Genomic DNA, 55,683 nt, shown 5'->3' with positions numbered 1-55,683 from the left:
AGGATCTTCTAAGTACTATTCACAGCTTGCATAGAAGAAGTATTTAGACTTGGATTGAGAGCAGTTAGGAATAAGTGTTAGTCGGCGATTCGCTGATGCCATACCACTACTGAGTTACTCAGGGAGGAATACCACATTGTAAATTGTTTCCTGGATAAGAAAAGCAGTATAATAGTCCTATAAAATTTATATATGGAAGAATAAGGTAATATTTAACAGGGCAGGCAAACAATAGCCGCTTAAAAATATTTATGTACCGAAGTAGTGGAACTGGTAGACAAAAATGTCAAGCTGTGACAATTGGAGACGGCAGATCCTAAAATGAAATGGAAGAAAATCTAGGAGAATAAGCCTGGGATGAAGTGAATTTCAAGATTACTCTCGTATCATGACTAGCTACTTAACAGTGTCACTTGAGATGAAATTATGTAACATGTGCATTGTGCTACTTTTAAAATATGAAATGGAAACGAGGAAGCTAATGGAAATCGTTTTATTTAAATTAAGGACAAGACAAACGTCGTAGCTGACAGAAATGGTCTATGTAATGTGAGAACAACACAAACAGTCATGGACAGAAAAGTGATATGTGTAATGTTACGAGATATAAAGCGTGCAGAATGGATCATAGTGTTGCCTCGAGGTAATCACATTCTAGTGAAAATCAAGAAATGGACTGGGGAGGGAAATCAGAGCGGAGAGAGGACATCCGATGGTCTCTAAATGTAAAAAGCTGGATTCCATTAGACGGAAATGTTAGATCTTTAGGTGGGAGGACGAGGATATGAAGTTTACAGACGTTAGGTGGGTGCAGATAGCACAGTAGCGGCTAATTGGTGAAATATGAGGAGGTGTACTCTGAGAGGCGATGGTGACGTGTGAGCAAGTGAGCAAGGAAGTTTCTTCGTTTCTGTGCAGAAGACTTCAGATTCCTAAAAATAATTTATAGACAGCCTAGTCTAGGAGAATAATCCCGTTAATCCCGCTAATCTTCCTTGAAATTAGTTTCAAAATACGATGTAGAGCAAGAAAACCGATTATTGTAATGGCTTAAAATGAAGCTCGACGAAATTTAGAGTCAAGAGCAGTGTAAGAGATACGAATCTAAATACCATTAGCGCGGGCACGGGATTGGCGAGGAAGAAAAATGAAACGCTCATGAAAATAATCGGATTGCACTGAACCCTGCGATCGTAAAATGATTTTGTAAAATCACACTTCAGTCGCGGCTATACCTGATGGCATGTTGTTGCTACGCCCGAGCCAATATGCCTCCTACCACCATCATCAATTATTTTACGAGGCATGCGTGGATTTGAAATCATATATTAGAAGAAAGCCATACGGAGCTGCATAGTTCGGCAAAAAGATTGCTAGCGTATTTTTTCTGCGAATGAGTCGCAATGATAAGTGCTTGTTATAAGGCACCTTGAGTGCTATGGTGAATGAAAACACTCCTCTTAATGTCCATCACCATCTACGAAAAGAACTTCCGAAAATAATCAGCGCAAAAACTATGCAATATTGAATTTTTTCACTTGTGTGACTGAAAGTTGACGTGAAACAATAGCTCGATAGTTTGGAAGTTTAAGATGGTTGAAACAAAAGGGTAGGATGCGGTGAGGTTGATCAAATCTTACAGCGTATTATAAGCTATGCGCCCCAAGTAACAAAAGCTGCTGGTGTGCTGCCAGTACATGATTTCGTGTATTTGTCTTCTTAGGAAGCGGCATCGGAACGTCCTTTCACGGCCGTAGTACCATCGGAAGAAGAGCTATCAGTTGATAACAATTAAGTGCACCTATACGCGGACTTAGATACGTGTTCAGGCACACTCAAATAGAATGAAACAGAAAAAACATTGTCGATGGTTTCTTTTTTGTTTTATAGTAGAGTGTAAGCGAATCGTTAATTACAAATAACAAGACGTCTTAAACCCCTTCATTTACAGAAAAACAAGTCGGAAAAATACATCAAGGAGTTTCGAAAAAGCCAAAAGAAAAATAGGGAACAAAAGAAAAAGGAGACCGGAAGCAAGAATGGATGGAAACACTATTTTCGTCAGAGAGCATGTGTGGACGATTCCGTGTTAGATGGCCATCAGCCCATGGCTGACAGCGACCTGGGTGGCCCATTCCCCGGCCCTGGTCTGGACGACCGTGTCTGAGCTGGCCAACACAGCCACCCACTGCTCGAGGGAAGGATCACGCATAATATCCGCCGGTGGCGGTGCTATGCTGCAGCTCCATAATATGTGGTCATAGGTTGCCAATTCCTGACACCATTTTCACTCCGGCTGAGTGTCCGGGTAGATTTTGCTCAACACGTATCGGTTGAAGAAACATCTAGTCTGCAATCGTCGCCAGACGCATTCTTGCGCCTTCGCCAATTGCTCGTCCGGGGGTGGGTAAATCCACCGGTCAAGTTTGAAATGATTAGTAATGTCATGAAAGGATACCAACCCATCTCTCGTGGACCTTCCCGGAACGTCCGGCACACCTACTCGGCTGACGAAACCTCGAGCATTCATGTGAGCCGTCTCGTTCCCAGGGTTCCCACAGAGTGCAGGTACCCAGACAATTTCCGCCTCCGTAGTCCCTCGCCGCGTGGCCCGATTCAGCAATCGCGCCACTGTGATAGGTATTCTGCCCCTCGCCAAATTTCGGATGGCTGTTTTTATATCGCTGAAGATCAGGTCAGCATTACTACTAGTAATAGCTAGTGCTATCACCGCTTCCTCTGCAGTTTCTGGGGAGCGGGTTTTGACTGATCCGGAGGCGATCAAGCGTCCCCGCCCGTCCACCACCGCAATTGCAAATGCGTTCTTGTCCTTATACTCGGCGACATCTACATAGCGTGCCCCGTTGTACTTCCCGTACTTAGCATGTAAAGCTCTGACTCTTGCCTTCCTGCGGTCCTCGTGTTGTATTGGATGCATGTTCTTGGGCAAAAGTTTTATGTGCAAGCCCTTGTGCATTTCCCGCCTAATCTGAATTTTCGTGTCTCCAGTTGGAACGTCAACTTCAATGCCGATCCTTTCCAATATGTCCCTTCCTGCTTTTGGTTTTGAAAGCCTACCGAGCTGCATCACCACGTGCGCCTCCCGTAGTTCTTCTAGGGTGTTGTGCACCCCTAATCTCAGCAGCCTTTCGGTAGACGCATTGTGAGGCAACCCAAGAACCGCTTTATACGCCTGCCTAATCATAGCCTCCACCTTGCCCTTTTTCGTCGCGTCCAACTTCAAATAAGGAGTCGCATACACTAATCTACTGAGCACAAACGCCTGCACCAGCTTACACAAGTCTTTTTTCTTAACACCTCTCTTACGATTGGTCATTCTCTTGATTAGCCTCATGGTAGCATTGACTGTATTTTTAAGCCTTTCCAAGGACTCGCTATTCTTCCTGTTAGTCTGCAGATACGTACCCAAGATCCTGATCGTTCGGACCTCAGCGACCGGTACTCCCCCCACTCTGGCATCTAAAGGCGGTGGCGGCACATAGTGCCTCGCATGTATCCCTCTTGGTTTGTCCCTCAGCATAAAAAGCTCGAACTTGGGCTGAGAGCGCGAGAGTCCTGCTTCCCTTGCTTGCTCCTCCACAATATCCACCGCGTGCTGTAGAATTTCTTCCAAATGTGCGTCACTGCCTCTTGTTACCCAAAGAGTAATGTCATCCGCATGAAATGTATGTTTAAGTCCCGATATCTCTTGCAGCCTGGGTGGTATCTTGATCAAGGCGAGATTAAATAGGAACGGCGATAATACCGACCCTTGCGGTGTCCCCCTGCCCCTCAATGGGAAGGGATCCGATTTCATTTCTCTGACTAGAATCTCCGCAGTCCTACTCTCCAGAAACGATCTGATGTACCGGAAGGTTCTACCCCGCGGACTTATGTGCGATAGGTTCCTCAATATTGCCTCGTGGGTAACATTGTCAAAGGCCTTAGTTAGGTCGAGCCCCAAGATAGCCTTGGTGCCCGTGCCGTACCCAGGATTAACCACGTCTTTTTTGAGCTGTATCATGACATCCTGCGTTGATAAATTAGCCCTGAAGCCAATCATTGTTTCAGGTATCAACTCCTTGTCCTCTACATAACCCTGAAGCCTGTTCAGGACCACATACTCCATCAATTTGGCTAAACATGACGTTAGCGAGATGGGACGCAGATTTTCAATGCAGAGCTTCTTCCCGGCTTTAGGAATAAATGTAATCCAGCATGCTTCCACTCTGGCGGAATCTCCCCGGCCACCCAATATTTATTCATCAAATTCGTGAGGGCCCCCACTGACTTCAAATCCAGGTTCCTCAGCATTTTATTAGTAACCCCGTCCGGCCCCGGTGCTGACGTGGTACGAAGCTGACCCATTGCAAACTCCACCTCCACCACCGTAAAGTCTGCATCTAATTCAAGGTTTTCCTCTCGCGAGTAATCCTGCAAGCAACCGCCCGCCTCTGCGCTTATGTAACGACTTCGGAGTTCATGTATAAACTCCCCAGTCGTGTCTTGATACCGATGCACTAACCTAGCCATTTGCCCCTCTACGCAAATTTTGTTGCCGCCGGGTCTAAGAGGTGCCTCAACAACTGCCATATTTTTTGCATCCGAATTGCCCATTCATCTGGACACAAATCTGCCTCCACTGTTTGCACTGTTTGCACTCCAACACCAATGTGTACGTTTCAATTTCTCGTTCTAACTTGGCCATATTTCTACGGAGGACACCACTATGCCTTTGTTTTCTCCACCTCCAAAGTAGACTCGCATGTGCTTGCCACATGTGTAACAATCTAGAGTCAGCCGTAGTGCCCTCCTCCTCCGTTGGAACCTCTTCTGTGGTACTCTTCACGGCCTGCTTGAGTGCCTCAACCCAGGCTCCTAAGTCCTCGATTTCCCTGTTCACTGTGTCATTCCTGACTTTCCGAAATCGGTCCCAGTCCGTCACTCGAGTTCCTTTCACCTTGTCTTTGTGCTTAGCAGCACTAAATATCGTGGAAAGGATATAGCGATCACCTCCCAGTGGCTATCCCGCGTTTACCCACTTTGAATTTCGATTCCATTCACAAATGTGACGTCTGGAGAGGTGTCTATGCTCACGCTGTTGCCTATCTTCGTATGATCGAGCGGGTTGTTCAAGATCGTCCATCGCAGGTCCTGGGCAACCTGCCAAAGTTTATTTCCCTTCGGGCTGGCTCGGATGTAGCCCCACTCCGGATGAGGCGCTTTGAAATCCCCCACCGCGATGAGTTGAGACCTAGCCGCTATCCGTTGCGTCTTTATCAGGAGGTTGGTTGGTTGGTTGGTTGGTGGGGTTTAACGTCCCAAAGCAACTCAGGCTATGAGCGACGCCGTAGTGGAGGACTCCGGAAATTTCGACCACCTGGGGTTCTTTAACGTGCACTGACATCGCACAGCACACGGGCGCCTTGCTTTTCGCCTCCATCGAAAAGTTGCCGCCGAGGCCGGGATTCGATCTCGCGTCCTTGGGAACAGTAGTCGAGCGCCGTAACCACTGCGCCACCCCGGCGGGGTTTTATCAGGAGTTCTGGTAAGCCCACCCCCTTATCTTTTGGAGAAGAGTATACATTATGAGCAAAGAAACTCTTATCGCCTTTTCTTTTGGGCAAAATCTCCAGCAGGACATAGTCCTCCCTGCTGCTATCTATGTTATGCTGAATCACTGTAGTGTTGCGATGGACTAGCATGGCCGTGAAGACGCTCGATACGCCCCCTCGATCAATCTCTGGTGGTGTGAATGTCTTAAATCCCGGTAATTTAACCGAGCCGCTAGCCTCCTGCAAAGCTATAATTTTTGGCTTACTATCTAGATTTTCTATGTGCAACTGCAGGTTCCCCCGCTTGCGACGAAAGCCCCTGCAGTTCCACTGCCAAACCTCAATTTGCTGGCGAGGGGCCATGGTGAGGCACTAGATTCACTAAAATCGGCTATTGGCGGACTACGGGAGGCAATCTAGCCTCTAGCATAGCATTTAGGTGTTTAAACATACCCATTACTTGGGTCTGGAAACCCCGCAAGATTCGGAGGACAAGACGAAGAAAACGAGGAACAAGAACATTCGGAAGACGACCAGATGAAGGTGGGAAGCAACAAGATTAGGAACACGCCTTTAAGGCAGAAGATGGGGCGCATGCGCAGTTTTGGCCGGGGTAAATCACGGTGACCTTGGCATTACATGGCTTAATGAAGCTTCCCCTTCAAAAATCAGCAAGGACAACAATGAACCAAACGAAATACTTCAGCAAGAGGCAGCGGATTCCCAACAGTGCCATGTCGCTACGTTGAAACTTGTGGAGCTTGCCGGAAGTAAATGTATTTTATGGCCAGCCGCTACATTAAGTCGCAAAGAGACAGACCTAGGAGGAGCATTTCAGTTTCAGGCAATAGCGACTGTCGCAGGCATGTGTTGCTTTTCCGATAGAAGCCGGAAAAGATATTGCTTCAGAGCATCTATATGATGTCTCTGGTTGATCAGGAACTAATCCCGCCAATGTACTGGTTGACAGTGCATCAACATGTGAGCTGACCACATAATCTTTGCACCTAAGTTGTTTCGAGAAAGAGCACAAAATTGCTGATGCTGTAGTGAAGGAAATTCGTGAAGCACGTTAAAAGTAGCATCAATGTTCTGCCCGGACAAAGAACTACAAGCACATCTGAAGAAACTGCCTGGAAAGTATGTTACAAATTTGATGTCCTGCAAGCGCAGTGTGAAATCCAAGACATCTTCCGCAAGAGAGAGAGCAAGAATGCCTCACCGTAAAACAGAGAAATAGAGAAAATAATAATGATAAGGATATCATCATATTGAATCACCATAAATTGCTACATTACTTTCAACACGCATATATGACATCGGTCCACAGAAGCAGATGACACTGGCGCAGAGTCAGCGCCTGTGTCATCGTCAGCGAAACATCGCTGCACGTCTCTGTGACATAGTAGCTGCTAGAAGATGTGATGGGACGCTGACTGGCTAGCGAGTTGCGTGAAACCAAGGACCAGCGTGATGTTAGCCTGTTATGAGAAGGTGTCAGCTTGAGCAACTATTTCATGAAGGCAGTAGGCGTCGCCGGGACATTTAAATCCAAAATAATGCGCGGTACTTCTAGATCCATAGTTACGTAAGGATGGCTATATTAATTACCGATTCTGCCTCAGTCTACTGGACTCTAACACTGAGCGGTAGCCTGCGACTGCAAGCATATTAAAAATGCAGGTTGTTTTAGCAGAACATGAAATCATGGACACTTATATGCTCATTTAACTCATTATTATTTGAAGAAGCCGTTTTCATTTTTTCGTGTGAATATTGTTCCCATCCTTATAGACAGAATTTGTTACACATTGTGGCGCAAAAAAGATGCCTTGGATTCAGAACTATTAGGGCCTGTAAGATAATACACTTTTATCGAAGTCACAAAGAGCAAAAGACAGTAGCGTCGACTAAGGCCCATGTGTATATGACTTTATACTTACACACAAAAGATGACAGCAATTACCAGTTGAATCCAGTTTAGCAACATAAATTTCATTGCTTTATCTGACGTAGAGCAATTCTAACAAAAACGATAATTCTCCAGCCTTATATGGTGCTGAAAATCTTGTTACCGGGTGAGATTCGCCTACATGAAAATAGCAAAACCACTGCCAGCTCTGCAAATAATATGCCACATCAAGAAAAACATTTATTCGTCTTCCAAGGGCGAACGGTCTCTCGTTAATCGAATATGAAGTATAGGCCTGACATTAAAATTTATTGCCCACTTCATTATTTTTCATGTATCAACATGCATAATATGGTAATATCTTAGAACTGCTTTTCAACAGCGATGTTAGCCCGGATCTTGGTACCGGGCTGTGCGATATAAGAATATTTCAAACGACTGTTGTAGACTCGTAGTAATATCTTGAATGTGTTGCGAGAATTCCAAACAAATAGCGCGCATTTTAGCTCATAAATATGCACAAATTGTTGGAATTTTTCAATATAATATTCTAAAATTTCAAAGAAAAAGAGGGTACAATATGCCGCCCAGGGCCAGACAAATTTACCACGATGGCATAGTGTATCCTGAATGGTGAAATTTTTTTCATATTTTGCAAGAACCCTGCGGCCTCTTTGCATCACCGTAATCATTACCGCTGTCAAAGACGCAAGTTCAGGTGGGCTTACGTAAAAATTCTCTTCGCATCTCGAGAGGCACTTTACGCTTCACAGTGATAGACAGGAAAGCGGAGTGCACTCGTATTAACATTCGCAGATACAAAACTGGAAACTGCATAATACTGTTAAAGATGTGTGCACACAGTATAAAACTCTAAAACTGGCACTGCCCAAGAATAATTGGAACCTCCAAGAGTAAAATTCCGAATTCTGCTCTTTATTATAGGAAAAAAACAAACTTGTCTAAACTTCATACCGCGCCATGACTCTGAGATAGCGCATGACGAACACGCACAAGTGCCACCTAACTGAAAATGGCGTCGCCGCAGTTGCGAACTGCGCTGAGTTTTAAAGTTGCGCACGCGGTTATATCGTGGTTTTGTTATAGAATATTTTGAGTTTCGCTATTGTAAAACAAATACTGAGATAAAAATATATGCAAAAGACGTAAACTAAACTTGCATGCATATCTCATTACAGAATTAATTTTTTTGCTAAGACATTGCTGCTGGCGATGTTACACACTCAGCCCTCAACTTGTTTTGCGAACGTACTTTTTTGCGATGTTTATTGCTTCAGGGCATAAAACTGCTATGAAGGATGAAGGGTGCGGCCAAATAAATGAATAATGTTGGCTGATACTATGAAGTCGAGGAGCGAACGATGATGTGGTCCCTGCGTCCTAGCCGCATATGACGGCGGATTATGGGAGGAGAAGCCAGCTGCCACCAGATGCCGGATTCGCGTTGGCTTCAGTGCTGGATATTTAAACAGCAAGGGATGAATGCCAGCTTCTGTGTTTTTCGACAGGGCACCCAGGGTGTGGATATGAATGTCTAAACTGAGCCCACTTTCTGATAACTTTCGGTGTTAGGGCTACCCCAACTTTAAGCCCCTAGGGTGTGGATATCAATGTCAAAATTCAGGCCACTTTCTGGCCACTGCCGGTGTTATGTCGAAATTGAGGCCACTTTCTAATCACTGCCGGTGTTAGGGCTATCCAACTTTAATCCTCCGAGGCGCCACCTCCTCTGCACGGGGTAGACCGCGAAGGAGGCTTACCGTACACGGAGGTATCAGAGCACGTGTACGGCGTCGGAGGTGTTCCTCCTTTATCAAAACTAGGGTAGCATTGTAGCATGAATTTTTAGCCTTTCAAGAACACGACACTTCAATACTCAAATATATCTCAGAATGCGTTTAGTAAAAGTGGCGTGAAGTCAATATGCAGCGAACTGTGGTTCAGAATTAAAACCAGAAATAAACAAAATGCAATTTTACGCGATGTTTTCTACATTGGTCGCATGAGTATGTTTGCAGCTTGTATGGAGCCTACAGATCTCGCTCCAAAACGAAATTAGAATGATTTTTCTGAGCGGCAAGAACTGAGATAGGATTACGTACTTATGTTTTGAGAATCCTGTAGTCAATGTAGCAACGCGGGACCATAAACTAGTGTGCTAGAGTAAGCAGGCTGGAGGACTGCCGTATTTGGTTTCGCATATCTCATGATTTCACCTCAACCAGCACAGTATTCCTCGTCACACTCGCAGTTTGCATACAGCGCATTGGTATAGAGTGACAGTGTTTAATCATTTCTGGCTGCACAGAAAAGTCAACCTTTGCTTCACATCAGAAGGATTGGACATTCCCTGCATCGTTCTTTTAAACTTGCCTGCATAGTTACATGACTTATGCTGCCTAATCCCAATATACGTCAATTTTACACCATTAAATCCCTGACCATGTGGATTTAGGCGTGAGTGCAGAGCGTCAATAAATGAGCAATGCAGCTATATGCGTTTAGGAAGGCAATAAAGATGGCAAAGTAAAGGTCAGCATCACAGAGAGAAAACCAAGCGTATCGCCTGTGTTTTAGGGTAGGGGTTTTACTGATAATAAGTCGTTTGCTGCTCTACATCTGCATGTGCTGAACTGCATTGAAACCTAGAAACGTTATTTTTACTTATTACAATGCTGCATAGATGACAAAGAAAAAGCAGAAGGCGATATTCTATATACCTATCTGCTTCTTGCACTGTAAAATGAAATAAAGCCAGCTGGTCCAGTACACCTTTGCACTGAACAAAGAATTTTTCTGAACAAAACACACTGTGGCTTTTGAAAACTGTGTAACAAGCTTAAAACAATTCAACGAAAATCGGTTCTCAGTTATTCAGATCAAAATCCTAGTACAAGAACAGCCATTCTGCTTCACTATAATCATAACACAGACACAAGAGACAGTAAGGTCCTTCTACTTCGCTAAAAATGGGAACTGGTAAAACAATCCTTCTCTAAGCTGTAATGATATGCATCACATCATAGCTTTTACTATTTCAAAGAAACAAAGTAGCCCATAAAAATATAACTCTTTCAATATTTTTAGCTGAGTCACCGTCACACAAGACTACTCAAACCTTGTAAAGGTATGGTACTTCATTGATGAAATGCAATGTTTTAAAGAATAGTAAGTCACAAAACGTCTTCAACTTGCCCACTGTAATGAGCTAAGTAGGTAAGCATATGCGGCTAACTTCTCCATGCTGTACTTTTAAGCAAGAGAAAAGAAGGTACCCATCTGGTCAGAACGAAACTTTGCAATAGCAACTTCCGGCGCAACTTTTCTCCACAGAATGAAAGCTGTCGGCCTCTACGTGAACACAAAGGCATCAGTAGTAAATATCCATTTATTCTAATCGTCCCTACTGATGAAATTACAAAAAAAAAACAAGAAATGCGGTCCAACAGTTATGTTGCACTGTGACTACAACAATAAAGAAACCTAGAAGGTTTAAACCTCATCAGCTCCCTTAGCTCATCTGCAAGGGCCTCAATAGAAGTCTTTCTGAAAATAAAATAGGTCGCTAAATGATTCTTCGAAAGCAATTGTAAACACCATAACAAAACAGCACAAACAAAATGACACTTTGCATTCCATGCAACCGCAAAATATGATTCCCTTAATATGAAAAATGCTCCCGTCGTGAATAAAAAATTAGCTATGGTTTAGCTTGTGGTTAAACTTGCTGTTAAGCGAGACATTTGCATGATTGCGTTTAGGTTCGGCTTGAAAGTAGTCATGGCTTTTGCACAAAGTAGTTTATAGTTTAAGCTTTATTTATGCCATACAGGCACTTTTGACCCCTAAAGTCTGATACGGCGGAAGCCTCTATCCGGCAGTGGTCCGAAGCCTCCACTATGGCACCTCTTTCTCACTGTTTTCACTTCCACCTTCATGATGACGCGTTAGCCTAAGCTATTAGCCAACATATAAATCCCCGCTTTAGCCGAGTGGTATAACGTGCCTGCGTAAGCTAGGAGTAACGTGAATGCAAGGGTTCTGGCAGGCTGATTCTTATATTACCCTAACATATTACCCTAACAGCCTCGGGAAGGAACAGGAGTTTACATTAGGTAGCGAAATACTGGAAGTAGTAGGCGAATATATCTACTTAGGACAGGTAGTAACCGCATATCCGGACCATGAAAAGGAAATAACAAGAAGAATAAGATTGGGATGGAGCGCATTTGGCAAGCACTCGCAGATTATGACTAGCAGCTTACCGGTATCGCTCAAGAGGAAAGTATACAACAGTTGCATCTTGCCTGTACTCACCTATGGGGCTGAAACGTGGAGGCTAACCAAGAGAGTTCTACTTAAGTTGAGGACAACCCAGAGGGCTATGGAACGAAAAATGGTAGGGGTAACATTAAGAGATAGAAAGCGTGCAGAGTGGGTCAGAGAAATAACTCAAGTTAACGACATCCTAGTGGAAATTAAGAAGAAGAAATGGACATGGGCAGGACATGTAGTGCGAAGAGAGGATAACCGATGGTCGCTGAGGGTAACAAACTGGATTCCAAGGGAAGGAAAGCGTAGCAGGGGGCGGCAGAAAGTTAGGTGGGCGGATGAGATTAAGAAGTTCGCAGGGGTCAAGTGGATGCAGCTAGCACAGAACCGGGTTAAGTGGAGAGATATGGGAGAGGCCTTCGCCCTGCAGTGGGTATAATCAGGCTGATGATGATGATGATGATGATGATGATGATGATGAAAGGAGAGGCCCGAGTTGGCAGCTCGTGACCAACGTAAAACCAGGAAGCCCTATGTGCAGTTCGCGGTCGGCCAGGTCAGCTGCCAGCTACCACCTGCCACGACTTCTTCTTTCTTCGCTCTTCGGACAGGCACGGATAGGTACGGCGAAATGGCGAGATTGTGGCCAGTATAGCTCTCGCTAGAAAACGGAAATCCTGAAGCCGGGAAAGTAACTTAGGGCTGTGATAGCGGCAAATAGTTATGCAACGCCAACCAGGCCGGCCGACCACCGGCCTTCGAATCCAACAGTGCGAGCGCAGAGGCATGCTGCGCTGATAAGTCACCGAAAAGAACAAAAAGTGCAAAAACGTGGGTGGCGAGGGGACGCCCCCGAGTAAAAAGGGCAGCTGGACGGCATCGTGGGAGGGGCGAACGCTTTTGCCGCGGCACTCGCCTACGCTCCAAGTACGAAAGAATGAGAGTGGACGTCCGCTGTGCACCGCGAGTGAAATGAGGAGAGAAGGTGAGGGAGAGAAAAGTGAAAAGAAGGAGGAGGTTTTAGGAGAGTCAGGGCATAGTGAAAGAGAAAAGGTTGGAGCAGGAGTCGAGGGTGCGAGGAGAATTGTGGAACGCAAAAAAGGACCTTTCCACCCCGTTTCACCTTAACCTAACCTGTCACCATGCTATCACCAGCCGAGCAGAAAGGCTAAGGGGAGGGATGGTTAAGTGGTTTGTGTTCCTACGTCCCTAAAGTGCTAATCTTACCTCGAAAGTCCATCGTATATTATGTATAAACAATCGTGCGTATCCTTTACGCTGCCCGATGACGTAAACTAGCATGAACAGAAAAGCGTAGAACAAAGCCGAGACAAGCGAACTACCAAAGCGAAGTACCAAATACCCAAGAAACTAAATTTGTTTCGTGAACCTCCTTGCGTGTACTAAGTGCAAGAGAAACGTAGCACACACAGTATTTATTTTATTAAAATTTGAGACCGATGTTCGTGCTCAAAATCTGAGTAACTTGCCCTTATATGCAGGCACATATACGATGGCAATGTGGCAGCCAGCTGAAAACAAGCGCACACGTTTTTCATTCCAGACCGTTTCGCAGCGCTCCAGCACAAAAAGATACATTATGCAGCAATGCGGTAGGACAATTTTGCCTCAATGCACGATATGCATTAGAATAGGGTTATCTTTAAAGGCGATTGCGTACGCCGAGCATTACGCTGTCCGCCTACCTATCCTAAGTACCGAACCAACAAGTGCGAGTTCAGCGCTAGGGCAACGTAGTCGGTGGATATACTTCCTAGACATGCAGAAAAAAAAATTGTTCATGCTGTCTCGCTTCGAGCCTACGAAATATGATACGCTGCAGCAGTACTTGCTCCTGAGCAAAGCACGAAAAACCTCGGGGGACTTGCCGACACGATAAATGCCCCTTTGCGTTAAACGCCTCTTGTAAACGGCACTTCAAAAGCGTACACAACTCTTTAACAGATATGCACGCGAAACGCAATACCGTTCACGACGGTAAATAACCAAAAAGGCACATTAGCAATCGTAGAAACGTGGAAGAAACGCACCTCATCGTGCAAACGGCTATATTGCGACAATTTCAAATGTAGCCTGGACCGCTACCAGCGGTTTCCTGGAGGTGAAACTTGGTTCCAATTTCATTTTTAGAAAACACTTATGCCTATTATTAATTTTATCAAAATTTCGATGCTTTATTTCGGTAATTGATTATATCTGCAAACTGCCACTCATGAATAAAAGGGTACGAAATTATACAGCATTACACCCAGCATCCTATGTGATATTGCAACCCCTAAGACCATAAGGCATATTCTGCAACCGTAGCCCACTTATGGTAAGCATGAAGCGCTTTGCAATGAAACGAACACCCAAGACTCAGGGTGTAAGAATGTTTTGAGTAAAAACGATTTCAAAAAGTGTTTTTGCTCTTACATAGTAAGACACCAGTATAACGGCGGCCTTACAAATAGGAGCGAAATATCCCAATGGTCCACGCTAGAGCTAAGCACTTATCGTAAGTGATCGAGTAATCCTACTCCGATATAGAGGGGAGATAGATAGCGTAGATAATGAAGTGGCCGCAGCTCAGATTGGCACTGAACTAATACAGCGGTGATTCCATGCTTGTGTCAGTACGAAATTCAGTAAGGCTGAGATCATCGAAATGCCATGGTTCACTGAGTAGTCAACAAAAACCCGTACTACTTTATTTGTGCAAGAAGTTCAAATACAAAAACGCACGTTGTATATACAAAATATATAGTAGCTTTCCTGCCCAGCTGAAGAAAAATAGTGACTTTATTGCAAGCAGTACGTTTGACAGCGCGAGTAATTAACACAAAGACTTGCGAGATGATCAGGTTGCACTTGTCAACTGGTCAGAAAACACTGCGGTAAAGAAACACTGTGAATCGGATACCACACTCGAGCTCATTTTTCTGCGGGCTAATATATTCCCTACATGAGGCGACCATTTCTAAATCCAGTTCCAATTGAAAGTTGCGAGAATACTTCAATATAAGACAGTATGATCATGTTGCTAATAATCTTTATTTAAAAAAGTCGGTCTGCTGTCTTAATGCCAATATTAGTCATCATCACCACCATTATCATCAGCCGGACTATAACCACTACAGGGCGAAGGCCTCTCCTATATTCCTTCAATAACCCAGTCCTATGAGAGCTGCATCCACTTGACCCCTGCGAACTTCATCACCTTGTCCGCCCACTTAAAATTTCTGTCGCTTCCTGAAACGGTTTACTTACCTTGAAATGTAATTTGACTCCTACATTACTTCATTCCTCTAAGGCATCGTTCAGATTCATCGTAAGAAAACGGGACAGATATTGCGCCTTTCCCTTCCTGAGAACCAATTATTATTAATAATTACCTTAAGCGACCATCAATTGTCCCCTGGTACGCTTTCCTTCCCTTGAAATCTAATTTGTTACCCTAAGCGACGATCGGTGGTCCTCTCTTCGGTGGTCCTCTCTGCACGGACCACATTCCCTGCACAACCTCTAGAGTATCCTTAAATCGAGTTATTTCTCTGACCCACTTTGTGCGATTTCTATCGCTTAACGTTACACCAACTAATTTTCATTCCATAGCCACCTGCATTGTCCTCATCTTAGGTAGAACCGTTTTGGATATCCTACACATTTCAGCACCGTTGTAAGTACAGGTAAAATTCGACTGTTGTATACTTTCCTCTCGCTGCTAGCTGTAATCTGCAAGTACTTACCAAATGCGCTCCATTCCAGTCTTATTCTCCTAGTTATTTCCCTTTCATTGTGAGCAGCTAGGGTTAAGGGTTGATGGAGAATACTTCAGTAATCTGCGATTTGCTGAAAACATTGCTCTGCTAGGTAACTCAGGCGATGAACTGCAAAAAATTGTTCACCACGAAGACAGGAATAGTAGAAAGGTAGTTTTGAAAGTCAATATGCAGAAGGCTAATGTAATGTTCAACAGCTTCGATTAGAAACAGCAGTTCTAGGTAGCAAAGCACTGGACATGGTATGCGAATATGTCCACTTAATACAGGTAGTGACTGTAGACCCGGAACATGGAAGTGCGAAAAAAAAAAGAGCACGGACCGATCTCGCATTCTTGTTTAAGCTGGGTATCGCGAAACGTGTCTTTATCACTGTCAGTAGAGCGAGATTCACCGAAATTAGTCCGAAAAGATTACAGTCAAGCAGAGCTGTTTCCGTATTATTGCGGACTCTTCCCGCATGAGTTGATTGTTTTGCTCGCACACTTTAAAGAGAGCGCTGCTTAATGCAGCAGGCATTTCTCTGCACGATGCCCTGTGAGCATGTTCGCTGCTATCGCTACCGTCAAGTTGCTGAGTTCTTTTCCGGGCGCAAGTCAGACCAACGAAGAGTTCAGTTCAGTGCTAAACACATCTGTTTGTTTGTGGCCTACGGTAACGTTTCCACTACGTTAAAATACAAATACATTTTCTATATACTGTCTATATACCTATATACATTTTCTATATACCCTGAGGAAAGCGACTGTCAACAAGTCGCTTTCCTCAGGGCTGTTCGTATTGTTAAGGAAAACGTCGGTAAACGCTGTGTACGTCTCTCTTTGACGAATTAGTACGCTAGTACGTCAAAGCTGTCAATTTATGTATGCTACAAAAATCACTTATGCAGGCAAACCGCATGTAGATTTTCCACAACAGCTCCTGCATGGATTATTCACGGATAATAATCATGGAATTCATTATAACGCTTGAGTTGTGAAAAGCCGCGTTTCTCTGAAGGTCACCACCGCACCTCATTTGGTCCAGAATAAATGTGCGCATGAGAAGCTTGTAATTAGAATTGCTTGACGTAATTTTGCATTTAGAAACCATGTTATGACGACTTCGATAGGCTCAGGGCCGTGCCGGGTGTGAGGCCATTTGTCAATACATATTAAAAGCAGGGACTGTATAGAATAATTAGAAATGCCCTCTCCTCCTTCATGCCGAAAATGTCGTTGCCGTGGTAGTAAACATGGAGGCGCGTGGCAATGCACTGTGGAAAGGATTTAACCAGCAGCGGCAGCGTGTATGGGCCGGCGGTATGCAGGAGACAAGTAGGAAGAAAGTCTCCCGACTGGAGAGGGTTCGGCACCCTCACTGGAGAAAGAGTTTCACCGCGCTCTTTATTTGTTGTAAACTGTATTTCTAGTGGGGCCCTGGGTTAGAGGCTAAGGCCAACCCATGGGGCTGGGCCCATCTAGCATAGTTTCTTATTGGACAGTTGATGTGTGAGGCTGGCCTCTGAAAATGACCGCCCCTGTTTCTTTGTTTTGTCAATGTGTAAAATGAGACGTGATCCAAGAGAGTTCAGTCCAGTCTGAGCTGGGGCTCCATGCGTAGGCATGTAACGAGGCTGTTCTATTTAAGCTCTAGCCATTTAGGTCGAAGAGTATAGTAGCGCAAAGTGTCCTTTTGGAAATTCATTTCTACAAGTGTTTACTGTCTGTATATATGTCCCGCTGTAAATATATGCTCGACCATCATCAACTTCTAGTACGCATCCTGGTCTTCTTCACATCTAACTGCATGACAGGAAGAATTTAAAGAACCTTCCGAAAAGGAACGAACAACATAAATTCTACTGCAAGTTCTGCAATACGTATAAAATTATATTTCCCCATCTTCCACCCCGTCTATAACAACGGACGATAAAGAGCAGCAAAAGCCGTTCAGTTGAAAGCGGAATAACTCAGTAATAACTGTAATCATTATCCGAAATTGTAATGCTGGCCAGGCATAGGTCCCCACATGCAAATATAATGATGTAAATGGACCACTACATATTCTTTGATTTTGTTATTTAGTAATGAATGTCCTCTTTCTTAAGATTGCACACGTATTTATATCCTTTTCTGTATTTAAGCTGTGAAGCAAACTGGCAGAAGACATTTTTTTAAGAAAACTTCCCAGGATGTTTTGAAAAACGAACTTAATTGTAGCAAACTTTGTGTTTAAAGCGGCCACAACATTGCGGTGCCTACTGGCATCCTGACTTACAATCTACATAGCGTTAGCTTTACTTTGTTCTTTTATTGTATAACTATATTAGTATTTGTTATCTTTAGGCTGCCTCATCATAATATATGTATTGTAGAACTAGAACGAGCTAGCTAACGAAGAAGAAAATGAATGTACAAAATATCGAAGGACGGGCAATCAAATATTTTTATGGATTTTTTGTTTTATTATATGCAAAGTGTACAAAGTTTGATTAGGAAGACTTTAACACGGTGCAGAATAACATATCGCTGGAGCAAAAGTTCGAAAACACGCTACTCGTCTCGCCCGTTTAACGCAATTCTCTCACCGTTCAAAGATTCTGTTCTACTTTGTGTCAAACTTGACACTCTCATGCTTGAAAGAAGCAAATACATACACCCAGAAAACAAACAGAGGGAAAGAAAGGACGGACACATTGAAGCTTTTCCCTTCAAAGAAACGTCGGGTGGGAGCCGTCCCGCGTTCGAGCCAAGGTCGCTCCCTCCGAATCGGGAGCAGTGCTTCGGGGCCCCTTGCCCACATGGACTCTCGCACAAAGAAGAGGCCTACCACCTTATTAGTATAAGAAGATAAATGCTCGTTTAGAAAATAAATAACAAAATAAAACTGACGCCCGACTCGGGCACCCTGATATGTGTGAAGTCGGCTTCAATCTGAAGAAAAAGAATGAAAAACCAACAAGTTTGGTTTGTGGGGTTTAACGTCCCAAAGCAACTCAGGCTATGAGAGACGCCGTAGTGGAGGACTCCAGAAATTTCGACCACCTGGGGTTCTTTAACGTGCACTGACATCACACAGCACACGGGCGCCTTGCTTTTCGCCTCCATCGAAAAGCTGCCGCCGAGCACGACCGGTAGAGTTTTTATGTAATGCAACCTTCTGATACGAACCGATATTTCAAACCGAAACGATAACCGGACTTTGTAATAAACAAATTCAGACCACTCCCTTTTTTCAAGTATAGAAAATGAAGAGACTACGTTAAGCTACTAACACTTTTGCTGTCAACGTGTCACAAAAAAGGACAACATTATTGGAAAACACGAAAACTTACGTGTGACACAACCAAATGATGACATATTTTTTAAACGAAACATAAAATTTCAATCAGAGGATTGAAAATGTCAAAACTGAATTTTTTACCAAACGAAGTCTATCCCAGATCTTAAACATTCAGTTAGAAGCGAGGGTTTTAAGATTATTTTTTTAGGGAGCGCAGTAGATGATATGGTTTATGTGGAGTAAAGGACAAGAAAGTGGCGATGGTATTTCAGGCGACTACCCAGTATTCCTTGAGACCCCGGCGATGGTGATCCAAAGAAGACGGGACTTAGTCAACGACGTAGTTGATTGAGGTCATGCATTCAAGGACGCGGTAAAGACCTATAGTCCTTGGCAGAAAATTAGCGTTTGGTAGCGACCAGTAGCCAAACCCAGCTGTTAGCTAGGAACACAGGAACAAGTTTCTCGCTGTCGTGCTGGTCTTCGCAATAGTTGTGTATGTTGGAAACAATGCTGTCGGCTAGCTGAGGCGTTATTCGGCTTGCTGAAGACTGAAAACTGATGTGTATATTTGGCACCTTGATAGGGAGACAGGAACCAAGTGCTGTTTCCAATCACACTGTTTTATCTGTCAAAAAGGCATCAAGATGGCCTTTCAGGCAATCATGACCGACTTTACTTAATGTCGCCGTGCACGAATACCGGCGTGGGCAGCTTCCCTTGCTGAAGTAGCCTCCTGGGTTAGCGGACAGGTGCCGAGGACGGCTGCTTTCGGATACACTGTTTCTAATGCTTGCGGAGCTGGTCTGCATGCAATAGAAGTTAGTTGTGGCCTAACATTGTCAGCTGTTGTAAGTACTTGCCAATGTAAAAGTATCCATCCCGTCTCACTTGCAAGGGACCCCAGTAGAGACACGATCAAGTCCAGAATTAATCACGGGAACTACTCTGCCCGCAAGAGTAGCAGATACCATGTCCTGTAGTGAGAAAATGAGCCGTGACCGAACATCTGCAAAATTGATTGCGTGCCGTTCACGCCCGGGCGTTGTCGTCTGCTGAAGCACAGCAATGTGCGAAGGTTCAAGATAACAGCGATCCCGACAATGTGAAAACTTGGAACTGGCTTCAGGAAGAGGCAAAACGAAGAGATGTACGCGTGCTGTTTGATGTCAGCGCACGATAATGATCCCCACCTGGTCGAAATTACTCCGTAGACCTCCAATACGGCTCCCTTTTCTATCTTTCCACTTTCACTCCCGCCCTCTTCCCTTCTTTACCGTGCGTGTCAGGTGTCCAGCTACAAGTGTGACAGATACTGCGCTTTCCCTTCCTGTGAACCAATTAATATAATTACTATTCAGGAAGAAGTGAAAAGAACCTGAAAGCCCTCCTTACCTACCATAACAAATACGAACGAAGTATGTGGAAAATCGAAAGCGGAAAGTAATTGGCCTTAATTTCCTGGTGCAGCCTCCACTTATCCTGTCGGCTTCCTGGACCAACAATATGCTCCCTTGACAGCATTTTGATACCAAATCAAACACAAAAACAGGGTTTACAACTGAGCTGACGGTATCAACCTAAAGCTACACTGGCACAAGGCATTGGAGGAAAAGCTCTCAAAAGCCTTAGACGAGCTGATTGATGAAGCGTCTGTGCTATGTCTGCTGCGGCGAACAATTGGCACAAGACTCCATCTAACACTATTTCGTCTTCGCCTTAAAAGCTCCATTCAGAAGACAGTCCGGTTTATTCCTTTGCACCTTGTTCATGGAAGGGCGCCCGCTACAGCTCCTGCTCATCTGCAATGCTACTGAACGTGAGGGACAAAAAAACCATCGTTAGCTGCATACATTCAGCAGCCATGTCTTCATTTAAATAATGGACGAATGTGTTAAATGAATTTCTAAATGAGTCGCAAAAGAAAAACGAATCGCAATTATAGCACATTCGCGTTAATGAAAATGCGCAGCTAGTGTCACGTACGAGTGCATTGTTACACTCCTAAGGGGGGTACATGAACAGAAACCATAAAAGGAGAGAGCACATTAGCAGGCGAAGACACAGACGCAGACAGCTCTTCGGCATTATTGTTCCTAAAGCTCGCCGTCATGAAATAGGCAACACCTGAGTGATGGCGCTGATTTAAGGATGATATACTTAGCCTTTTTTCCAGGTACTATCTTTTAACCTTTTTTAGCCTAATATTAAATATGATAATTAAATGCGACGTGGCGATTCATTTGCATGGTACAAAATATTTATTTCCAGGAGGAAATGGGCGATTTGGCAACATGCGGAATAGGCGAGCCACCGACAACTCCAAGAATTTTCATGCACTCAATAAAGTTTACGATCAAACAATTGCAACATGCGCAGCACAGAGTAGGCGTTTAGGCAATTGGCTGTTTTACCAAGACTTGCCGAGGTTAATTTCATTTAAGCATATTTACGGTAGCTTAACAAAACTTGAAGTTGGGCTAGATGGTGCATTGCAACTTGACATTGCAACTTCTTCGCACACAAGCGAAGAAGACACAGGACACGCGCTAATAGCACGTGTCCTGTGTGTTCTTCGCTTGTGTGTGTCTTCCTGTGCGCTTTATCTTCAGTCAAGCATATTTACAATTTCATATATAAGGAGTGAACATTTTTACCAAATGTTTAATACAGATTATGATTGCTCTAGTTTACATGAAAGATATTTGTTGTCACGAGCTTGCATACAGGAGTAAAGCAACCTGAAAAAAGAAATTTCTCTGTAATATTAACTTGACTTTGATTTCCCTTAAATTAAGCAAAAGCATTTATTTCATGCGCATCATAGTTGGGGCATATATTTATTTTACTACAAAGGTTGACAGCTCAGTAAACATAGAGAAAACAAGGCGTCGAAGTTTATTGATGGTGCTGCGGTGAACACGGCTGTGCCGGAAGATAGGGCTTCAGAGGGAGCTTCCTAGAATGCATCATGCCTGGTATTGTCGGTACTTACGAAAAGTATGTCTAAGTGAGTGCAGCAGGGAAATAAATATTCTATTGGGTCGGAGAAGGTGAACTTGAAGGGGCAAATAAGACGTCGTAATCATCTGATGAAAATGAATTCGAATTCCACGAAGAAGCAGAAGATGAGCGACGCCTGCTATAATCTGGCAGTGAAAACGTACGTGAAGGAGGACCTTGAAAATTAGTTTTAGGCCATGAGTGACGACGCGGGCGAGTGCTAGGCGGGGAGCTTTCGGACCCACCAGTCCTAAGGTCTGGTAACGAGTGCGGAGGTGAAAGAGGGTGAGAACTCGTGACAGGACTTGTCGGGGATCTTTCAGACGCTGCCCTAAGAGGCGGAGAAGCATGGCGCCTGCTCGGCGAACTTCCATGCGCACCACCTTCAGCAGGAGGAACATAAACCCAGCCAGTAAAATCTTGTAGCGGAGTGCCCTGAGTCGGGAAACCTTGAGACGGGTACTGCCGTACTGCGAATTGTAAATGATAACCTCCAGACGCAGAGGCAGAAGGAGACGAATGCCCAGGCGGAGATTCAGGGGATGGCGGACTGTGTGGTCGTTTTCTGGCTCCCGTGGTTACACGAGAGGAGGGCCCAGGTGACGAACCTGTGGAATACAAAATTCAGTGTTAAATATAGCCATTCTAACTACTAAGCATGTATTCTACTATTAAGTAAGTAACGTATCATTAACATCATCATCAAACTGATTATAACATTCCGCAGGGCAAACCGCGTGCGAAATATTTTTGCACAAGATTTATTATAGCGCCACAAAAAAGCGCGCAATGACTGCACTCTATCCCAGCTAAATAGAAAAGTTATTTATGCACACCACTTATGCCCATCACTTTGAATTTAAAGTATTCTATCACAGGTGAAGGCTGAATTGATGATAAATAATTACATGTATCGTGGACGGAATATAAAGCAACGAGTCACCATTGATTTGTAGCTATAGATATGAATTCACCACACCGATTTGTTGATATATTCACTAGCGTGTAAATGTGTCTTTTTAGAAATTTCACACATCTAAAGGACACTTCACTCAATCCTGTTCATTGTGCTGAATGGTTTGTGTCCGTGAAGATGAAGCAAAGTGAGAATATTGTTTTTACCACCTATCTATAGCCTTCACATTTCATCTCTGTGAAAAACGTAACGCCTAAAATATGCTCAGTATCCGCCAGGACCACATTTACACCTATGCTTGGTTTGGTTTATGGGGTTTAAAGCCCGAAAACGAGCGAGACGTTTAGAGGCACCGTAGCAGGCGACAGGCATCGCAGATAACAAGTGCCCTTTGGTTTTCGCCTTCATCAAAAAGCGACCGCCGTGCCTAGAATTCAACGCACACCTTTGGGCACAGCAGTCCAGTTCTCTTTCACTAACCAGTCGCTGCCTGTCACTTGTAAACATACAGTGGTGAATCTGTGGCTGTATTCCCAAGTAGCACATGATATAGAGATCAGCACTCGGCCCATGTGGGCAGCCCATACGGGGCTCGCGCGGGATTAGTATCTAGTGCCCAGCGGGGCACAACGAGGCTGCATAATTTCGCCACTGTGGGTTCTTATTCGTAGCCGCGTGAACAGCCCAAATACAACCGCCCGCATTCGGCCCTGATAGCCGAATGTAGACAGAATAATACAGTCACTATTGAGCCCTACGTTTGCACAGGTGGGTTTCACCCCATTAATCAACGTTTAAATATTCATGTCTGTTTTTCCCTCCAGCACCCGAATGCTGCCAGCGCGGGCTTTACGGAGGCTAGCCCAATTTCGGCTGGCAACGTGTTGCCATCACGGTTTGAATCTGGCATTTTCGGGGCTGCCCAAGTTCCATTAGCCACCAAGTGTGAAACGCTGAGATCTATATTTTTGCCTTGTTTTATATGGTAGCAACATAAAATAATTTTTTGCCGAACACTGTAATAATCTGGCCTGTCTTACATTTCACGTGAATCTAGATCCAAAAATTTATTGCAGTGATGTGTGTGGAACTATATTTGAAAAATTCGGAGGTAGTTCTGTACTTACTCATAAAATGGAACAGTTACTGCTGCATATTTTCTGCCAATGCTGCTAAAATATAGTTTGCAATAGTAAGAGGTAGTCTTTATTACTGGCATGGATATTCTTAGAATAGTTATGACAAACCTCCAAAAGAGCAACAAAGAAACGTATAATATAAATTCCATAAAATAAATGGCACCCTTAAATATAGGGAGAAGTTTCGGAGTGGTAAGCCCGCCTACGGAAAAATTAGTGTCACTGCTGCTTTCCATGGACAGCCAAATAGGGCTCATATTATATTTACCGCATATAGTATGAATATATATAATGCAGTTGCTCGCACGTACCCCTCAAAAAGCCATTGTGGGCAGCGAGGGGGCATGGCAGCTTTTCATCTAGGCTACATCCCATAGGGTCTTGTTCGGCTTTTGTGTAGACGGCCTGACGGATGTGGGAAGAAGTGGCTATGATAACTTTCCAGCCCTGCACAGGTCATGCCGACACTATCGGGGTTTTATTGGGCAGCCCTATTTGGGGCAACCCAGGAGGTTTTGGCATTAAACCCAGAGCTCCGTCCGACCTTCCCTCGAGTAGCCCTCATCTGCCTAGGTAGGCAACATGTAGGCATGCCCATTTTTAGCCCCACCTCGGCTTAGGCTGAACTTATAGAGCTTTTGATTGCAACATAAATTAGATTAGCCTAGGTGTTTTTGCTCAATACCCGAAATTGGTTGTATCGGCCCTAAAATTTCCCAAGAGGGATCCTTGATTGCCAGACGCGGAATTATGTCTCAGCCCTTGCTACCTCTATATGATGCCCAAAAGGCAAGAGCACGGACAAGCCCGATTTGGGCTTTCCCGCTTGATCCCTAAAGGGTGCTCTCATGCGTACTATTTTGGTTGCCTTAGCCCAACTTGCCCGTACGGGTTCAAGGGGGGGGGGGGGGGGGGGGGGCACATGGTGTGCCACTCGGGTTGTTGACATCTTACCGATAGTTACGGGATTGATTTCTTCCGCGGTTGTAATATTTTCATGCCCTAAAATGTGTCAGTGATTTCATGAGTAAGCACGAGAAGACAGCCTCGAGGCATTTACTTTGTCCATCCTTGGCATCCCTAACAAGCCTATATTCCTTTTTATATAATATCTTTTTTTCCGGTTCAATATCTTTGTATGAATTCATCTACCACATCAAGGTTAGCATACTGGGCCGGGAAATGCTATCCGCCCTTCAGCTTATCTATTCACACTGGGCCTCTGTCCTCAATAATCTGTAGAAGCTCCACGTTGCCGCTTAAAGACGCCCAATGCCTAAATATTATTTTGCGGTATCGGCCATCCTATTCAGGAAAAAATCATATTTTACACTGCAGACGAATATTCTTTAGCTGCGCTGACCATGCGTTCATAACTAAGGCAAAAGTGACGCTGAAAACCCTGAGCCAAATAAGCACGATTATTCCCTAAAACCAAATATACACACAGCACACCGCTCAGATGGTTCCGTCTTCAAGCCAGCATCTTTAGTGACTTTCAGAAATTACAAAGTCCGCAGTAATTCTCCTAAAACTCTGAGTTTCTGGCTGCAGCGGATTGTTAAAAGGTGTAGCACCAAGTACTTCTCACTGGTTTCAGTGTGGCGTTAAAAAAGCAGCCTTTTTCGTCCGTCTTCTCATGAATGCCTTGTGGTATGTGTTGCACTCCATAATATCCTCATTGTCTTCATTTTCTATTATTGAATACACTAAATGATTTACCTTTTTTAACGCATGTGGGTAGTGGGTTTAAAAATGCTATATCCGAAAGTAAATGTTTGTCATACTAGTGTAAACACTGCGAAAAAACCAACATTTTTTTTTCACAAAATATCTAATCAAATTACAGTTTATGAATGAATACGAAGGAAGGGCCGATATCAGTGAAACATTTACGAACCCCGTATAAGCGTACGCCAAGCATAGTTGGAGCACACTCAACAAAATTGGATATTATAATTTCGGTATAAGGGAGCAGCGTTGTAAACGGACGGGCCAAACATAAGTACTCAACCCGCGCAATTTTGTTAATGACGCATGCTTGATATATCAGTAAGACACGTATTTACCCAAGGTTTTATGCAGTGCCGTATGTGACTATTATTGAATGCAAAATGAAGTGACGAAATGATTTTATTGTTGATAGTAATGGTGTGTCCAAAAAAGAACCTTAGTCTCGAACGCTACATTTTCCGCAAATATTGAATGCAAAGGATAAATTTTAAATAGTTCTACAGTAGAATACCAAAAAGCAGCACATATAGAAAGGGGTTTCATGGGGTTATTCTAGTAAAGCGGAGCATTAGTTATCGCTAGTTGATATGACTGATAGGTTATAAATTTGTTTTTGAGGATTGAATTCAAGTCGGTTTTCTGACAACAATCAGTTCGACATTTAGGTTATGTGGTCGAGGCGATGATTAGGCCATCCGTCGAGAGTAAATGGTGTAGGATCATCCGGCGACAATATACTGTTGAATTTCTGAAAGTAACCTGGAAAAATTTTTACGGTTTATAAGGAAAAGCAGATGATCATAATTTTGTTCCATTTTGTTATTGATAGTGGCTGGGAAAAAATCCAGCGAACTTTACTATTTAATTCGGTCAGGAAGATTACTTTTAAAATTGTTAAACATCAAGCGCAAATTCCCAGAATCTACAGTTTGGAAAAAATAATGTTTTGTTATTTGTATCAACCCTATCGGATCCTCAGCCGGATTATATCCATTGCAGCGCGAAAGATTCTTTAATATCGATCGAATGTTTAGGGGAATCTCCCAAGGTGGAGTAAATTTGTAATAAGGGAGTAATTACTTATAGTCATCCACCCAAGCGCAGCCATACGGCCACAAAAGAGAGCTATAGAGCTTCCTCAGAAACTTCATAGTTAAAGGAAAATTTGTCCTGATGCATTGTTCCCACTTTGAGCTATCGTGTGCTGTGCGATGTCAGTGCACGGTAAAGAACCCCAGGTTGTCTAAATTTCCAGAGTCCTCCACTACGGCGTCTCTTATAGCCTGAGTCGCTTGGGGCGTTAAACCCTACAAACCAGCCAATTCGCTTTCGTCCTATCTTCTCTGCTGACCGTCCTGGTCAGCTCAATTGGTACAGCGACTGCCACGGAAAGGCGGTGGTTCCGGGTGCGTTCCCCGGATCAGGACGAATTTTTCTTTAACTCCGATGTTTCTGAGAAAGCTGTATAGCTTTCATTTGTGGTCGTATCGCTACGCTTGGCTGGATGACAATGCGTAATTACTCCCTCATTACAATCTAATATTGCAACTAGCCCGGTCATTTGCTAGCTACATCTAGCGGACCCCTAAAAACATGTTAACTTTATCCGCTTGCCTTTCTGCCGCGTCCTGCTATACTTCTCTTCCCTTGAAATTCAATTTGTTACAATAAGCGACCATTGGTTATCTTTTCTTCGCACTACATGTCCTGCCCATGTTCATACCTTGTTGATTTCCAATAGAATATCATTAGGCCGAGTTATTTATTTGACTCAATCTTTACACCTCCCATGTGTTATCATTCCACCTACCATTTTTTGTTCTATAGCTCTTTGCGTTGTTCTGAGCTTAAAACCCCAAAGTATCAACCCCATATGTGAGTACGAGTAAAATGCAACTGTTACGTACTTTCTTCATGAAAGATACTGGTAAGCTGCTAGTCATAATCAGCGAGTAATTGCTAAATGCGCTGTATTCTAATCTCTTTCTCCTGGTTATTTTCTTTCATGGGCCGGATCTCCCGTTACCACCTGTCCGAATAATACATATTCTCCTACCGCTTCCAGTATTTCGCTATCTATTGCATACGGCTGCCCCTTCCCGAGGCTGTTGAACATACCCTTGGCATTTGCATATTATTTTTAGGCCAATTTGTTTCCTTACTTTCTTCTCAAGGACATCAATCATTCTTTGGAATTGATTCCCTGAGTTACACAGGTAGGCAATGTGATCAGCGATTAGCAGAATACTGAGGTATGTTAATCAGCACTCATCCCTTACTGCGCCCACTCTTATACCCTGAATTTTTCGGCTAAGCAAACTGTGAACATACTGGAGAGATTGCGTCTTCCGACCTCACTCCTTTCCTAATGAACCTTTTTCTTTATTACTTTTCTTATATTACACTTTTATTTTACGAATTTATTTTCTACATTTTAGTAAATTGTCTGATCTTTATCAAATATCACACAATGCCTTGATCAGACATTTCAAATGCCCTCATTGGGAGCTGAACTTGTAATATGCATAAACTGTGCACCAAGGTTTTCTGGGGATGTGAATAAATAGCTCAAAGGGGCTACATATACACAAAAAGCTATACATTTCTCGCTCGGCAATCATTTCATGTTACTGAATCAGCTCGTTCAGAGAACTTTATGGGGGTTGCTGCATGGCGCTACCTAAATTTAATTTTGTAAATAAGACGGGCTTAATCTAGAGCCGCATAGTAGCCACCTAGTGCTCGCGCCTGGCTGGTCTCGCAGAATTCAGGCTGCTGTTACGTTGTTATGCCTACTTGAGGTCCCAAACTCTTAAAAATAAACCCTCTGTAAAGAAGACAAAGAACGGAAAACGCTGCGGCATCGCAATCACCATCGCTTGTCTTCGGCGCCCATCTCTCGTGCTGCAGCTGTGCCCTGCGGCTGGCAATTCGATCCTGCTGTGCCCGAGTTACTGGCAGCGCTAGACGTTCAAACGAACTATTAAATCCACACTTCACTTGGTGGAGGTCAATCTGAGGTTCCCTGTGCCCATCTCGCCCTGGAACTTCGCAGCAGAACGTTGACTATCCCAATGACGGAGCCGACTTCATTGCACCTACCTTCGCCTGTCACCGGCACAGGTGCGCTTCGTCAACGGGACCCCGCTACCTTCAGTGGAAGCGGCGATGACGACGTCGACGATTGGCTGACCACTTACGAACGGGTCAGCCGTCACAATAACTGGGAAGACAGTCGTAAGCTCAATAATGTCATCTTTTATTTGAGCGACGTCGCAAATCTGTGGTTTCGAAACCCCGAGTCGGACTTTACCACCTGGGCGAATTTCAAAACGGAATTTTCTGATGTCTTTGGCCGCCCCGCCGTCCGAAAACTCCGCGCGGAACAGCGTCTTCGGTCACGACTGCAGCTGCCCGGTGAAACGTTCACCAGCTACATTGAGGACATTGTTGATATGTGTCGTCGCGTTGACTCGACCATGACCGAGACCGCTAAAATACGTCATGTCCTCACAGGAATTGATGACGGCGCTTTCAACATGCTCATCGCGAAAGGCCCCACTACGGTCAAGGAAATCTAGGACCTGTATCAAAGCTACGACGAGCTCCGGAAGGAGCGTGTTTTGATTCGCCAGCCTCATACATCACTCGCTGGTCTAGCCGCGGAGAGGGAGTCATCTAGCCTCTCTGAAGGCATCAAGGCGTTTGTACGCCAGGAGGTCGCGCGACAACTGTCCCTGCCGCCATATGTTAAGGAGTCGTCAACAACTGGCCTTGTTCCGGAGCTTAGCCGTGCAATCCAGCAGCATGTACCTGAAGTCCTCCCTAATCCTGTCCCTTAATCAGCTCCGGTCCCACCCTCAATGCCGTTCCCCACGCCCACAGTTTCATCGTCCGGCGTTGCGCCACTGAGCTACGCTCCAGCATTCGCGCCGGCCCCTCCTCAAGTATTGTGTCGCACGTATGCCGAAGTCACTTCAAGTCCACCGCCTGAGACAGCATATGCCTGTGCTTCGCCCCCATGCGGTCGGTACCAACAGCTTTTGCTCCCCCCTTGCTTCCGACACGATCTCCATGGCGCAATTCAGACAATAGGCCTATTTGCTACCACTGCGGCATCCCTGGGCCTACTACACGCTACTGCCGGCGCCGAATAAATATGGCATTTGCTGCACGGCCTGCGCCACCTTATTTGGCCCCCCAGTTCCCAGTCTCATGGCGTCCTCCAACAGCACCCTCTGATCCTCCGGACTTCCTCCCTTGTCGTTCGCCATCACCACGTCGCCGCTGCATTTCGCCAATGCGCCGACGACCCGCTACCCAGCCGGAAAACTAACCGCCGCAGTTCGCGAGGCACGAACTGCGTATTCGACAGAATTTCAAAGTCCTCGTCTTAATCCCGCGAATGTTATTCCTGTCATCGTTGAAGGTGTTCATACTCTTGCGCTCGTCGACACCGGTGCCGCTGTGTCAGTTATCAGCCAAAAACTCTGCCGCTCCATCCGAAAGGTGACTACGCCTCTCGAGGGACTATCGCTTCGTACCGCATCCGCTCACAGTATACAGCCGACAGCTATCTGCACTGCTCGCGTCGTCATTGCTGCAACCTTGTACATCATCTAATTCGTCGTTCTCCCCACATGTTCTCATGACGTCAATCACGACTGGGATTTCCCTTTATATTTGGCGGAGATGCGTGGTTTGATTGATGTACTGGCCCTGGAACTCCGCAGCCGCACTTTATTACGTCATATGGTGCCTAAAGACGTCAGCTATCAAGCCATACAGGTGGTCTCAACCGTCACACGTGTCTGTTCTCTGTGGCATTGAGACGCGGTCATAGTCAGCGGTACCGACGACTATGAAGTTTTGAATTTTCTTCTGGTTTGTTTTGAGACCCCGCTCATTTTATTCGACTGGATGTTTCACTGGCAAATTTCTGGCACCCGACTGACAACCGTTTCATGGCCTACATCTGCGGATGGTCTGTTTATTCGGTGCGGAATTGGCGTCGAATTTCGGGCGTCTCTCAACCACCTTCTGAAATCTTCAATTTCGGAAGAGGGACTAAGTACTTTCGTCCTGCTGAACCAGCACAGTGGCGATTGAATAAGTACCATGCAGCTATTCGGAATATCAAGTGGACAAAATGCTTCAAAGCGAAGCTATTCATGTGTCCAACAGCACAGGTCCTCACCCGTGCAACTCGTAAAAAATAATAACTTCGTTTGATTTTGCGTTCATTACCGCAGCATTAACATCACTAGAAAAGACCTCTACCCAGTGCCCTGTATTAATGCTACTCTGCACTGCCTCCAAGCGGCACAGTTCGTTTCATCACTTGACTAGCACTCTGGTTATTAGCAGGTTCCATTGGCAGTTGAAGAATGGGACAAAACCGCATTCCTGACAACTGGCGGTCTTTATGAGTTCATCTTTATACCTTTCGACTAACGCAACACTCTGAGAAGTTTCGAGCGAATGATGGACACAGTTTTGGATGGACACAGTCATGTGGAAAACATCTCTTCTATTTTGACAATATCGTCATCTTTTCGTCCTGTGTTGAGGAACATCTATGTCGCAATGTGCGTTAAAATTGGGTGAGATGCCAGTGAAACGATGCTATGTTTTGACAAACTTCATAAACGCTGGAGTGCCGCTGAAAGTTAAACAAAAATGCAGTTTTTCTGCTTAAGAACTCGCAATTTTTTGTAGTTTTGTTTCGAGAGACGGTGTACGCCCAGATCCGGCCAAACTGGTTTCCATTTAATCGCGGACGTTTTGAAGACGTACATGCACCTGCGCCTCCAATAGTACGGGCGTAGCGTGCACTACTTTGTTCTCAAGTACTGGCTCGTGCCTCACCTGCCAATGTTGCAAGATACCCACCCACCCAAGTTCTAGAGAGTTGCAGCCGGTACCTTTCCACCTCGCCCTTTTGATCATACTGTCTTTGAATTATACGGGTCTCTTCCGCGCACTGCATGTAAAAATGATGGGGTACTGCTGATAATCGTCACTTCACGTATTATGCTAAGACCGCCGCACTCCCTGCTGTGACAGCCCAGGACGCGGCATCTTTTTCTCTGTAGCTGTTCTTATTTAGACACGCCGTAACTCGTAAGCTTTTCAGCGACTGCTTTCGCGTCTTCTTGTCTGACGTTTTTGAAGCTCTGCTGCGAGTGTGCAGGTAATTCTTTACACTTGCAATTTGTCCTGCCTTAAGGCTAATTGCCTAACCAAGCAAAATGTTTTAACCGCACTTTGACTGACGAGGTCGCTATTGCTTGAATAACACCCACTGAGACCAGGATCTTCGGTACAGTATGTTGGAATACAATAACACCATAGTACTAAATGTTTTCGCGATGACCGAAATTTCTCTGTTGTCAATGATACTGTTCTGCCATACCAACCACACTCATTAGAGTGTAGCACTGTTTAACAAACTGCCAAGTACTCCAAAGATTTTTATCAATTCGCACGGCCCCTAAAAACATCTCCACAATGTCTCTAAAACCAAAAAGATCCACTTGTCCATCATTTCCCGACGAGCGTTTTTTTTTTTTTTCTGACCATAAATACATCCCAGGAAAGCGGATCTCTTCAAACATCGCTCAAGTTCGGTATCGTATATTGAAGCGGACATGTAGTGACCTCCATGATCTAACGCCATCACACCATCTCTGTAGCCGCTGGCGAGGAATTTGAATGTCCAATGGCTCAGCTTTGCTATAACGTTACGATCTTGTATGCCATTAAGAAGCATTAATATCTCTTTTTTTTTTACAGGAGGTGTTTGAAAAGAAGAGAGGCTTATTCTGGAGATGCATGCCTACAATTATTCTGGAGTGCTCCCATTTTGCTTGTCTCACAGTTGTTGAGCTGCTGTTAACCTACTGGAGTTCCCAAGTATTCAGATATAAACCCTATCTTACAGTTGTAAATCATATTTCTTGAATTCAATAAAAGAACACCGTGCAACGGAGACATCACTGCCGAAATAAAACGTGTATTTCTTCATTTATACCCTTGCAGATATGGGTTTCTGGCTCAATGGTGTAAGGTGCATGGCAATGATTCGATTTTTTTTATAGAGTTAACAGATGGAGAGTTAGCTGGAGTATGCAATTTACGGATCTAGATTGATTCTGTCGTATGTACAAAACGTGAATATACTCAATAGAGGCCAGAAGTGAAACTATAAGACGACTTCCTTATTTGAGGTCTTTCAAGCCTCGGGCACTTCGCTTATCAAGAAATGCAATCGGCTTTGACTGGATAATATTTGTTCTAATAAGTGAACCAAAGCCTTTGTGAAAAGTTACAAAATCTTATATTTTCTCGGAAGAATCGAGTAGAGTGTGTAAACTAGTAGGGACACGCTTTTCCAAACTTTCTTAAAAGCGGCATTGATAGAGCGCGTACTGTGGAGTAAAATGAATGACGGTCCATAAACCAACCAATTGCGAGTACAAAATAAGGCAAGCCTAACCGAGGAAAAAGAACGTCAGTTGGGAATATATGATGCAAAGGCTTTTAGGTGGCTACATGTGACATGTGACTTGAGGGGTTTAGTGAAACCGGTGAAGTATTTCTTTTGCGGAGATCGTAGTGTGGCTGGAGATGGTAGTCAACCAGATTTTCACATAAAGTGATTAGTTATCATGATGAGCCTGGATGCTCATCACTATTTAAATGAGCCGAGCAAAGTATTGGTCTTCGAAAAATATAGTCGGACTGGCTACACTTTATGTTAACTTCCCATATGTGTTTTCAGGGCTATACATATTGCATATCTGACTTAATTATGCAGGTATATTAGAACCATCAAATGAAGCTGCCATATTTGCCATAACTTTATCCGAAGTCGACCAGCGAATCGCACACGTTACATTCTTCAGATTAAGTAGTCAATGAAGACTAGCGTGATGTCTACCCACATCTCATGACTCGAAATCAATAATGATGCGGAGCAAGGCAGGAGGAAGAAATAAAACCGGTTTTCCATTTCTCACGCATCGCACAGATCGTATTGTTGTTCATTATTCTTTTCGTTCCATGACGATTATGTTAGCCTTAAGTTAGGATAAGTTAAGTTAGCACAAAATAAGCATTTCTTTTTAGATCCCTTATGCCTTGTCGATACCAAAGAAGACTAAATGCTGTGGCAGGCTTTATTTACATATCAGTATGAGCGCTGCTGCAAGCAAAATATTTTTCATATTTACTTCCACTGGATGAGCTGGATGAGCTGGACGACCCATGCCGTCCTGCATCGGCAAAATCTGTGGACGTCACACTGAAATGAATGAAAAAAGGCAAGTGTAGTTACTAAAAGCAATAAAACCAGGCACACACAGCAGAGAGCATGCGAATTCAATCTATCTGTACTCGACAATGACAACAGGGTCCGCCAGCAGCCTTCTATCAAAAGCTACAGAAGATTATTCCACCCCAGTTAAAAGGTAATCGATGCTTTTTCTGTCGTTGCAAATTTTGTCTTCGCCGACACTTTACTGTTATCTAAGACCACCCTTACCTATGCTGGCTTTCTCCTCTGGAGAGCTCTGCTTGCCGTTGCGGTCACACGCCGTTAGAGTCCAATGCATTAGCCTTTTTCGTCACTTAAGTGTCTGGCCGGAACTCCAGCAGAAGACTGTTCTCTTGCCTCTCTAATTATTTTTCTTTCTTTTACTGAGAATCTGACGCAAGAGTCTTCTTTGAATTTGCTTTGCCCACACTGGTGACGAAACGTTTTTCAGCGTTTTATATACATTTATCGAACGTCGTACTGCTGGTCAAATCGATCCTGCAATAGTCATGTTCGCATTCGGAGCAAGCTCTACACCTACAATATGCAATCTGAAGTCACAGCGCACTTACAAGTCGCTTTCGAAAATATAACGCTTCGAGGTTCATACTGCTCCATTTGCTGCTCTCTTTGGCCTCTGCCGCAAAAACTAGTTTGCGCCGACGTTTCTTCTGGTTGGGATTCTACCGCTACATCAAGCATTATGTCGACGCATGAGAGCTCCATTTCGGTCTGAAGACTTTCGTTTCGCCCTGAAGGCAAAAGCATCAATTCCCACATGTGTGACGCGTGTTTTGATGTTGGCCGTTCCCAGTGTCAGCATCGGGCAAAATGCTTTTATGTCGCCAGACGCTACGCTATTTAGTATGCAGCTGTTCGCGGCATCCTTAACAACCCCGCTGTAATCGCAGCTGATGTTAACCTATATGTCCCTCGTCACGCTAGCACCAGATACCCTCCCATCTAAATGTTCGTTGCAGACAGCTATTACTTGCCGTTGACAACAAACTACCCAGGATAATAGACAGCAATAATAACGTCAGGTAGTGATGACAGTGTACGCTTTAATAATGAAGACCTGATTGCTCATATCAGGTCTGCTGCTTCGGAAACTTTTATAAGGCTCGGTACAACAGGTGCCTTTATAATATCCCCTCTACCCCTGGATATCTCGTATTGATTTGGCTGTTAGTCGAGCAAGTAAGACTGCGATGAAATATTTTGTCCCGTTAACGGAATATATAAAGCATTTTGCGCTCAGGCACCGAGTGAGTTAAGAAATTTCACCTCTATGTGCGAAGCCCTCTCCGTAGCACAAACCTCGGAAATCAGAGAGACATCTAGTGTCATGCTATAGTTCTGAAACTTTTGCTTAGCGCTAAAGACCACTGTTGTGAAGGCTTATGTGCGAGTGTCGAGGGGTTGAGGAAGACGACTAGTGTTGAAGCAATGATTGCCACCTTCACAGATACCATTCCTCATTGCACGATTGAAGTAGACCGTTTATTGTTGGAGAGGATACCGGTATATTTCATAAGGACAAAATATTGGAATGAGAAACGCCAAATATATGAAAGCCCCTACTCATAGACAGGATAGAACTGGCAGATCTGCCAAACATAATCAATACGTGCAAAGTGTCCTAAAATAAGAAGAATAAAATTGAGAACGTCGAAGGAACACTAACAAACGAAGATCGCCTTCAGAGGTTGAACCAAAAACTAGACAGGAAAAATATGATGTATGCTCTAAGGGGGCAGGGAAGAAATTCTATTTTTCATGGACAAGTAGCGAAAGTACCCAAGTTCTAGTCTTAACTATACAGTAGCCGAAATAGTAGGACTTTGTTTAGACTGCCAATAGCAAAAAGCAGTCAGGCGTTCTTCCAGTAACGAAGCAGTAGGCTGAGAAATATTAACTATGAAAAGGGCGAAAGCAGCTGGAGAGGATGAGGTAACTACACATTTGTTCAAAGAGGGCGTGGATGTGCAAAATAACTGACTGGCCACCTCTTTGAAGCAATGTGTGAAGACGTCAACGGTACCAAGGTCTTGAAAGAAAGCTGAAAGTATCGAGATTCATAAGAACGGGGACGCCAAGGGCTAGACAAAAATTACAGATCAATCAGCTTACGGATATTTACTAATGCAATAGCAAATAGTCAAAGCAACTTTAGGCTCCAACGAACAAAATAATCAAGCAGGTTTTCAGAAATAGTTCACCATCAATCACATTCACATTGTAATAATGGTGATAGAAAAATGCTCGCAATATGATCCGCTAATATACAGGGTCTTGAATATTTGGCGGCTGGGATTTAAAAAATTCCTATGCAAAATCTACTGCCCCATTCGAGCTGAAATAACGTTCACAAAATAGCAAAATATCGTCTGCGTTATCTAATAAGTGATTCAACATTGGTACTTGCCTAGATTTTCCGAAATCGAGGAGAAACTGCTCTCGGCGGCGTGCACAATTTTCGCAGAAGAGAGTCGAAAAGCTATTTTAACATGATGCGTCATCTGTCGAGCAGTGAGACAAGCTCCATCCCGGCCGTTGGTGCGCTTGCCTCGCTGCCCGACAGATGAGACACCATGTTAAAATAGCTTTTCGACTCTCTTCTGCGAAAATTGTGCACGCCGCTGAGAACAGTTTTTTCTCGATTTCGGAAAATCTAGGCAAGTACCGATGTTGAATCACTTATCAGACAACATAGACGACATTTTGCTACTTTGTGAACGTTATTTCAGCTCGAATGGTGTAGTAGATTTTGCATAGGAATGTTTTAAATCCCAGCCCCCAAATATTCAAAACCCTGTAGATAGCATTTATTGGTTACGAGAGAGTATATGACTCAGTCGAAACCTCAGCAGACACGCAGGCATTGCAAAATCATAGAGTAGGTAAGATATATATGAAAGTACTGAAAAATGCCTATACCAGCTGTGCAACAAGTAGAGCTCTTCATAAAAAAAATAATAAGCTTCCCATAGCGAAAGATATTAGGTAAGCCGACATGAACATGCCAGTACTATTCATAGCCTTCTTAGAAGTATTTAGAGACTTGTAATAGGAGCTGTTTCTAATAAGGGTTAGTGAGCAAATTACTATTCAAATACGATTACTAAGTAAGTGAGGGATGAACTACAAATTGTAAATTGTGTTTAAAATAGGAAAAGCAGAAATACGGGCATAAAATTTGATATGCCGAAGACTAATTTATTATCGCCGAGTATATCGCGAGGCATGTGTAGATTTGAAACGCGTATGTCAGAAGAAAAGTGTATCGAGCTGCATAATTCGACACAAAGATTTACAGCGTATTTTACGGTGAATCAATCGCAGTACATGTTTACAGGGCATTCAGCGCAACACAAACACACACAAGAGGACGCCACGAGAGCTTACTCCAACTGTTTAATCAATTGAAAGTAACACATATATATATGACACTCTCGGCTAAAGCGCACGCGTACAAGATATCAAGTGCAGGCATCGATCTTATCAAAGAAAGCGTGACAGAAACATTTGCTCAGCTTCCTAAAGGAATAGTGACGTGTCACTGATACAATTCAAGACTGCTTGCTTTATATAGAAGGCTTTTAAAGTTTCAGGAGCGGTCTGATGTCTGCCCCTGCTCGGATTCCTCATGTCGCGGAACCGTGGTGCACAATTAGTACAAGCCCTGGAGTGTAAAGCAAGTCGCTCAGCCTAATTATTTTCAATGTCTTTTGCATGTTCCCTAAGTCGGTCATTCGTGCAATGTCCCGTCTGTCCTATAGGTTTTTCCACAAGACATTAGTGTCTCATAGATGACACTGGTGGCACACTCAGCTATCGCTGGCAATGCATTTTCTGACAGACAACCATTTGGTTTTGGCTTTCGTAAGTTTTGCGACGAATTAGGTGGGCAGCTTGCGGCGCGCAGAAATTACTACCGGTACATTAAATAGGTCTGCCACTTTTTCAGCCTGGGAGAAATTTTGTGGACGTATGTAACAATAACAGGCCTTTCTTTTCTAGCCAGTTGATTTTTGTTCGCACAACCCTTCATCTTCTTCACAAGTGTTTCCGCTACTGGCACTAAGACAGCCTCAGGGAAGCCGGCTTCAACAAGCCTGTTTAATTGGTTGTTAAAACTGGTTTTCATCTCATGTATGCAGAACTTCCGGAGTGACAAATTCAAGCAGAAAGTAGCGATGCACATTTTCAATACCTTCGAGGGGGCAGAATTATAAGGCAAGAGACGTTTTTGTGCACGAGCGGAATAAGCCCAGCATATGCACCTATCCTAAAACTTTAAACCCAGGTCAAGAAACGGAAGCATGCCGTTATGCGGTAGTTCAAAAAGGAAATGTAGCCATTTTCCAAATATGTCTAAAATCATCTAAAACACAGTTAACTGCTGCCTCAGTCGACAGAGTCTGTTGCTTGTTTAAAAACAGTTAAAACGAAGTCCATGCAGCAGAACATTTTGAGGACCTTGTCATTAAAATGGTTAAAACGAGTGTGTAAAAAGCGATCGATGAATGATAAAAAGATGTTGCAAAGTATAGGGACAATTCAAGAGCCGATACAGATGCCTTTCTTTTGCAAGTAAGCTTGCTCGTCAAAAGATATGAAAGTGCTGCTAAGATAAAATTCTAAAATGGCTAAAAATTATCAACAGAAAATAAGAGGCATTGCGTGAAGTTTTCTAAGTGCCGCACAAGCGTATTCTATGAGATACCACTGTCTTGTGAAAACTCCAATATTGGACAAACGGGACATTGCGTAGAGCATAGGCACTAATCGTGTACCACGGTACCGCGACGTTAGGATTCTCGGCAGAGAAAGGCATCAGACAGCTCGTGGAACTTTAGAAGCCTTCTATATGAAACAAGCAGATTTTATTTGTATAATGACACGTTGGTATTCATTTAGGACGCTGAGAAAACATTTTTTGATACTTTTTACGCGTGAGCGTAAGCCGAGAATGCTAAATGAGTGTTACTTTTCATTGATTTAACATTTGGAGTAAGCGCCCGTGGTGTTCCCTTTCTTGTGTGTGTTTGTGTTGCCCTACATTCCCTGTAATTATGTGACAACCAACTAGCTCAGCAGCTACCTCTCTTCAGTTGCAACGCTCTAGGGCTTGGATTAAGACATCTTTAAGAGCTATGGTGAATATACATACTCTTTATAATGGCGATCATCTTCCGCCAATGGAACTTCCGAAAAGAAATAGCACAAAAAACTACAATGTTCAGTTTTTTTTCTGACGTGTAAACTGACATCAGACTCATAGTGCCATCGTAGAACAAGCGCTATCTGTGATTAAGAATTCAGGACATTTAAAATAACTTAGATATGCACTCTCCTTAAAATTAGTATTAGAACATAGCACAGAGAACATGAGGTTCTCTAGTGATGAAGATATTAATTCATTATTAGGCGCACTAAACAAAAATGAGAGAAAGGAAAAAATTGCTGATAGTTTATGCTTTTTTGTTTAAATCTAGTGCGTACCGAAACTTTCGTTACTAATGATTACACGTCTTAAACCACTTTATTTACAGAAAACAGAACTTCCTGAAGGCGCGAAAAGGAGAGAAGAAGGGACGAAAAGCACGAGAAGCAAGAACATTCGAAGACAACACGAAGAATAAGACGGGAAGCAAGACGGTTCGGATGACGTCAGGAAGAAAAAGATGGGAAGTAGGAAGATACAGAAGACGCCAAAAAGATACAGAAGATTAGAAGAGGGTGCAGAAGATGGGACGAATGCGCAGTTGTGGCCGGGAACGAGCACGCTGACCTTGGCTTTAAATGGCGTAATAAAACTTTCCCTTCAAAAATTAACAAAGACAGTAATGAACCTGTAGGGCAGAGTGCAATTCCAGGGACGGCAAGAGGCTGCTTATTCACAACAGTTGTCATGTCGATACGTTAAAACTTGTGCAGCTCGCTGGAAATGAAGTGTTGCATTTTATGGCCAATCATGACATTACAAATTTCATCACAGTCCTCGTAGGGAGAAAACCGGGAGGACCTCATAATCTACAGGCAATTTCGACAGCCGCTCCCATGTGCTGATAACCGATAGGAGAAGGAAATGATGCTTCATGAGAGCGTCCATATTAATTCACTGGTTTTAAATGAATAATCCCGCCAAAGTACTCTTCGACCGTGCATAAAATAGGAGCTGGCCGAATATTCAATGTAGACCTAAGTTGTTTCGAGAAGTAGAGTATAATATTACTGAGGCTGTGGTGAAGAAAATCAAGTTGAGGCATGTTAACAACGGAATCAATGTCCTGCCTGAACGAAGCACTACTAGCCCAATTAATAGAAGCCTGGAAAATATTGTTACAATTTTGAAGGCTGCCGGTGCAGTATGCAAAAAAGACACCTGTTGCCAAGAAAGAGGAACTTATCACACTGAAACAGCAAGCGATTGTAGACAGCCTGTATTCGCAATTCAGTAATGCTTGCAAGAAGAAATTGCCCTAGCATTTGGGTTGCCATAAGCGTTAGCACCTAAATTAGGTTAAAGGCGGGCGCATAAAGGAGCGATGGCATAGAAAAAGAAATTTATCCTTTTAAAAATGAAATGAGGTTAGCAATGCTTCCGCCAAGTTTCACTCCTGCCCATTTTAAAAACGATTTATAGAAATGTCTACACATAAGGATAGCACCATATCTCAATCGCCATTAATTACGACATGACTTTCAAACCGTATTACACGGAATCGCTCTACAGAATCAGCGCTTTGTTCTGCGTAAAAATAATCATTGAGTCTTTGACTAAACAAACACTAGTAATAGATTTAAATATTGACTTTTTGAAGGTACTAAATAAGTAAATCACAATATTCTTCTTTCTAAGCACCACAAGTATGATTCTGGTGTAAACCCGTACGTTCTTCTCGAGTTGTACCTAAACCATATAGAATGCAATATAGGCTGAAAAAATCAATCTCTATTATCTACACTAACCCTTATCTCATGACTACACCAAAGAAGTATCCTTGGCTAACTTTTCTTAGCCACCAACAAAGCTCAGTCTGTATCCTATTCGGGAGGTACGTATCTTTTCGTCCCCAGGTAGCACAAAGTGGGCTATGAAGGACAGCCCCGATGGGCTCAATGTGGGTGCTGCAAGAGCGGTCGACGTAGGCCTGAAAGGAACTGTCCAAAAAGCCACGATGGGCCCCATTAGGGACCGATGGAGGCCACCCCTGAGGAGCTGCCAACATTTTTCCCGCATTGACAATAGGGTACATCCCAAGGGTGGAAGAACCGGCTAGTTGGTAAATCATCTTGGAAATCAAACTAGCGCACTTCAAAACAACGACACAGGAAGAGAACGACAACACAGCCCTGTTTTTCTTACTTCAACTGGTTTTTATTAGAGAGCGACACAATATATATGTACGAAAGGTGGGCGTGAAAGAATTGATAACTGCTGAGTTTGCACGTGGCGTAAAACACCGAAGGCAAAGTTAAAAGGCGCACGATAACAATATAGGTCAAAGCAAGCCAGAATGGCAGGGCTATAAAAAATAAACAAGCGAAAAACGGGGAGGCCTGTAGGTAAAAACCGTTAAAGATGGCACGGTCCGAAGATACATAAACTAAAATCGAAAAAAGGCCAAAAGGGGCATTAAGAACGATAAAAGCCAAAGGGGCATTAAGAGCGATAAAAGCCAAAGGGGGCATTAAGAGCGATAAAAAACATAAAAGGGGCATTAAGAACGTAAAAAGAATCAAAAGGACAATTAAGAGCATTACAAGACCAAAAGGGCATTAAAAACAGAATACCTAAAACAACCAAGGCCAGGCCGCTAGAGGCTGAGGAGTGTACCCGGAATCTAAACATTAAAACTACTGTGCGTCTGGTTCAAATATTCTAACTCGCGTTTAGTCAGGGCTATTGAGGGTGTGCTAACACAATTTTGACCTAGCTTTAGAATGTGAGCGGCTTCTATGATTTCGCGTGTGAACTGATGTGCATTTCTCGCAATGACAATGCAATTATGAAGGAATGGCTCACAGGGCTGAGAAGGACATTTTAGGCAGTGAACACCTAGGTTTCTTTTCGTAGTATTGTAAACACTGTTTGAGTGTTCCATAAGTCGTTCGTTTAGGCAACGCCCGGTTTGCCCCACGTAGGCCTTGCCACAGCTCAGGGCAATCTTATAGACTACACCAACTTGGCAGGGAACGAAAGGTGCCTGGTGCCTAACAGGGCAGGCTGGCTTTCGCACAGCCGGGGCATTGACTCTGCGGCAAAGCTTGGAAAGCTTGTCAGGCGCCGAGAACACAACACGGACGCCTGCCTTTTGCCCAATCCGTTTGAGCCTGTGGGAAATTGTATGAAGGTAAGGCACCACAGCAACCTTGTGTTGATGCTCAGGAGCAGCTCTCACTTGACCCCTTTTAAGCTTCTGCAAGAGGGAGCCTGCTACTGAGGTCAACAAGTGCTCAGGGTAGCCAGCATTGATCAGCCGCTGAGTTTGCTCATCGATGCTCCGGCCCATAGAGTGTACACAGGACTTCATTAGGGCATTTGTGAAACAAAGGATCAGATCGAAAGACTTCGAATGGCTGGTTTCCCGTGTTCTGTTGTTTGCAGCGTAGTGGAGACCCTCCTACAAAAAATTAAAGGGAAGAAGAAGAAATCCCATGCTAAGCCGGGATCCAGGCGATCACAAGTGGTCCCCTATATTCACCGAGTGGCACATAACTTGAAGAAAGTCGCCGGCCGGTACGACGTACCTGTCGTTTTCTCCGCGCCCAAAAAGCTGAGCGGTTTGTGCTCGAAAATCGGGCAGAAGAAGAAACCCCTGTGCGAAAAGAGGCACGGCAAGCTTTACTGTTCCTGTGCCGTCGGAGTGGTCTACGAAATCCCACTGACGTGTGGAGGGGTCTATATAGGCCAGACGGGTCGCTGTATTAACGACAGAGCACGGAAGCATGAGAAATCGTTAGAAAACGGAGGCGGGTTAAATTTGTCTACCCATTGCAAAGATTGTAACTGTGAGCCAATGCTTAACGGTATAAGGATTCTGGGCAGGAGTCGCGATCAGGTGGCACGGGAAATTCTTGAAGCCTTCATGATCAAAAAGAAGGGTAGCATTTGTGTTAGCGACTCGTCTGTATCCCTCCGTAGAAATGAAGTTTCATTCCTTGATAATTTTTTGTGACGGCATGCACTGTGCGACTTTAAGCCCGGAATTTTTAACGGCCTTGTGATGTTTAGTTAGGCGGGCTGTTAATTTCGTCGCCCGTTTGATTCTGCATTTGCTACCAGTGCTTTTTGTTGCTGTTGTTTTAGGTTTTACCGCTGTTGTTTTCTTTTGTTTTGACTCTGCTTTTGCTACGATCGTTTTCAGTTGCTTTTAGGTTCCTGACTGTTTTTGCTCCCCCTTTTTTGACTATGCCTTTGGTATACGATTGTGTTTGACTGCTTTTGCTTCATTTCTTTGACTCTCCTTGAGCTACAAATGTTGGTGTTGGTTTAGGTTTTTGACTGCTTTTGCTTCCTTTGTTTGACTCGGCCTTTGCTATGATCGTCTTTTGTTGTTGTTGGCCTAGTTTCTTTTACTGCTGTTGCTTCATTTGTTTTGACTCTGCTTTCGCTACGATCATCTTTTGTTGTTGGCTTAGGGTTCTGACTGCTTTTGCTTAACTGTTTTGACTCTGCTTTTGCTACGATTGTTTTATCGTTTTATTTTTTATTTGCTAGGGTTCGGGCTGGTCGCTTCTAATGTCTTACTCTGCTGTTTTCGGTCCAGACTGCATTTGCTATGAGATATGGCCTGCCTTCCTTTAAAAAAAAAAAAAAAAAGCTTTTTTTTTTTTTTTTCCCGTTTTTGATAGTTTATCTACTGAGGTTAGAAATATCTTGTCTGATTTCCTGTTGGTGCTGCCCGGAGTTCACGTGTTGGGTTTGGAGCGGACTGTGGCGATGAGTGTGATGCTTGAGATGGACATATAAATATGCCACCTTTCCGTTTAATAAATAGTTGGTAGTGTGCGCATGTGGTGTCCCCTTCTTGTCTGTGTCCGTTTCCGTGTTGCGCCGCCGTTCCATTCTAATATATGTAATATACTTTAATATCCATGTGCTGTTTACGGTAATTCGACTACGTTTTTTTTCTCGCTCGTGTATTTTCACTGACGTTATTTGTGTAACGTCTCTATACTTGATAAATTCGCGTGTCATAAATACCTGAAACAGGAACCGCAGCTGAGACCTGATATCTCGTAACTACTCTTGAAGAAGCATAGTCGGAAAAGCCCCACTCCGGTAGCACTTTCTTGCATAACCCCAGAAAGTTGGCCCTAGTTAAATCTAAGTGTGTCATAATCGCCTATGCGACTTTGTCCAAGACACCTGCCCAGACCAGTGCGGCAAGCTGTGATACCGGACTGTTGAGTTATCTCTCTTCACGAGAAAAATTCTGCAGTTATCTGTCTGCCGAAGCTCAACGTAAAGCTTCGGTGGGCCTAGAGGACAAGAGCCACCAACATGGAGGCCACGCGGAAGCACTCATCTCGCTGTTGCGCTTTATGCTGCTGAGGGGCTATAGCCAGAGCTTTATTACGAAAGTGGTTGTGCCTGCGGTACGGCGCCGAAGACCAGCGGTATACCGATTGACGCTATTGGTGCTGCTTTTTCGGCTAGGGTACGGAGGCAACTCACCGCATGCGCGATCTTCCAACTACTCTCAGCCCGGGGAGGCACCATCCACATTGAGATTTGTTTAAAGAGTCGGTGAGAACAGAGGACATAGACATTTTCAAAGACCACTCCTAACGGTCTGCCATTGAGAGTACACGTCAGTGTTGCCTGTTTGTGCTAGACCGAGCTTCCCTTGCGCTTGCTATTTTTAAATAATGGTGTGTCCATCAGTAATCTACCTGTCAACACGGACCAGCATCATGTGTGTAACCACCGAGTCGATAACCAATGTGTAAAGAAGCACAGCGCCTAATTCTGCGGTAATATCCACGTGCGCATGAGCAGCCAACGTAGCTGTCCTCTGCCATGCTTCTCCATAGACAGGACTCCTCTGCCTCCTCCTTTGAGCGCGGTTATGTCTTCGTCTTTTATTTTTGCACCTAGTAATAAAAGAATAAGTGACTGCAGCACTTGGAGCTGCTTGGAATGCGATATGCGGCCCTACAACATATACATACCTACAACAGGTGTCCTGTCGCAATGTTTTCTAAGCATCATGAAGGAGTCATAATAAACATTGTAACTGATTAAAGGAAGCTCGGCTCGGTTCGTGCTTCTGTTCCAGCCTGAAATAAGATTTGAAATCTGCCCCATACAGTTAATGCGCGGATGCACGTATTGTCACTGATTTCGACTATGTTTTTCGCAACTCAGCCTATATCAGCTCCGTGGTTGAAGCTATGCGTTCAAGTAAAAACACTTCAGAGCGTCTCCAAATAAAATGTGACTCATTAAGCTAGTAGCCAATTGTATACATGAGAAAGAGTTTCCGTTAAGGAAGCCTGCTAACAAAATAGAATAAAATTTGTATTTAATACCCTGGAAGGCAGACCTTTTGTGCCCAACCACACTTCTTCCCGCCCTCGGCAATTTTCTTTTACTTTTCATTCTTTCATTGTTCTCGCATGGCCGTGCTAATATCTTATGTACTCTTTTAAATGTAATTTCAGTTGTTTTTTATGTAGGCTATACAGGGTGTAATTATTCAATTTTTTTTTGTGTGTAAATACCGCATGCGCAATTAAGATGTATTATTCATGAAAGAAGTATGGGGTAGTTAAACTTTGCCTTTAGGGAATCACACCATTTGCGTTGTGTTAAACCCCAGAAATCATGAACCAGACCTTTTCACAATTTCGTACATTGGTTGGGGCAGTTGTAATTTCATTCATTGTCCTCGTCGACCGCCCTAGACCGAGACACCGCTTTGAGTCAGAGGAGCAGCGTGCCTGCTTCGGTATCCACGAACCCAAAACTGCTGAGTTCTATCCAACTCTCAACTCAAATGAGCAATCCAATTGGGCAACTTCTCCCAACTTTCCGATGTCATGTTGTCACCATAGATCTCAAAAAGCATCGATAGTCTGCACTAGGTCATGTCACTTGCCAAGAACTACAAACCAGAAGCATGCCCATTATTTGTCAGTCACAATGCGTACGTCGGAGATTCTGCATAAATGATCTCTAAGGCTTTCTCGTTTGAAAGCGGCAAACTGTTGCCACCCTCAATGATACATTCAAGGCACATTTACTACGGTACCGTACATAGCACAGTTATGTTGTATATTCAACTTCGGCGCTGGTGTTTCTCTGCGACATAGTAGGTGCTACAAATGTGATGGGAAGCTAATTGGCGGGCGAGTTGCGGGAACCCAAGAACGAGCGTTACATTGGCTAGTTAGGAGAAGGTGTCAGCTTTAGCACCTATTTCATGATGGCAGTAGGCGTCACCTTGACTTTTAGATGCAAAGTGATGCGCGGTACTGCTAGGCACGCAAGTACGTCAGTATGGCCTTAATAATTACGAGATATGAGTCTCAGTCTTCTGGACAACCGAACTATGCGATAGCATACGATTGCAAGTACATACAAAATGCATAGTTGGTTTACTTAAAACTGAAATCAGATACTGTAATGTGCAAAATTGCGCACATAAATTCTTTCAAGAAGCCGCTTGCAATGTTTTGTGTGGATATTGTCTGCGGCCTTGTGAACATATTATATTCTTTATTCTCGCGTAGAAATGATGCCTAGGAGTGAGAGATAACAGTGCCTTTTATATAATATACTTCTGTAAAAGTCTCAAAGAGCAAAACACAGCAGCGAAGGCTATGCAACATGCACTTAGCATTTCATACTTACAGAGAAATGAAGACAGCCGCTACCAGTTGAATCCAGTTTAGCAAAAGAAATTTCATTGCGTTGTCCTAATCTATAGCGGCCCTATGAAAGCAATCTTTCTCCAACTTTATAGAACGATAATATCTTATTAGCGGATTAGATTTGCCCACATGAAATACCAAAGCCCTTGCCAGTTCTACAAATATGTCTTTCCACCTGCATTTATTCTGTTTCGAAGAGCGAACTGTAGCTTTTTATCGAATCTATGAGTCTAAAACTGACATTAAGATTGATTGCCTGCACCATAATTTTATACGTATCCTCATGCATATTATGGTAATACCTTGGAATTACACTTAAACAGTGACGTTCACCCGGGTCTCAGTGCCTAGCTATGCAATGTACGGATATTTCAAATATCTATTGTGGATTCGCAGTAATATTTTGAAATTGTTGCCTGTATTCCGATCAAATATCTGACATTAACAACGTTTAAAAACTCGAAATATATTTCAGGAAGCGTTCGCTAAAACAGCGCACAGTCAAATGCAGCGAACTGTGACTCAACATGAAAACCACAAACAAAAAATGCAACGTGTTCGATTTCTTTTTAATTGCGCGCATAATTATGTTTCCTGCTTGTGTACAACAAAACAATTCCTTTCAAAATAGAAATTACAGCGCTTTGTATGAGCTGTGAAAACCGCAATAGGAGCATATACCTATCCTTGATGGGAAAAATACAGCGCAGAGAAGGACGAGGACAAAATGACGACACATAGGAAACACGAGCGCTCGATCTTGTCTGGGCTCTATTTTTTCCATCATGAATAGCCAACACGCCCAGACTGCTACGGTATATACCTATCATTGGAGAAGCTGTATGTCAAAGAAGCAACGCGGGTCCACACTGTAGAGTGTAATGGCTAGCTAGCCGGTGTACTGTTGCATTTACTTTCGCATACCTTATGACATCCCGCATGGAGGAATGAATCCTCAACCCATTTTATTTCACGCTTGTAGTTTTCAATATACCAAACTGATTTAGAGTGGCAGTGTTTAGTCATTTTTGGCTGCGCAGAAAAGTAAGGATTGGACACTCCCTTCATTATTCTTTTAAAAGCGTCTGCCCAGTTACATCCCATACGTTGCCTAAACCCTACGTACACTGATTTTATGATATTAAATCCTGAAAACCTGGATTTATACCTGAACTTTCTTTATGATTAGGCCAACGCCGATAAAACATATCGGACGAAGCCATTTGGTCACCGATTAGAGAGACATCCATGAATGCATTCGTAAATCTTGATTTATTTAATACAGCACTGCTCCCGTATTAAGGACAAGACTTGATACATCAAACTTTGAATTTAGTGTTAAAATCCTCATTTCTCTCGCTAGAGCAACTACCAATAATTGCCTCTAGCTCTTTGTGGCGGCCCGTATATATCCTTAATGAAAACGTTGGAACAAACACACTATCATAGTCCCTCCGTACTGCAAGTCCCCTCATCTTCACGAGCGACGATGATACAACAGATGTTGTATCATCGTCGACAGCTGCATGGCGAAGCGATCACATGAGACAGAGCCATTGCTTGAAGCCAAAGTTGCCAAAGCGACACCACTTAATATATGCTAATTAAATATATGTTCCACGCGCTAATAGCACCATGTTAGTTCATTAAATTTCGTACCTGACGCTAATAATGTCCGCCTTTACTTTGAACTCATAGCATTTTAATGGCTTCAAAAATAAGTGCCTTAAAAATGCAGTACGGTGCTAATCAAATGAACTCTTAAAGGTTTGCTCAATAGCCAGTATATAATGTTTTTCTTTTGTCTAAACGCCAATAATAGTGGTGTTCAGAAACTTCTCAATGATATGTTGATATTATTTGAAATGGTGTACTATCGAAATATGGGGCAGGAATTAGAAGCAGTTCCTTAACGCCAAGTGAACTCGAGTGTGGTCTACCCCGTATTGCTTGCAGAGATAAGACAAGTAAATAAAATCATCAACAATTGTTATAGCTTTATAACGTTTACCCAAGCTAAATTATTGCTGGGGATGCCCCATAGCTTCCGTCACAGTGCGCTGGCATCTGCACTGGCACTGGCACTGGAACTGGCATTTTAATCTGTAGTCCCGTCAGCAACTGCGCGCGTAAAAGGTAATAAATTCTCTTGTAGTTATGAAATTCAAGCCAGTATCACTGAAGAATAGCACAGCAAAGTGTTGGCCATCATTGCTGCCTGCAATATTCAGAAAATTTCACTTCATGCGGCAGCGTTTTATAAATGGTTTCTACACCTGCGCACTTAAGAGCTTTCAGCACTAAGGGATCCAGGCAATCCCATACTGCAAAAAGCTTCTGCTTTGGAATCCGCAACAGGGTAGATGCGTGCATCTAATAGCTTAATGCAACCGCCTGCACTGTGACTGTAAATGTTGTAAAAGTTAGTACCGGTTAGAAGGCAATCGAATATATATTATGATTTCCATTTTCTCACTTTAAGGAGGAAAGTGCTAGTAATTACAATAATCTGGCACACACAAATAAAACAATTTCATTCACTAGCGGTGGTCAAAAAAGAAACATCCTACTGATTGGCATCATATGTGGACAAACAACGGAGCAATAGAACATATTCACCTTTTCTGTCTAAATGGATGTGATCACCTATTTCCTGAAGGTGAACTGCGGTGGTACAAGCTGAAGAAGTTCCCATAAAGTTGAAGCGCATCGCGGAAAGAGGAAACATGTGTGTACGCCCCTCCAGGTATGGGCTGCAGTTCTGTGCAAGCTACCATAGTCACATAGGCGGATGTATGTATGGAAAATGAAAAATATGTACTGGTTAGCCTTAGGTGTGCACTAAAAACTGCGAAAATTGTTATTCATTTCATGGTACACTATATGAAACGAGAAAATATGCCTATGCTCAAGACAGCATATGCATCAAGCTAGGCACACGACATAAACAATGCAATAATAGAATGAGCCATACTGCTATCATGCTCAACAAGAAAACATTCAGTTCGAGAGTCTTCTTTTGGCAGTTTCATTTTGCATAACCTTTTCATATGGGTACAAACTTCAATTTACTATGAAGGATTTATTTTTTAGATTGTGGTACCTTTAAGCAATTCCTATCACCTGATATATAATTCTTCTCCTTTGACCTTTGCGTGTCATAATAACTGAAACATTGATGAGAATAAATGCTTTGACGCTGTCTGGGAACATGCAAATCTAAACATAGTGCTCTAGGCCAGCAATATATTACGCTATAGCATAACAGCTAGAATCTATGATTTACGAAGCTTTCCAGATGATTTCATAAAACCTCAGAAAGACACATTAAGAAATTTTATGAAACAATTGCTTTTCTGTAAGCAATCTCCAGTTTTCACTCTCGCTGACCTCAAAATGAGTGCAAGGCTTTCACTGGCGATATCAGTCTACTGTGTTGCGTTATGTGGAGGACACAGTGATGGAACAAGTCGGGAGACACTCGAATGAAGCCTTCGTCACTTTACTGGCAGTATTTAAACACATGTAACACTGGGCGAACCGTTGGTCCTCAGCCGTGAAATATATTTCGAGAGATAATACTGCGACCTTATCAAGCACAAGAAGCTATTATTGTCTTTAAGAAAATGTTGAGTTTTATTTCACTGCAAAGCGACGAAAAAAATTATTGAATACTCAATCATGCCTTAATTTATATTTCTTGAACAAAGATCACTTGAGATAATGTTTTGGGCGTGGTTTAAAAACAGCTAAAAATAGCGGCGTATGCATAAGGTACGAAAGCGCTAGCGGGACGCGGTTTTTATACATGACAAACATACGGTCAGTCGAAAAAGCCAAGATATAAATATATGTATTGAAATTACCTTTCATGCAAATGAATAAACACGCTAAAAAAGCGCTGACAGCGGAAACCTAACGTGCCTAGATTGCTGCACCCGATAAGCAATCGTTGGTTATGTTCGTCGGGGTCCTGCCGTAAAGCAGGATGTGCGTTAGTAATGCACACAACTAAAGCTACTTTTTTGCTTCCAGTAAACTGCAAAGGCAAAAAAGGAAAGCGTGCTCTGGGGTAACTTAGCCGAAGTATTTGAAGTGGTACTCTGAGTCAAATTGCACAAGATTCAGCACAAATTGTGAACCTTTTTGAAAGTTGTCCTTTTATTGGCGATCAACTTTATGTATATGCTCTTTTTTCGCTTGCAAGGAAGCGGGAGCAGTGTAACAACAAGAGCACCAGAAGCCATCGTTTTTTTTTTTTCGTATTCGCAGTATACACACAAGGGACGAGCCAACAGGTGGCGCACCGTATCAAGAAGCAACACGCAAATAGCGATGATTACAGAGAAAACAGAAACAACCTTCGAGAAAGGCACGATCGTACACAGTGCACAGTTGAGAAACATACGTTAGTAGAAATACACCCAATTCAACTCAGCACTGCACTAATTAGTATCTATTCATTTATCTGCACGTTCGAGCTAGCGGGTTGCGCTGCGTGTTGCCTAGGAACGGTCGAGTGTAGAGTTCAGTCATTGATGTGGCTGTAGGAAGAAAGAAAAGAAAATGCACGGGCCTGCTACAGGCTCTGTAGCTGAGCCACCTCCGCTGCCTCGTGCAGACAGAAGAGAAAATAGAGAAGAAAGAAAAGGAAGAGGGAAAGAAAGATGCGCTCCGCAACAACAGCCGTCGTCCACCACCAGCGGTGGCGTGTGCAACGACGGCCCACAAAAGATAAAAATTCGGTGCCAGGCTAGCCCCCGCCGCAACCGGCGGCGACCCACCTGTACCAGCCCCATCAGGGGAGGTTCCTGTAGTGTTCAGGGGAAAGGGCCCGGCAAGCAGCGTTGCGAGCTCGGCATAGCTCACGTGACCCGTATGCTGGTGAGTGCGCGCGTCAATGTCGTAATGTTCACGCGTCTTTACCGATTCTTTTTTTCTATCCACACGTTCTGAACCGCACCTTCTGAACGCTAATTGTCTATGTTCTTGTATCGGAATTAACAATAAATATCGAAGTTAACAATAAACGTATAGGCAGCATGCTTTAAGAACATAATAAATATAACTCATCACACGCGGAGAAGCTGCAAGGGTACAAAACTGCGGAGCTGAAACCATGCTGGAGCAAAATTGAAGAATCACCTCAAATTGCTGTATTTAGTGCAGGCAAGAAACTACGACGGCTGTACAGCTGGAAGTGAAAACATCTCAGAAAGGGGTGATATCGGAGGGGCATCACCTTGCGTTTTCAAAATGCATCAAGTAAGAGTTTCAAGTAGCAATCCCAGTAACCTAGAAGTTTCTAAACACAATAGTGCGTTTCAAAACAGGCCTATTGGTTCATTTAGACCTTACAAAATCGATACAAATGAGTGGCGAAAATTCACAACGCCCAATAACACGCCCCGCCGGAGTCGCGCAGTGGTAAAACGCCCGACTGCTGTGACGGAGTTCCCGGGTTCGAACCCGACCTCGGCGACTGCGTTTCGATGGAGCCGAAACGAAGTGGCGTCCGTGTGCTGTGCGGTATCAGCGCACGTTAACGATCCCCAGGCGCTAAAAATTATTCCGAAGCCCTCCACTATGGCTCCCCTTTCTCTCTTTCCGCTTTCACTCCCACCTTCCATCCTCCCCTTTCGGCGCGGGTCAGGTATCCACAGAGCAAGTGTCACAGATACTGCGCCTTTTCCTTCCTGTGAACCAACGAACCAACCAACCAACCCAATAACGCCGTATTTCTTGGTGCATTGCTTAAAGAAAACCATAAATGAGTGTCCTAAGTGATATAAGTGTGACCCTGTAGATGTATCAGAGATGAGAGGCATTTTCATTGTCGCTACTTATACCTAATCTTACTTTAGAATCGCATTGATCTGCACGCAGAATTCGTCGCCATGCGCAGCTTTTTTCTAAGAAACGTAAAATCGCAGCGCCGGCGACATCATATTGCTCTCAACATTAAGTGACTCTGCGGGGGTCAGAAATAATTGGATATTCATGTGCAACGGAGTGGAACAGCTTTTTCAGAAAGCTGTAAATTTATGTATGCTGCAAAAGCCACTTATTCAGGCACACTGCATTTAGATGTTTGCACGACAGCCTCTGCGTGGATATTTCATAGATGATAGTTTCGCACTTAAAGCGCTAAATGGACATTATAGCGCTTAATGCCGCATTACTCCGAAGGTCACCACCGCTGCTTCGTTTGGTCGAGGATAAATGTGTGCACAAGAAGCTGCTCATTAGCTTCCCATGGCGTGATTCTGCATTTTTAAACCTTGTTCTGACGTCGATGCGCGCAGGATCGTGGCAGCACGAGGCCATATGCCAAAACATATAACAAGCGTTGCCTGTATAGAATAATAAAAATGTGCTGCCCTCCTTCATTCCGCAAATCGACTGAACATCGGTCACACATGAACATTAGCCATATAGAGTATAAAAAGCTCTAGAGAATACTTTGGACCACTTAAGTGCGTTAAGGCAAAATCAATTATAGCGCGGTGGATCGTATCCCTCCACTGCGGCACCTCAATCTCCGTCTTTTGTTTTTCATTCCCACCTTTCTCCTCTCCTTGTATAAGTGTCCGCGGATAATTGTGACAAATACTGCACGTTTTCTGTCTTGTCAATGAATTGGAAACGCCACTGATCCGTGCGGTACTAACGCATCCTGGACATCTCGGATTGCTTCCGTTTGCTGTGTGCTGCGGCGTTCGAAGAAGCGGCAATTGAAGCGCGCCGCATTGATGCCTGGAACGAACGCCTGGCGGGGTCAGCTCCGTATATGCTTGTATGGATGAATAAAAACTTATTTCCACCGTAAATGCAGGCCCTTTAGTCCCCACCCCCGGCACACAGGCCTAGGAGATGGGGGCTGGAGCCTCGGCGACTGGCGGCTAATAAAGAGATTTTGTCTCTTCCTGGCCTCGGCCCCTGGACCAGGATCTCGAATTCGAACCCGCGTATTCTTTTAAAGACGTTGTTCTTTATTATCAATCTTTCCATAGCCTTTACCCTCGCCCGAGTAAAGGCCTATCTAAGACGGAGGAGCGGCTTCTACTCCGTCTGTATGCCAACACTCTGCTGTGCCCGGCAGCACTACTAAAGCATTTTCTTCTTTCTTTCTTCCTTTATTCAATACCGCGAACCTTTTACAGGTCTAAGCAGGGTGGGAACATGGCAACAAAACAAAAACAACAAAGATAATAAACATCAAAGTGTAGAGAAATGCAATAATGAATCCTTCCAGTCGGTTACTGTGCGAGGAAAAAAATCAAAACTTGATTAAATCAGTTCGTACGGAATACGGCGAGAGCGAGTTAGGATGATGGTGGCGCGTATGCTTCGATGATAAAAGCGAAATATATGATGAAGGGTTAATAGCTAGGTCTCGATTACAAAGCGCGGTAAGAAATTGCAAGTGTAAATGTTTTCTTCGTTGTTCAAGACATTCAATACCATTAACCGGCATTATTTCAGAGGGTGAGTCATACGGATAAAATGTAGAGTAAATGAATCTCACAGCTTTTCTTTGTACCTTTTCTAAACGGGTGATGTTGTGTTAAGTAAACGGGTTCCAAACAACGCATGCATATTCAAGTTTCGGTCTAATTAGTGAATTATAAGCAAGTAGTTTTACGCTCGAGGAATAATTTTTAAGCATGCCTTAAAAAGTATAGTTTACGTAAAGCGGAAGAACAGATGTTATCTATATGTAAAATTCATGACAAATTATTAGTAAACGCGACACCTAAATACTTGTACTTGGCCTCTTCCAACAAAGGTGAAGAACCTAGCCTGTAGATAAAAGAGAGCGGAGCTTTTCTGCAAGCGAAGCGAAGTCCGACAGTCTTATCAGTGTTAACTTTCATGTCCCACCTTTTACACCATTCATAAATCTTAGCCAGAGAGGAGTTAAGACGGATTTGGTCATTAATAGAAGTTATTTCTTGAAAAAGCACACAATCATCTGCAAACAGCCTGATATGCACGTTGTGGTCAAGGTCAGTTGTAAGGTCATCAATATATAATAAAAACAATAATGGCCCCAGCACGCTTCCTTGGGGCACCCCAGAGCCAACCGGAAGACAACCTGATTGTTCCTCATTAACTTCTACAAATTGGTACCGATTGGTTAAACATTTTGTTATCCATATGATCAAAATTTCAGGTAGGCCAATGCTTCGAAGGTTTAATATTAGTTTGTCATGTGGGACTGTATCGAAAGCTTTGCTGAAATCTAGAAATATTGCATCAATCTGACCGTTCTTATCAAGACATGAAGCAAGTGAGTATATTACTGTCACTAGTTGCGTTATTGTTGGGTACCCTTTTCTAAACCCGTGTTGGGATTTAGAGAGGACGTTATGCGCATTTAAATATTCATTAATCTGGTTGGCATAATATGTTCTATTAGTTTACAACATGACGATATAAGTGATATCAGACTGTAATTTTGCAATAACGCGCGGTCACCTTTTTTGTACACTGGCACAGCCCTGGCTACCTTCCAGTCACTCGGTAAATGTCCATGAAGTAATGAAATACGGAACCGAATGACTAAGAACTTTGCAACAGATTCAGCATATTGCTTCAGAAACATGTTAGGAAGGTTGTCAGGTCCACATGAGGATTTGGTTTATAAATTTAGTAGAATGAAAACTACGTAAGGATATGAAATAAAACTAACATCAGGGGGGTGAAACACGTATCATTGGATGGACAACCACCGGAATTCGAAACCACACTGTGAAAGTAATCTTTGAAGTGGAGCACAATATCCCCCTCACCTGTAACTACTGATCCATCGACCAAAATTCGCGACACTGGTTTCTTTTTTTTTCTTTTTCGCTTATATAATTCCAAAACGTT

The 55,683-nt window shown here is 43.6% G+C and overlaps 1 long non-coding RNA gene and 1 pseudogene across 1 annotated transcript; both read right to left on the bottom strand.

Annotated features, from left to right (window-relative positions):
* Positions 1 to 2,089: 2,089 nt before the first annotated feature.
* On the bottom strand, positions 2,090 to 4,024 carry LOC146181155 (uncharacterized; annotated as a pseudogene).
* Positions 4,025 to 21,560: 17,536 nt separating this feature from the next.
* Positions 21,561 to 47,006, bottom strand: LOC146181154 (uncharacterized). Its single transcript, XR_014700168.1, has 3 exons — positions 46,787 to 47,006; positions 33,833 to 33,903; positions 21,561 to 22,417 (listed from the first exon to the last, which is right to left on the bottom strand). It is a non-coding gene; the product is annotated as an uncharacterized LOC146181154 (long non-coding RNA).
* Positions 47,007 to 55,683: the final 8,677 nt, after the last annotated feature.

This window comes from Amblyomma maculatum, chromosome 8 (genome assembly GCF_055883805.1).
Source record: "Amblyomma maculatum isolate TAMU_Amacu chromosome 8, ASM5588380v1, whole genome shotgun sequence".
Lineage (NCBI taxonomy): Eukaryota > Metazoa > Arthropoda > Arachnida > Ixodida > Ixodidae > Amblyomma > Amblyomma maculatum.
This window is presented reverse-complemented; position numbering and strand designations above follow the sequence as displayed.